General features: G+C 45.4%; 1 protein-coding gene across 1 annotated transcript; it reads left to right on the top strand.

Moving 5' to 3' along the window:
- The first annotated feature begins 12,198 nt into the window (after window positions 1–12,198).
- Window positions 12,199–68,067, top strand: LOC144119855 (sodium-coupled monocarboxylate transporter 1-like). Its single transcript, XM_077652378.1, has 14 exons — window positions 12,199–12,309; window positions 23,993–24,253; window positions 25,744–25,809; window positions 32,238–32,289; window positions 36,520–36,587; window positions 38,395–38,552; window positions 43,183–43,323; window positions 43,391–43,520; window positions 57,679–57,767; window positions 58,104–58,213; window positions 59,323–59,390; window positions 59,482–59,568; window positions 66,429–66,595; window positions 67,926–68,067. Exons 1-14 carry the CDS (start codon window positions 12,199–12,201, stop codon window positions 68,065–68,067), a joined length of 1,650 nt encoding a protein of 549 aa, XP_077508504.1.
- The last annotated feature ends 4,022 nt before the right edge of the window (window positions 68,068–72,089 follow it).

Genomic DNA, 72,089 nt, shown 5'->3' with positions numbered 1-72,089 from the left:
GAGAGTGGAAGCCAGTAGTGCCGGCTTCTGAAAGCTACTAACGCGACGACCAGGTTCTGGCGGCAGTACCTTAACATTCTATGTGCCAGAGCTATTGCATGTCTTCATCGAGGCTTTACTCATCCCTCGGAAGACTTAGGACGCGAAGCATTCGTCACAAAAAGAGTCAGTGAGGTGGCAAGGTTTTCATTGCAATAAAACATTTTTGCTCTTTCCTACGGGCCTGCACCATGTACGTGTGAACATGTGTGTCTCTGGCTAATTCAAAGCTTCAGTAAAGTTGACTGCCGACGTGCTCTATAGTGTAGTGTAGAGTGTGACCAATCGAGGAGTCTCTTTTGAAGAATACGACTAGAATCATCCATGATCGATTGCAGTCCGTGCTACACGGGTTCTGCAAAGTATCTCATGCTTACATCTGCTTTCGACAACTAGAGAAGAGAAATTTGCTTAGTTAATTGCGCCAAGAAATTTTCATTATTACGGCGGTATGACCGGCAAAGAATTATGACAATAGGTGAATTGCAAGTAAAGCAACCGCAATCACATAAAAAAATCACACCCGTTTGAAGGGTGTTTCAACTATTTGCCCTTGGAATGTTACCGGCGTAGAAGTGTATTCATCTATATTGGGATCACGCATGATGCTTTAGGATGCGCTCTATTTTTAGGATGACTTTCTTGTAGCAGCTTTTCTTTGCTTTCGTTTGTTTTATTAGGGTGAGACAGTGTCACACAAAGCAGAGACATTTGACGCGTTGTGGCAGTGGATGCGTTATACATATACATTTGGTTTCTAATTTTGTTACTCAAACTTTGCGTATGTTATGAACTGTAAACGCCCTGATATTACTGTAAACTGTAAACGTCCTGATGAGGGACGTGAGCAGGCATATACTGAAGACAGTATTACATGTTTTTTTTTTGCCGAAAAATGTATGCCTGCTCAAATGCTCGAAACTTTAAAGCGCGCTTACATCGCCTCAACCTCTGGTAAAATGAGTGGGTTAGATTTATGCTTTAACTCCCCATTTGATTTTACCGGTTTTAAACGAGGTTTTTGGATAACCAACGTTGAAGCGATCATTTGCGAGTCATTATTAGCCCGTCGTCCTCAGAGCCAAACATCCCGAGCAAACCTCGCCGTTGGAAATTACACTTGTCTCTCCGGCCACTGTTCTGTCAAGAATTCAGCCCGATGAAGATATTTATTTATTTACAGATACCTTAGAGGCCTCCGGAGAGGAGTAAGGGGGGTCAAATACAGAAGTTCGTGCAAAATAAGTTAGAAATAAAAAAAACATAGTAAAGTACAGCAAAGCACAAAGAACAGGTGAGTTCAGATACGATATCGCAATTCACAAAAAGAGATAAAAGTAAAAACCAACTATGCGTCATGGAACAAAAATAGGGGAAGTGCACAAAAAGTAATACAAAAGCAAAAGAGTATATAAGGCGTACATGAGCAAAGCTGCGCACCAACAGAACCAAAGAGGCAATAGTCTAAAGCAGCTGAAAACGAAGTTATATGCGTCGTGAGTACATAAATGACCTGCTAAGCGTTATCAATGAAGTACTTGAGTAGATATTTGTGAAAGGTATCATGATTACCCTGCAGGGCGTTGCAGTCCGGAAGATCGTTCCAGAGACAGATGGCACGCGGGAGTGATGAGAAGTTAAAAGCATGTGTGTTGCCATAAATGCGGGCTTAGCTGTCGTTATGTAATCTATGTGATAAGGAGGAGGGACGTTGTAGATGTGCTGGCGATGAATCAATGGCATGGACGTATTTGCGAAAGATAGAAGGGCAATGTCACTACGAATTTGCAACGGATGGAGCGAAATTTCGTTCTTGAGTTCGAATACACTGGAACGATAATTGTAATTTTGCGAAATGAAACGACAAGCCCCATTCTGAACAGCTTCCGACTTCTCTAGTAGATATTTCTGATGAGGTGACCAAATGGATGAAGCGTACTCTAGCTGCGGTCTGACAAAAAGTAATGTAGGCTTGTTTGCGCACGTGAGGGGTAGTGCATATCAGGTTATGATGAAGGAAACCTAGTGACTGGGAAGCATTAGCGAAAATCGTGTTTATGTATTCAGCCCAAGAAAGGTTTCGTGAAAGATGCACGCCTAGATACTTATACTGCGTGGTCCGAGCCAATGTATTGTTAATAATGTGGTATGTAAAATGCGAATTGACTGATTTTCGGCTAAAAGAAATGATCTTACACTTAAAATTGTTTATGGTCATTAGCCACGTTTTACACCAGTCGTTAATGTGACCGAGGTCAGTTTGAAAAGCACGGTGGTCGTTAGTACTTTGTATTGGTTGATAAATAATGCAGTAGTCAGCACATATGCCTATCCAAAATGAGATGCTTACTGGCAGGTTGTTAATGTAAAGTAAAGAGAGCAATGGAAAAAGGACGCTTCCTTGCGGCACGCCCGATGTACCGTTGTAGAGAGGAGAGGAAAAACTATTAACAACGGTGAACTGCTGGTGATTAGAAATAAAATTACGGACACAAGACAGAGTTAAAGAATCTAATTTGAGCGCAGAAAGTTTAGATATTAGTCAACAATGTGCTACCCGATCAAATGCTTTGGCAAAGTCCAAAAAGATGCGATCAATTTGTAAGTTACTGTTCATTTTGATGTGTATGTCGGTTGTAAACTAAGATAAGTGCGCCTCACATGAAAAGTCTTTTCTGAAACCATGCTGCTTAGCGAAAAAAAGTGATTAGATTCCAGGTAATTGCAGATGTGTGATGTGAAAATGTGTTCAAGCATCTTGCAACAGATGCAGGTAAGTTAGATGGACCGGTAGTTTTCGTGCGAGTGTTTGTTGCCACTTTTGAAAACCGGTACAACCTTTCCTATTTTCCAATCGGAGGGGAGCTCACTTGTAGATATTGACTGCTTAAAGATATGAGGTAAGACGATGCTGGAGACAGAAATGGTATTTATTAGTATTTTTCAGTTAATTTCATCAACACCAGAGGAAGAGGATACTTTAAGGTTATTTATCGTGTGTACTATGCCATCGAGTGTAATGTCAACTGGTGCTGTGTAGGGGTAACCAACATCTGGTATATGGGATCTTAGAATTATCTTCTTCGGTGAAAACAGATGCGAAAAACGAGTTTAATGCTTTAGGACAGTCAGCATCGGAGTAGGGGGTGTTGCTAACGTCATGTATTGAGATATCATTAATTACGCTCTTCTGACGTATTGTTTTCTAGAACTTGCTTGGATTATTCTTAAGTAGCGCAGGAAGGTCTTGTGAAAAATATTTTTTTTTCATCACAAAGGGCGGAACAATATAGGTTTAGGTAGGTTTTATATTTAACCCACGCGCATGGCCTACATTCCTGCTTTGCATTTTTGTACAATCGTTTTTCCTTATTGCTCATGCGTTGATGCTTTCTTGTAAACCAGGGATTAGATTTGTCATTTGATAGCGTGATAAGTGAAACATGTTTGCCTACAAGTTCTGCGAGCTTGTCTCTAAAAAAAATTTACAGTAATCTCCTACTGACCTGTCTTGAAAAGAGAGCATCAGGATATTATCACAAAACACTTTAAGTTCATCATTTAGTCGATTGTAATCTCCTCTGTTATAGTCGCGAATCTTTTTCCTCGTGATGCCAGTGAACGGAAGTGGAATGTTAATTGTCAGTTGAAGTAAATTGTGGTCGCTCAAACCGTCTAAGTAATTTATGTCACACACTGTGTCAAGGGCTGATGTAAAGATGAGGTCTAATGTATATTGACCACGGGTGGGTTGGGTAACTAGTTGAAATAGGTTGAAATCAAAAGTCAGATTTATGAAGCTTTCTGAAGCAGTACAAGGGGATTAGAGCTTTGCCCAGTCGATCTGTGGAAAATTAAAGTCTCCGAGTAGATAAGTTACATCCGCCTGGAAATGCTCAAATGCCCACGTAAGGCTTACACGTAGTTTTTCTGAGAATGAGTCATCGGAGTTCGGTGCGCGGTAACAGTTGCCTATCAAAAGTTTGATGGAGGAAATAGTGCAAGCTGTCCAAATAATCTCAAGATCGGAATCGGTATAGCGAGCGATTTTTTTATGCCTACGAGTACACCCCCGCCTCGCATATGAATGCGATCACGCCTGTATATATTATACGGGTTGGAGCTAGGAAGAACTTCGCTGTCTTTTATATCGGGATGTAGCCATGTTTCGGTGAAAGCTATAATATCGGAGCCACTGTCTTCGAGAAAAGATGAGGCATGAGTGCTCTTGGATAAGGTACTTCGGATATTAGTAAATGATACTGATAAAGGGGCCGATATGCAGGTTAAGTTTTTTTTGTGGATATGCGTACTATTTCCTCGTATGAGCTACTGATCTAACTGCACGACAGTATCAGTAGCGATATTGTAGATGTACGTTTTCGAGCCCATGCGCAGCTTATCAACCGATAACTTCAACTTATGCTGCTTTGCGAACTCGGTAAGCTTTGCCCTTGCCTTGCGCGTTGTAAGCGAAAAATCCTCACGGACTGCAAAATCTGTTCCCTTAAGTTTTGGCCCTGATGACAGGATCAGTGCTTTGTCGTTGAAAAAGGCCAACTTTGCAATTATTGGCCTCTGCTTCTTAGCGTAATATTTCCCCAGTCGGTGAACCCGCTCGTACTGATGGCTGGTAGCGGTAATTTCTAACTTTTCCGCGCAGAATTTTATTGTTTTCTCCTCGGACATTGCCCAGTCTTCATCTGATTGATCTATTCCGAAGAATAGAAGGTTTGAACGCCGCATCCTATTTTCCGCATCGTCACACCTTGACGGAATGGCTGTCAACTGTTGTTCTACATGATGCGATGGCTGCTGCTAACGTCGCTACCTTAGCACAAAGAACCCGAATTTCTTTTTCAATTTTTGCCTGTTTTTCTTTAGCAGTTTTTACTTCCTCCAGTAGGAAAGCACAACCGTCTCCAAGTTTACGGTTCGTTTCAAGGACCTCGGCAAATGTGTCAGCTTCGCCTTAAGACATGGGACCGGGTTTGGATTCAACATCACCAGAGGTTATTAGCAAGGTGTTTCACAAGCCGAAAAAAAGCCACTAAAAACGCGAACATTCGCTTAAACGTGTCTTAAAGAGCAGGTGGGCACGACAACGCCAAAAGACAGCAATTGTTACTCTTAACACAAGTCGCGTTGTTCAACTAACCTGCAACATCAAGCAGCGTGAGTGCATCATCCCAGGGGCGATGTCGAGCCCGAAGTGTGCGCTTGCTGGGTGGTTCTTACACTGCCCACCGACCGCCTTGAACGCCGGTGTTGTAGATCCGGGTTTCCAGACGAAAGGGTAGGATTCTTCCAGAAGTGGCGTGTTTCGACTGGAATTTGGCGAAGTCAGTAGCAGGTACGGTGGCAGGAGGTGGCCTGGGTGAAAGAGTCATGAACAGACCGCCCAGGTGAGAGTGGCCTGCAAAATCAAGGAGCGTGAGTGCATCATCCCAGGGACGATTTCGTGCCCGAAGTGTGCGCTTGCTGGGTGGTTCTTATACTGCGCGCCAACTTTTATACGGCGCGCCAACTTTCGGACGATGTCGGTGCATCCTATCTATGTCGCAGTTACGAGGAGTAGTAAGTCAGAACAACAACGTCTGGTACATAGTTATGAAGCAAAAGTTAAACAGTTACAGAATACAGTTATGGACAGAAGAAGTTGTTGTGGAGAGAAGCAAAAATAAGCAAAACCAAGCCTGGCCAGTTATTTGAAGCTACCCAACGTGCGAAAACTTCGAAACAGCAAAAGAACGGCACATCCGCTGCAGTGCTGAAACACACTTTATGAAAAACCTATGTATCATCTGTAAACAGTTCAATTACATCCAGCCAAACATGGGAACAACTTCGTAAATTTAATGGCAGCTTGTTCCATTTCACAATTTCATTTCAACAGCTGCTGGTATAGAAACATTTAGCAAATAGCCATATATAGTAGGCAAAACATCTCTCCTCAGTTTCTAGTTCCTCACAATACACACGATCATTTTAATGTACAAAAAACGCAACTGAAAAGCAACGACATTGGACTAGCGGCAGTAAAAGCGAAAGTAATATTGGTTTAATTACATTGCTAGAAATCCGGAGTGCTGCCGGTTGGAAATTGGCAGCACCTGGTCTTGCAGCAGGTCTGTATTTTCTGATGTCTTCTACTACTCAGTGTTTGTAATTAATGTTAGCGTACTCTGCCACCAATGTCGGCTGCCGCTTTGTAAACGGCTCCAGGGCCCCAGTCAAATTGTAGGCAGCAACTTTTAGCCCTAGAGACCGTCAAGTTTTCTGGTGAATAAAGAATTGAATTGAATTGATGCAGTAAATTATGTAATGCTTTCCCAACTTCACGGCATCAAAACCACTCATGCTGACGCCCTTTATTCCACCGTGCTCCTTCCTCTCTCTCCCCTCTCGATTCCTTTATTTGTCCCCCTTCACACGTGTAGGTTAGCATTCTAGGCACAGCCTAGTTTACTTCCCTCCCTCACCGTTCATCATTGTCTCTCTCTCTCTCAGCACATTCTAAATGCTCTTATAGCTGCGTTCTGTCCCATTTCTCTTTATTACTACATTTTTTTCCGCTAATGTTTACTGTAGCCTATTTTGCATGCATGAGTGCATTAGCTTTTGACCGAATATCCCACATGGATTGTCATACATCGGTGTGTGTTTAAGATTGTTCCAACTTCCTCTTCTAGGTATGAGCGCTTTACAACTTACCTTGCCCCCTCTTACGAAATATTGCCACTGACACAATTAACGGAACAATAAATGATAATGATAGTGATGATGATGACAGTGATTTTGTTTTAGCTTCGAATGCCATTGGTCTCTACGGTGCAAGCGGTAAATGGGAGCCGCTCAAATCGGTTTCGGGCCGGTATACACCTGTTTTCATCGCATACAGTTTTTTCAGTGGAAGGATGAACCACATTTTGCTGTTTTGCCTTTCTTCCGCTAGCGGTTCAATCTCTGTAGCTTGTGCTACTGGTGGGTGTGTATGGGTACAGAGTATTTGTCGGCTAGGCGTCTGTAATGCATACATTAGGGCCGACTGGGTTCCAATGATTTATGTTAGAGAAAACAAAACCGTAATATATTTGGAGCTTGACTTTTACAATTAGTAGCATTCGACATAGATATACACCGCTAACAACGACAGAAATTTTTTTTTTAATTTGCATAACATGAGTGTTTTAGCCCAAATCTCTCCAAAGTTGCACAGCTAGAATTTTGTGTTATTCCACCAGTCTAAAGTTTGGATCCAGCATTGGATGGTATGGTAAATTTTCATTGATTTATTCCGTGTCCTAAATATTACCGCTTTGACTCCATTTGTTTTGACGTTAAGGAGATTAGACTGCGATGAAGCGGAGAGTTCAGCAAGTATTTCGTTACGTTTACAATGCGAAAGTTTGACGTCACTGTCGGCAACAAGAACGATGCTGTCGTCAGCTAAAGAAAAAATTTAAATGTATGGTAAAATTCTGCTTGAATTTTATATGTATCTTCATATGTATGTGCCGGGCCCAATATACTTCCTTGTGGCATACCGCAAACCACAGGCAGGAATTAGCTTGGTCGCTATGCACTTATACGCGCTGTCATCTCCTTGTTAGGTGTGATTCAGAGTGCGTCAAGGGTTCCGCACGTATGCCATAGGAGCATAACTTGTCCAAAAATTTCATGGTTCTGTGCAATCTAAAGTCTTACTAACTCAATGAAAACGCTGATTCTAAAAATGTTGCTGCCATTTTTTTTCTACTATTCCTCATTTAGCGTCAATTATGCTGATTTCATTTTCATAAAATGTGCGTTGCTAAAAATGTGGTTCGTATTCAAGAAATTCGTTTGGCGGAAAAGAATGAGATTTTCAAGTTCTTCCAAAATACGGGTAGTAGTGAAATTGGCGGACAAGTAGTCATCACTGTGTTGTCAACGCTTTTCTAAATAACTAAATTCCTGGCTCTCTTCATATCATACATAAATGTTATGGTGAAATAGCCAAGTTGATTATTTTTGTCCTTAGTTATTCCGAACATTCATTTAAACACAATTAGGTCTAGGATAACTGGGTGAAAGCAGATGCTCTCTGCCTGGCCCGGGCCCTGTCACCCATACATTGGTCGGCAAGTAGAAGTGAGGCAGTACGTTATTATACAAGAGCTAATGAAAATAAACAATGATAAAAACACCAACAACACTATTTCGCAATTTTCGAACATGTGTATATTTGTGGTTTAAGGAAAACAAGGAAAATGCTGACGCCATTAGATAGCAGCTTGTAAGTTTTGAAGACCTATTTAAGCTGCCCGGAGATTTACGCTGCTTTAAGGTAACAAGGAAAGAAGGGTGGGTGTTCAGAAAGTCACCGAACAAATGCATCAATGTTAGGGCACCATAACAAGTTCTTACGGCGAGCCGTTTGCAGAAGATATGTCTCATGTTATGCAGTGTAATACTGGGCAAGCGCAAGTTGTAAAGTCTAGATAAATCTGGTATAATTTCATTTCTAATTTGCGTGGCAATTTTTAGCTCGTATAACTGGTTAACTTTCAGCACGTCATGTCATACAAACACCGGGACCCTGTGTTTCAGCCGCTGCCATGAACGAGCTACATCTGCATGCCACAATCCTATTTTTTTACGTACTTCTTTAGTAACCACGTGAATCAGTATTGTGGAAAGAATTTTTGTGAATTTTTTTCCGGTGTCCTATTGCCAAAAAATCACCCGAATGCATCTGTCTCAAATAACCAGCACCCAGGTGTGACTGATTTTGTTGCTGCTGTTGCTTGGCGCACTGGCATCTGTTGCCTCAATCAAAAATACCTTTTGCACTTGCACGTGAGAGAAGAAGAGCCCTGATCCATTTAGGCACACTTACTTTGAACACCGCTGTGGAAAGCAGGGCAAGGCGACGGTGAGCCATTTACGTTGAGAAACCTCTCACATTGAGAACCGGAACTGAAAAACACATTTCAATTAGCTACTCTTAATTGGACAGCACTCAGTCCTATGTGCAAGGTACGACAAGCAATTGTTTTCAAAAATATGCCAGTGACAGCGCAACTTTTCCTTTTACCTTCAAGAACAGTGAACCGTTCGAGCATGACCCAACCTCAGAGGTGGTGTTAGAACCTTACCTCTTAAAGCGGAATTTCTCAATAAAAGCTTGTTTTTCGTCCTCGCCCAAATATAGTGTAGTCAAAAAACATCCGTGCAGCCAACCATAACCGCAAGGCTCACCTTCACGGCACTCCTCCCCCAGTTTTCTCCGGATCAGCTGCTGTCACGTGAGATGTCGCTGCGCCTTGACGTCGATGGGTGCTCTGGCTGATCCGGAGTTCCCGGGTTCGAACCCGACCGCGGCGGCTGCGTTTTTATGGAGGAAAAACGCTAACGCGCCCGTGTGCTGTGCGATTTCAGTGCACGTTAAAGATCCCCAGGTGGTCGAAATTATTCCGGAGCCCTCCACTACGGCACCTATTCTTCCTTTCTTCTTTCACTCCCTCCTTTACCCTTCCCTTACGGCGCGGTTCAGGTGTCCAAAGATATATGAGACAGATACTGCGCCATTTCCTTTCCCCAAAAAACCAATTATTATTATTATTATTATTCACCGCCTGGCGTTTGCCCTTCTAATGCGGTTTACTCGCGCTCTTATGGTTAAATCCTACTGGTCTACTCAAGCAAGGAACAGGTGCTCAACAGCTCCTCCCAACAAAGACCCTTTAGTCTAAAAGAAGCTGTTAGGTCCATCAACGACGCACGCGCTACAAAAACGAGACGTCATCGCGCTGAAATATTTCCTCGCTCACAGTGTCATCCTAAGTATTTACTAGATGGTAGCGGAATTACTGAGTGTAAGATTCTCTCTTTGACTGATCGACTGCTCTCGTTATGTACAGTGTTTCGCTCGCGATGCTAACGCCACTAGTTCATGGAAACATTGGTTCTCTCACAATCAGTTTTTCGCATCACCTTGATGTGCCGTATTTGACTCCATTAACTTATCTTAATCAATCTCTGTTTATGACCTTATTTTTATGTCCTTAAGTCCTCTATTATTTATCTTTTGTAGTATACAGTGGCTAATGTATATTTTCTAGTAACTGTAATTATGACTATTCGTTACTTACAATTTATTTCGTATTTTCTGTTCTTCTATCTTTGGCGTGCGCATTCTCTTATCTATGTTTTATACTGCGTAATTAGGTGTGTACTGTTGTGCTTTAGTACGTGTTTTTTATGGTTATTTATTCTTTTCTGCGTGAAGGTTGCGATCGTGTCGCTGTTGGACAATAACGTCTCCATACATGCGCACGCGAAAAAAAGGCTGTCAGAGCTGTGGGCTTTCGAGGTGCAGTGCTGTGCGAAGTTGTACAATGTGATGATGCTGAAGCTTCCCGATTTCGCAAAATATGCAAATTAAAATGTTGCAAGGTCGCTACACACTCAAAATATCCCAAAGCTCCAAACGCTTCAGTTACACCAGATGGATGAAGTTTCAGCATGTAAGTTTGCAGGAGATTATTGTATGCCGCAGACATCTCGACAAGAAATACGTCTTTTGCAGTTCACAAAAAAAACTATTGGCAGGCTTTCTAGATATATAACGTCACCGCGCGCTTTTCGCCAGAGATAACGAGTTTGTGTGACGGTACGCTCCTTACCCCATTTGACAAGAAGTAGCAGCTCGAAGACGCACTTCATTGCATGCGTAAAAACAGTGGTCCAAAATAATGGTTTTAAAGACGCTCAAATCGCACTACGAGATGCAAGGTCCGGTCGGGCGCACGTAAGATACAATTAAAAGGTGTTATAATAAATTCTGACACATCACCTATCTAAAACACAACGTTTCGGAGCTGGCTCGGCTCCTTCTTCAGGGGTGACTGGGGGCAGCAGCTAGCGTCTTTAAGTATGCATGCAGGAGAGCAGGAACTCGAAGGTAATACGGAAGGCGTGGGAGAGGGGAGTAGCGGTGGGGTGTTAAAGATGTGGGTCATGTCGGCGGACTGTGGGGAGGCGGTCCATGCTTACTATTCGTCTTTGAACTGCAGAGCGAAGTCCGTGTGCATATACTGCTCTCAGGTTTCCTTTTGTGCGGTTGATGTTAAATGTTTATTTTTCAACTCAAAGTGCTGAGATACAAAGGAATGAAGTGTCGCTAGCGTTTAACAAGAGGAAATTCATAAGAAAAGCATACTCAAATGACAATTTAGCGTGTTCTGTTACACAGCTTCGTGTAGCTACTGGCAAGAAAGAGGTTGATTTCTCTATAACCTGGAAACGTGGGGACGATAATATGGCGATGGGGAAATCTAGAGCTCGGGGAAACGGAGTGATATGGAGGCTTAGGTATTGCTCATGGAGTGAACACGTGTCGCTGAATCGTGTTGGCGTGGAACGCTGTAATGCGGCCACAGTTGCTCTCACACGTTTAGCCACCATAAAATTATATTCAATGTATTCTGGAACACTTCATTAAGAAGCCAGGCGTCGCATATGCAGAGTCGGAGGGAGGAGAAAAACTGCAGCTTAGGTACCTCTCACTCGGTCTTTCTCCTCATCTGATGGAAAGCTTCAGACAAGTGGAAGCAGCTGTGCGGCGCAAAAAAAAAAAACGTTCTGTTTTCGCCGTGACCAGTGCAGAGACTACGTGTATTTACTGCCACACAAGGGTGGATTTGCGCAGGAGCGTTTCGCACCGGACGACGTGTTTTGCTCTGCACCAGCTGCATACCCACAATAAAAGGCGACGCGCGCACCAATGAGTGGTTTCCGAAACCGTCACATCCGGCTAAACAATTTTTTCGTTCCAACTTCTACGGAATGAAAGAGCGAATTGATTGCCGTACTGTTCTGTTAGCAATTGAGAGTTGCACGATGTCGAGCTCATCTGACTTTCTGGAGTGAAGTGCACTTCAGAGGCGTGCACGTAGGGCTGATTTTGAAACAAGGCCGAGGTGTTGGACACTGGAGAAGCAAAAGAAAAAATTCAAAAAAGAAGGCATACACAGGCGAAAAAAACTATAGGCTTAAACAGAACCAAAACAAAGAACCCATCATCGCGACTTGGCTTTTTTGAACCCCTGTATATTCAGCTCCGTCTTATAACCGGCATCAGACATCTGCACTGCTGAGTGTTGTGCGGACCCGATGTCACCGTCGAAGAGTCTGGACGCTGCCGACTGCGCTGTTTTTGGTGTTCTCACAGCACTGGGATACCTTGTTGGATTGTACTTCTCCTTTTCTCTCCGACGCAAGAATGTAAGCTTATGAAGCAGTTCTCAGCACCATTATTTTATTGCTGCGTGATTGCTTGCTTTGTGAAGGTAGTTATCGAGACATTGAATTTTTTAGAGACCTTATGTACAGCAGCGAAGAATGCTACTCAAAGCTTAGGGTGTAAATAACAGCACACAGCGGGGTAAGAAATATATAATGTGCGGAAATAGCAGTTCACGTAAGTGTGCATCTAAAAAAATTTAATGACTGCAATGTCCTATTCAAGTCTGGCATTCATGTTACGTGACCCATAATGAGACAAGTAAAAGCATAGATTTCTTAGTTACTGGCCCCAAAACCACTTTTCGGGTTCACCGTTTGTAATCAGTGGCCGCTGGTCTAGGAAAGTTATAACAGTAGGTGGAATCCTTCGCTTGCACACCACTTATATTGCACCACTATTATTGGCACTCGGGCAACTAGGACATTTTTAACAAAATACAGTATGGAAGAATCTTGCCTGCCTTCTAAACAGTTATTAGCCGCTACCCTAGATATAGTCTTAATGACAGAGATATTTGCGTATGCTTCTACCATAATTCGTCATAACCAATTGAAGCGCGGGCATTCACAGTGTTCTTACCGTTGTTGCAGGTAAGTTTCATGCCTGGAATGAGTCACGCAGAGGGCACAAATGAATTCAGCTACCACACCTTCGCCTCTGGGTGCCCACATGTTTTCTCCTTCTGTCGGCCTTTCTTCATCACTACAATCGTCAGAAAATATAAAACGTACTAAAATTATTGAATCTATGCGAGATGTAAACAAATTCTCGTTTCGGCGCAACCGATGGTGTTCTTTTCCTGACATCTTAAAAACTTCCCTATCTCCCGCAACACAGATGTAGATGTGCGTGGGAGGTATTTAATTAAAATATTCATTTGCCAAGCTCTGTGTAAGCGATGGATAAGTGGCAGTTGTAAAGGCTGCCTCGAGGACAGCTGACTTTGAAATGGAAACGCGAGCGCTAACAATGGTTGCAATATAGTGTGCACATGCTCTTGATAGCCGTTTCATGTAAGAAAAATACACAGTGTCAGGTACGTCCATGAAGTAAACAATAAATAGAGCAATTTTTTTTATCCAAACGTTGATGTTCAGCCAATAAGAAATATTCAGTTTCGTTTATGTTATAGCATTTACGACACTCCCATTTGAATGAAGAGGATTTAGCAGACGTGGGCACTAGATGTTGCAGTACTTGCCAGCCGTATGTGTATTAATATGTCCTAATTTACCAGTCATCGATGGATCCTGCGCGTCAGCTCTTGAAGTTCTCATTTTTTGCCACTTCGTTAACAAAAGACGTACAAAAGACCTGCACGGTTTACACCATGACAGAAGCGAGAATTGCGCGTTTCAGTGATTGAAAGTTTTATAAAGTATGTAAAAACTAGTATAGTATGGTCGTAGGAGAATTTCAGTTATTATTAAACAGTTTTTCGTGCACATGTGCAACTTTTTACGTGTTGTTTTGATGTTGGCTCCTAAACTCAATTCTAGTCTATGAGGCGAAAACGTAGCATCGAGTGATGAACTTTCAGCATTACTCTGCGCGGCAACAAATGACGATATCGGCAAATTTAAACTAAGTTTCTAGAATAGTTTGCTGCCAAGGAAGAGACAAGACGTACCAGCACGGTCTTTAAGTAAATAGGACGTCCAGCGTCCTGCATGTGAGGGTTATATCTACACAAACTCATGCGGCAAATGTCTTGTGTATGTTTTCATTGATTGTTTTTTCGCTGAAAAAATAAACATCAATCTCTAAAACTGTTTATTCATTTGCATAGATTCCGGAGCGCAAAATACATTGAATGTGCTAATTGATTTAGGTCAGTTCCTGAAAAAATACTGGTATTGTTTGCATACATCATAAAGTATATTGGCGTAAACATGCCCCATATATTGCAGAAAAATGCAATAAAAATCACTCTGCACCTACTCTGAGCAGCACTATAGTAAGCTGGTTCGACGCACTATGTGCACCTTATTAAACTTACTGCATCTCGCTAATTATTAAATATTATAACACGACCACCCTTCCGTGGCACCGAAAACAGTAGCAATTAAGATTTCCGATTAGTTATTAAAGATCCGCAAATTTTGTCATGAATTTTATGAAAAGGCTGGTTGTTTTTATTTTCGTTAAGGTGTTCTATTACAAACCTTTTTTGGTATTTGCGACTCCTCTGTAGTCGTCGTTCAGGATGGCAAATGCTGCAGTGTTTATTATTGGATTACCTTAACCTAGACAATGCTCGTCCGATATTGAAGTTCGGTGAAAGAGATTACCCTAACGAACTTAGTGACGCAAATGAATTCTCCATATCGAAAACATACGCTGAATATCAGAATATAAAAAGGCCGAGCAGTAGTGTTTGCTTCGCTCATAATAACTTCTTTTCGTTTCGCGACTTGTAGCGTTGCTGACAGATTTTTTTTATAATGCCTTGGGTCTGGATTACTTCCCCAAAATGCTTAAAACTCAAGTGAAGAATTTTCTTTTGTTGTTGGTTGATGTTGTAACTGAATTTTCGTTTTAAAATTAATTTGTTCACCCTTCTGCCATGGGTGCGTTACCCGTCGTGAAGCCTTGTGAGAAAGTATGCTATTAGTTTCTTCCTTTTGCCTCACTCCGTGGGCATGGTCTCTGCAGGCATGTTCATGTCCGAATAAACTGATTTTATTTGAGTATGATATGGCGCTTAAGAATGTTAACAAGCTGGAACATACACACAATTATGTAGCACGTTTCGTTTTATATTCATATGAACGTTACTTGAATGTTAGCGCGTTAAAAAGCAGCTAGGGTTCGCTATAATTCTGCAGTACTTTCATGAGTATAGAAGTTTTAAACCACATTTTCATCTAAAAGAAAAGAAGTTAACTGCGACGAAAAGGGCAAAAGTGCAAAATCTAAGAAATTTTTGATCGAGCGTGTGTATCTGTGTTGGCTTTTCCCATGCAAGATAAGTGAATGCAACAGACTCCAAAACGCAGCTTTAGCATTAAAAGAGACCAAACTCCCGGGAGCTGTTCAAATTAACCTTGGAGCATCAAATGAATTAGAAAACTGTTCCATCAACTTCGACAGTTTTTTCCTGTTTCTCTTAATACATATTACAAATTGTTTTTCTTCTCAACAGTCTACACAGTTAATCTTAAAATTTACGTGCCTTCTGCACATTTTCCACAGCGTTTATAGCTCTATTGAGGCATGGGTCAGTTTTACTGTTCTTTGCATGTGTTCGCACAAATAAACAACAAAATATCACTCCTTACAATACCGAAACTTTGGCTAAATAAATAAATGCTCTTTCTTCTACAGCTCTTTAAAACACTGGTTTATCGATAGTTCATTTGGTTCAGAAAACACGGGATGCGCATAAGTGGATGTGCATAATCCTTTGTCATGTTCTCACAGTTTTTCATTATTAGACAGATACCTACGATCATCAGTTAAAAACAAAACCTGGCATCAGCAGTACGTCGGAGTAGAATAACAGTCTGAATAAGAATAGAAGGCGGATATCAAGGATAAGCTTAATATGTTTTAATTGCAATCCGACGAAGTCTATTCATCTGTCATTATTTGGTCGTTAGAGTTTGGACGCTCTGTACTTCATTTTTTCCAATGGTGTCGATCACTGTAATTTGAGTGGACAAAATTATATGTATAAGGTTGTTGTGGACGCAAATCTGGATTTAAAGGTGAATAAAATGACCCTTCAATGTGTATTCACTCAGTGCCTCAATATTTTAAACCCACACTGTCTTACAGCTTCAATTTTAATATGACTGTTGTGCAGGGATAAATGACGATTAATTCCACTTGCTAAATTACTCTGTTGCATTGAGCGTTTAAAAGCAAAGGTTTCATGATAGAAGAGCAGCGCTAAGATGCAAGAAAGGGACACAAGAAACATGTATTTCAAGCAGGCGCGCTTAACGGACACTACGTGTGCTATATATAAACCACTAGCGGTCCAGCACCAAACCATTTGCGGGACCGGAAATCGCCAGGAATGAGGTATTAGCATTGTTAACCAGCCGCCCTTACCTAGTAAAATGTGCCCAAACATAAAAAATATAACACACCTTTGGAAAAAAAGTAACGCCAAAATTAATGCGATTGTGGGGAGCTTTTGTAGGGACGAGACAAAAGCTCTCCGGCTGCATCGGGACAACTTCCGGCGGCTGCGAAATGTGCAGGCGAATAAAGCGACGGTGCAGATCAGACCAATGTGTACAGGCTTATTGCTGAGAAGATTACTTTATCAAACCTTTGAGGACATAAATTTACATTTAAAATTTTGGTTTCCCTTTAGGCCGGCTAGCATCTTCATTCACAATGCTACGCGTGAATGTGCGCGTCCCGCTTCATTTCGTTTTGTTTTGTCTATGGGGTTAAAAATTCAAGAGAATAAGTAGCACCAAGTGTGCAATGTGAAAGAATGTACCCGCTTCCCCCAGGCGGCGCAACCCGCAGTTCGTGCGCCCTCACTTAGCGTTCGTGGTTCTGGTGGCCGCCGCATGTCGGCATCACTACGCCTCGTCAAACGGCGTTCTGTTGCTCGTACGCATCGGCTATATCAATAGGCGACATTAATTGGCGACGCTAATTGGTCGTCATAATTCACGCGATGTTATTGCTTGCTCTCGGAGTAATAATTGGGAACGTATTGTTCACCGGATTAACACGGAGACGGTCTGTCTTCAATTCCTCCACGTCCTTCCCACCGCTTCAAGAAGGAAGAGGGGGACAGGGAGGACAAGCTGCCGGCAGGTCAAGAGACAAGAAGGTGAGCTGAGTACACGTGGCCTCCCAATCTAAATAAAGTATATCTGGATTCGGAGTTGCAGGTTTTAAGAGATGAGAACAGGCAGCTTAAGGCTAGCTTAGACGCAGTATACGCCGAGCTCCGCATGATTACGAGGAACTCCTCGAGTTCTCCACCGAATTCGGGGTGCTCCAGTGCATTTCCGATATCAACAGAAGCACACTCTTCAGCCTCGGAAGTGTCGTCTTCCCTCATCATCTCCCCAACGCAGCCCTCCTGCGAGAAAGAGGGCACTCTCAGCAGTTAAGGAAACGGAAACCGACTCCCTTGAGGAGAGACTAGCTCCCCTCTTCCAAGCGTTCGCTAACAAGATAGAGGAACGCCTCACTGTGTTCATGGATCAAGTCAATTCTCGCATGGTCAAGCATTTTAACGCTTTCTCAACCCAGATTAATGGCCGCATGCGTTCTACAAAAACGTGTATCAGTAATATTGAGGCCACACAATCCACCGCTATTAACGAGGCAAAAACCCTGAAGCAAACAGTGGATGCCCTCTCTGCTTTTGGACCATCCACTCCCTTGCCGAATGGCAGCTCCCAGCCCCAGAGATCCGACCTCATTAAACCAAGCCAGACTCCACCATGGCGGTCAACCGTAAAGTAATAAGAGTATGGCACTGGGATTGCAGGGGCTTTCGCGCTAAGCAGGACAATCTGCAATTTTGTATCAAGAACGTAGGACCAGAAGCTCCGGATGTGATGGCTCTGCAGGAGGCCCATTTCGAAGTCAAACTGCCGGCCTATAAGTCATTTTCCCCTCCAGATATAGTTAAACCACACACAACTGTCCTCATTCAGAGGAATCTGACCGCAATAACACACCCGCTCGACGGCATCGACTTGGACTGCCTCTTGATTGAGCTCCTTCCGCAAAACAGAGGCCTCTGCTCCTTATACATCATTAACATGTACAATAATCCAAAAGCTGACCACCCTTCAGTCACGGCTGCCCTAAGTAAGGCGGTCATGCAGGCTGAATCCTCTCCAGCCCTGGTGGTGGGGGATCTAAACGCAGATAACAGAGCTTGGGGATACAAAAAGAATAATAAGAAGGGCGCGCATTTATGGAACCACATACAGGACACGTCCTTCACCCTGCACACAGACCCCGCGACGCCTACAAGGATAGGAAACAGTGTAGGAGCGAAAACTTACCAGGATCTCACTCTAGGCAAGAATATCTCGAACGTAGAGCGGATCAACACTGCCGAATTTCGGGAGTGATCACTACATCGTCATGTCCATCGTTACGCAGGATTCTCTGAAGGGAAAGAACAAGAGACCGTCCCGCATCGCGGACTGGATTAGGTTCAGAACCTTAAGGGAGCAAACTGCTTCTGACACTATCGACAACCTGGATGATTGGGCCTCGAGTGTAAAACAGGATGTGGAGGTTTCCACCGATGAGATTCTCTCTCTGGAAGAAATCTCGTCGGTGGATAGTTGTCTCCTTCATATGTGGCAAGCGTACCAAAGCCTTGAGAGGAGATGGCTCACTCTAAAAGACAATCGTAAGCTACGCCTAGGAATAGGTCGACTAGCTAAAGACATCGAGAGCCATGCACAGAACTTGGCCAAGCACCAATGGGGCCAGGTTTGCGATTAAATGAGTGATAAGCTGGGACTAAAGGACACGTGGAATTTTATGCACTATATTTTAGACCCCGAGAACTGCAAGTCCGCCCACAGGAAGGACATAATACATATCCTTCACGAGAACCCCCTTCCTGATGACGATCTTCTGGAGGAGCTGAGAAGCAAGATATTTAGACATGTCACCTCAGGAACTCCTACCGGGCTCTGAGGGTATCGTCCATCTTGGACTGGACGATGGAATTGCGGAGTCGCAAGTACAAGCAGCCCTTCGCAGATTCCGTAATTCTACCGCTCCTGGCAAGGATGGAGTTACAAATCGCACCCTGCGCAACCTCCACGGGAAGTCAATGAGGGCGCTCAGCGACTACATGAACAAGTGTTTGCGGGAAGGGGAACTCCCTCAATCTTGGAAGCACGTGAAGGTTGTCTTCATTCCGAAACCAGACAAGAAGCTACCATTACAGAATCTCAGACCCATCTCGCTTACATCTTGTATGGGTAAGCTGATGAAGCAAGTGGTCCTCAACCACCTCCAGAGCCACATGGACGCGAACAGTCTCTTCTAGACACCATGCTAGGCTTTAGACCTCATCTCTCAACCCAGTACACTACGCTTCGTATTTCGGAATAAGTGCTTAGCCCAATCCATAAGAAGAGAACTAGGGCCATCCTGGCTCTTGTTCTCACCGAGGCATTCGACAATGTCGACCACAAGGCAATACTAACCTCTCTCTCCAGACTCAATGTAGGTGAACGAGTCCATAGCTATATCAAAGCCTTCCTGTCTGACATTACGGTAGAGATACAGATAGGGTCTCTGCAATCTGAGACCTTCCCCCTAGGTAGTAGAGGAACCCCACAAGGGTCGGAACTCTCGCCTTTCTTCTTTAACATCACCCTAATCTTGATGGCCATCCCCAACTTCTCGCACTCTATTTATGCCGACGATGTCACTCTATGGGTCACGACGGGTAGAGATGGAGAAATAGAGGAGACTTTGCAGGTGGCAGCTGACACCATTGTCCGCTATGCCGGCAGCATTGGTCTTTCATGTTCCCCTCAGAAATCGGAGCTCTTGATGATCAGGGTGTGCCCTTTGCCCAAAAGCACTCCCCACCCTTTTTAGTGCATGTAGACAGGGTCCCGGTTCCCGAGGTAGCTACCCTCCGTGTTCTAGGCATGCACATTCAAAACAACGGTAGGAATAACGTCATTCTAAACAAACTCATTGGCTGCGTCAGCCAAACAGATTAATCAGGCGTATTGTGAAGAAGCACAAGGGTATGAAGGAGGCGGACCTCAGGAGGTTGGTTCAAGCCTTCGTCCTGAGTCGTATCGTCTACTCTATACCTTACTTACATCTCCATCAATCAGAAAAGGGCAAAGCAGTGTTCCTCATCAGGCAAACCTACAAATCCGCCCTTCATCTCCCCAAGTGTACACCCACTGAGAGAGTTCTACACCTAGGGATACATTATACGACGACGAAACTGGCGGAAGCCCATCGTGTGGCTCAGTACGACCGTCTATCGAGAACCCCAGCGGGAAGAAGTATACTGCAAGAATTGCAGATTGGTTACGAATCCACACACAGTCCGTAGGCCAGCTCCCCACCAATATACACGAACACCTCTAACTAATCCCGTCCCCAAAAACATGCACCCTGAACGCCACGCCGCACGGCGGAAAGCGCGGGCAAAAACACTACGCAAGAACTATTCTCAGCTCCAGGAGACAGTATATATCTATGTCGCGGAGTATTCTGACCAGGAAGCGGCTTTCTCGATAGGGAAAGTCGGCAACTCGGGCAACCCCCTTGCAGCAGCCACTGTTAAGGTGAAGCACGCGGAGGAGGCCGAGGAGCCGGCTATCGCCCTGGCCATTGCCTCAACGGAAGCTGAATATATTCTCAGCGATTCCAAGACAGCCATGCCAAATTTTGCGAAAGGCAGAGTCCACGCTGCTACCATGTCCATTATTGATAGACAGTCTAATCTAGCACCTAGCCACTAGATTCAAATTATCTGGGTGCCTGCGCACTCGTCCCGCCCGGGAACGAAGCAGCGCACGATTTTGTCCGAGGATTCGTAAACCGGGCTGTGGCCTGCCCAAACCTGTCGTCGGCCAGGGAGCGCATGGTCACATATCATGACATAACTATACACAATCGTAATAAAAGACCTAAATACCCAACCCAAGATAAGTCTTTGACCAAACCTCAGCAGGTAGCCTGGAGTCAACTCCAGATAAACTTTCCCCAATAATTAGAAAAACTCCATTATGTATCCGGGAGTATTCTCGCCTCAGTGTAAGCTATGTGGTCAAGATAGGGCCGACTTAGCTCATATACTGCATGAAAGTCCACAGGACAGACCGCCGATAGACCTGCAGCTTTCAAACCGCGAAGAGTGGGAGGTTGAAGTGCTCAGCTCCAATCCCAAGACCCAATTCCGGTCTTGAGCCGAGCTTTGCAAGTCACCGATCACCAAGGGCTCCTGGCCACATCACGCGACCAGCAGTGAAGCAGGGAAAGAAGAAAAGCGCAATGGAGACCCCACTCGATCTACGAAAGAGATCCATTGAAATAATTTTGACAAAAATAAAGTTTTTACCACCCCGACCTGCCTGCTCTGAAGCCTGCGCTAGGGTGCGAGGCAATCACACTGAGCCTCCTTTTATTGCACTCAACGCGAGCTCCTCCGTGGTCGAAGGTAGCCGCCCGACTCACGACCCGAGGAGCAGCGGTTGAGTCCTAGTTCGAACATTTTTCTTTTCAGCGCAATCGCTTTTCTTGTGAGGTAGTGTGGTTCTGACGTCATGACCGTCTCAACCAACGAACTATAGTCACCCGCCGGACCCCAGGTTTTCGCCTCAAAAGGACTCTAAAGCTATCGCGTTAAAAGTCTACACCCCTTAATTCCTGAAATCAACCACCAGTTTCAAGCTACATCGTGCGTCTGTCTTTCCTTGTGCCGCACTGTGTGCTTTTCAAAATGTAATTCGAGTACAATGTTATTGGTCCTGAGGGCTTCAACCCGGTTCTATTCACATACGCGGCCGACGCTGCAGCTGCCTCTTAAGCCTGGGAAGCATTGAAGCACGACATTTCTGCTCTTTTATGAACACACATGCGTAGGCCGCGTGCGGAAACGAACGACAGGAAAGCAAATGGCTCGCTGCTAATACTGCTCAAGTTTCCACTGCAGACAAAAAAGCTGGCGCACCTGGTGGTATGTGCAACACTGACGTCACTTGGCAGGTTGATGCCCTTTGCTAGTGTTCTCAATTGCGGTACAACTGGGTGATTACATCGCTTCGCATACGAATAAAAACGGTTTAAATGTGTGGATTCTGACGCACTACTTTGGAAGAGAGCCCTTTTGAATTCAATAAAGCAAGCAGCTTTTCCTTATTCCTTAAGATACTTTTATTTTGCATTCAGCCACACTGCTGTCAGTATGCTATTCCTGTGTCACGTCCTAGTGGCGGACGGAGATGGCCTGGCAAGATTTAGGGGGAGCCAGAGCTGCCGGAACACCGAATGAAGTTCATTTTTGGCCAGTGCACAAGAATGCAGAGAGTATAGAAAACTCCGTATACAAGGCATAACACGTCGGGATACGATTCCAGCCCACGGGTACTTCGCGTTTGTATCCGTGCCAGAACGGGATCCTTAGCATAAACACGTCACGCGTTCACATGCTGTATTAGTGCGCAGAACACACGTAGTCTTAAAGCGTCATAGCCACTGTGGCTGGATTGCGCACCGGTATTCTTATTTCCTTAGTGTAGATAACGCTGCAGCAGTTTCATGACTCTGGTCGACCATTGAAGTTCATGACCGCTGTTAGCACCCTAACAGGCCGCATTCTTGTATGCTACAGTCGCAGTAAAGAAAGATCAGCACACTGACGTCACCGGAGTGGTGAAAATCGCATCGTGCGGCTGGCTATGCGCCGTGCTTTAAGAACACACCTGGCACATTTGTTATCGGCGAGTTCTTAACCGCAGCGCCCAACGCGGCTATCTGCTGGTCCCATGGCACGTCACTAGCGCTAATAATTTTTACTCACTTTTTCACACACCAGGATTTCATAAATACTGTATTGAGCAGAAACGACGACATACAAAAAGGCACAAAATCTTAGTGGCACTTGGTGTTCAGAAAGAAGTCAGCCAAGCTGACAAAAAAAATTTAGTAGGGTGTGGCGCACCATGAAAACTGTCACAAAACATCTGCTTTCTACTAATTTGTGTATTCTATAACCAGAAGCAGATACAGATTTCAAAAGCGATGGTAGGCTTCGAAAGAACTAATTGCATGATTACTACAATTTTGATAATAACAGAAACTAATTCGAGAATTGGTCGCATCTCCACTCAACACATCTACAAAATGTGAGCAAAAAATCTGGAAGCCTTGAGAAAACAAGCTTAGCGTTCCTTCTGCAGCACAGCTGCTCATCTCGAGGTCGTCATAGCCTTCTGCAAATCCAGGAGTGTTTTGGCTACTTTACAGTGCAGGTACTTAGTTACTTAGGTGCATAGGGCAGGTAGCGACGGCTGATCCGGATCATGAGAGGGAAATAACTAGAACAATCAGAATGGAATGGAGAGCATATGGCAGATTCTCTCAGATCATGAATGGCAAGTTCACCAATATCCCTCAAGAGAGAAGTGTACAACAGCTGTATCTTGCCAGTACTCACCTACGGGGGAGAAACGTGGAGACTAATGCAAAGGGTTAAGTTTAAGTTAAGAAGAACGCAGGGAGCCATGGAAAGCAAAAGGATGTATGTAACGTTAAGAGATCGGAAGCGGGCAGTGTGGGTGAGGAAACAACGCGGATTAATTACATCCTAGTCAAAATCAAGAGGTATAAATGGGCTTGGGCAGGACATTTGATGCGACGGCAAGATAAGCTCTGGTCTTTAAGAGTAACGAAGCGGATTCGAAGAGAAGGCATGCGTAGCACGTGGCTTCAGAACGTTAGGTGGGCGGATGAGGTTAAGAAGTTCGGAGGCATAGGGTGGGCAAAGCTGACAAACGACCGGGTTAATTGGAGAGATGTGGGAGAGGCATTTGCCCTGCAGTGGGTGTAGTCAGGCTCATGATGATGATTATGAAGATGATGACGAGAGTGCATTATATATAAGTGTATGTTTTGAAATTATGTGCTTTTATGCATGAATACAGGAAAGAAAAAACACTGCTTGTTGCGCAGGTGGCCCCTGGCTCAAGTGCTAAAGAAACCGCTGAGTTGGATGCGTTCCTGGGCAGCCGCAGCCTTCCTCCCATGGCCCTGGCTGTCTCCGTAGTAGCGTCCGCAGTCAATGGGATGCACATAGTGCCTACAGTGGGATACTTCTACGCCTACGGGTTTCCCATCTTGTTTATGAATGCATGGAATGTAGCGGCGGCAATATTTTCTACATTCACGTTGGTGCCTCTTTTCTACCGCCTGCGCATTTCGACTGTCTTCCAGGTAAAAAATAGTAGCGAAGGTACGAGGAGATATTGATGCTGATCTCTGAGACATGTGTCTAGAGTACTTATTCGTGATGATGTGGGAGTAAATATTTTATGCATACAAAAAAATCGCTTTCCAACTTTCGCATACCAGAGCTAAAGACTTCATAAATAAATGTGCACGGTGACCCACAGGTTGCCTCTTTAGAGATTGTTCTTCGTGCGTAGAGCGTAGAGAATATCTGTTTAGATAAGGAAGACTACTGCATATTGCTTGAATAAAAGAAAAAAGTAGAATAACGGCTTATGCAATCGTGATAGCAAAAAAAAAGTTGCCTTGCAGTCACCGTCTTTCCCTAATAAATATGAATGCTTAGTAATAATAATAATAATAATAATTGGTTTTTGGGGAAAGGAAATGGCGCAGTATCTGTCTCAAATATCTTTGGACACCTGAACCATGCTTAGTAACTGGAGGAATAGATTTAAATTTTCATCACGGACAGTATAAACATATCTGATGCATAGACAGGTGGCACACAATTGAAACGGCTTTTTCGGGACCAGATCTATGTCATGTGTGGAAGGAGCTAACGTATCCCACTGAAGCACGTATCTAGAGTGTGAACAAAAATTATCTTTGGCTGAAATAAGGACTTGCGCAAAAAATTGCCCTCTGTGGAAACCGTAATGTAGAGAACGTGCATATACCACTGTGTATATGCGAGGGCCGATCTAAATGTCTTAATCATCTCGTACTCATAAGTCCTAAATCTTAATCTTAAATCTCTAAATGAAAAATTAATCTTCAGAATAGAGCACGCAACTGATATTCTTCTGAACCGGTTTTCCATCACCATGAACCTTCTTAGTAGGATTTATACATACTGAAGCGGAACGAATTCTATGATGCCGTAACAAAGAGGTCATCCGGAAGCAGGGACTACGGAATAATAATTTGTGCCGTTTAAATAAAAAGGCGATATCCCACGAAATTGTCGCAAGAAAATTCACATTTGTCACTTTCCCCATTGCGGAATCGTCGATGTACTATTCATGGCTGTGTTCTATGGCCGTGTTCCATAGCCAGTTTTTTTTTTTTTACATGTAACAAAATATCAGTAGCTCTGCACAGCTCTCACATGCGCTGTGGACAACCACATTTCTGACCAATGTTCTTTCCCGCGGTAGAATAGCAAGCCGTTCGAAAACCTTTTTAGCATTAGTGCAATGCACCAACGAAAACTAGAATTTCCGGCTCTTAAATCCGGCCAACTCTGTTGTACTCTGTAACAGCGGGCAGGTATATTCACCAAGTTTTACATAGCGCAGCTTATATTCCTGCCGCTCCTGCTGCGTTCCTGGGCGCGGAATGTTTTCTTCCGTGCGTCCTGTAGTGTGATTTTGTTGTCAATGCGAGAAACGGGCCGTACTCACTAATGCAGCGCAGCAATCAAAGCAGCTTTTGACTCGCATTTCGTGCATGTGTCTTCCGGTTAATTTCAGTACCTCCGCCTCCGCTTTGACAACAAGGTCGGCATTACAGCTTGCGTCATCTACTTTATCCTCACGGTAAGTTTTCAAAATCTTTGGGGACTGGCGTCATTTAATGATAACCGCCACAACCTTCTGTTGAGCTGTGATTGCTTGGAACTTACTTTAATGCAAGCACAATTATTTCGTCGTTTAGGTGTACACTCAAGATGATCCCCAGCTCGATAACTCTTGTTCATTATCAAAGGGCGTTCAAAAGGTTAACGACAGTAAGCTGCTTCGTTGGTTGAGTGACGAACTCTTCTCTGCTGCGCTGACGCGGGCAGTGGCAGTTGATTTTTATTGATATAAAAGCATTACAAGCAAAATTAGTGGAAATTCCATCGGTGACCGGCGTTTTTTTTTTGTTGAGGCTGAGATGGTTTCAAAAATATTTCGTCATCATGCCGTCTCAGAGCGCGGCGCGTGCGTTTATATTGACGTCACGGCACCGAATCGGCGCGAAGGCGATCCCACTCCGCCTCAGGATCGTGGGAGGGGCCAACAGGTTATGAGGAGAAACAGCGCACGCGTAGTGACGTCGTTTGACGGATCCCCCGAGTCGGAGCCAAGATGGAATCGACCGCGTGCAATGCACTTTCTCGCCGCAGCCTGTCATCTATGCAGCACGCTTGGTCCAGGAGGACCGTTGCTGTGGCTCGCCCCAGAGGCGACGCTATGTCATCCTGCAGCACGCTTGGCCTTTCCTAGAGACACTGCACGCAACTCGAGCTTCCGAACTTGTGCAGGTCTAAGTGGACAACAGTCCACGCAGACGTATTAACTTGCAGAAAAAGCTTTATCGAAAAATAAAACTTGGCCGCACAGGAATTTACAGGACGCTTGCGACTATGTAACGCGAGATTCAGTGATAGCAGTGTAGGCACTTACTTTTGGCAGGCGGCTGTTTCAAACAGAGCCACCCATAGGCTTATGCAACCCAGGCTGACCGTGACATAACGTGATATAAGACGACGAGACACAAACAGACGCACACCGTTAATAAAGACCTTGACACATCCTACGTGGTGTCATGGGGATGATAACCACACCCGGGTTACCATGGTAACCATGGATGGTAACCATGGTAGCGCACCCACCGGTTACGCTGAGGCGGCTGCGACGCGCAAGCCAGGGACGGGCGCCTAACAGCTATCGCTGTAAAACCAACGCTTTCGCATTCCCTTCACATAAACGCTCTGAAGTGTCTGCCGAATCTTTCAACCCTCAACATACTTCCCTTTCCATGTCAGCTACGAAGGACGGCGGTTTCAATTGGCACCTACTCGATCCCCCCTCCCCCGTGAAGGCGTTGAGGCGGTTTCGGATGCCGTTCTGCATCCAGCAACAACATCAGCGCTTCGGATTTGTTCAGCCGAGACCTATCCAGTTGGCTTGCGAAGCCCTATAGCCAGGAACAACTCAAGAACGAAGCCAAAGGCGCCCCTCAAAGGAACCCCTCCAGCCAAAGGTACAGACAGATTTTCATGAGGTCGCCGTTAATCCGTCTAAGCCATAGTTTTTTCACATTCTTCTGCCGCCTCCTACGATTTCACGCTAGCAGGTAAGAGGGGATCGGACGACACCACTCGCTGGAGGGCGCCTTTGAAGGGCAGCTGCCGTTTCGTTGTTCAGTTGTATCACACAATAGAAGAACTGACGGCATACTCTCCGCAACCTTGTGAGTGGGCTGCAGCCCACAATGCCCGATACAACGGTGTTTGGATATCTAGACGGGCTGCTACTGTGCGCATGCGAACCTGACATTGAAAAGGCTGGTGAAAATTTAAAAAAAATGAACATTTTCTCATGACGCAGCATCTCCCTATCAGTACGAGTACGAACCGAACAGCCGAGGTGCGTTGGTTTCCGATTCCGCAGAGCTCGGCTCCTCGCGAGAACACTGGGGCTAGGTGAATCCAGCCTGTGTTCTGCGGAACCTGTCTCTAGTCAGAACGAAGGGCCAGCTAGCCCTGAAAGTATGGAAAATGAAAAGAAATGAATACTGAGTTACGGCTGGTAAGCCCGCCGAAAATATCACGTGCATCCTGCTGTATGAAGCAAAAGATACCCTTATCACCCTAGTCACGCAACACTCTAGAAAACAAGTCTTTCGCCATTGTTTTAGTGCTCCCCCTTCCCACGGAGGAGCAGCAAGTTCTATCTGGGTCCTCTCTCCTGGCTGCGGGTTGTTAGAGTAGCACTTTCGGTGTTTTTTTTATCTGCACCTTCCTCTGTAGAAAATGCCAATCGCGACCTCTCGGACCACAATTTTTGCATAAAATTAGGATTCAACCGGCGGTAAAGCAGAGGTATGAACAGGCTATTTATCTTGTTCATTTATCACAACTCGACTTACAATCTGGACTTTACATCTGAACTGAGGGGGTGCGTCGGTGTATTGAATCCTTCCACGATGTGGCCATGGTCTCTCTCCCTCGCCATGCAGAAGCGAACTGTCAGATATGGCTACCCTCAAAAGAAAATATTTGACAGAAGTCTGTCTGGTTGAGAAAATTAATTTAGTAGAAAGATGACTGACTCCAACCAGGTTAATTTTTTGAAAAATACGACGTTTCGGGACCGGCTCGATCCCTTCTACACGGTGTGACTAGCCAAGCTGCGCCTCGCCCGTAGTCACACCGTGAAGAAGGGGCCGAGCCGGTCGCGAAACGTCGTGTTCTTCAAAAAAATTAACCTGGTTGGCGTCAGTCATCTTTCTACTAAATATGGCTATTCTGTTTTGTTCGTTTGAAAGATCGAATTTATGGATGTGTTTGACAATGACCCAAAGTCATGTTTCAGTCATTTAGGAGGTAGCAGCGACCTCCTGTGCACATCTACGGTGCAGTTGCGCCATTAAGTCCGGTGTCTCGGAGGAGATGTACTTGGGCCCATAGCCAGTTTGGGTGCATGGAATCCGGCCAGGGCGAAAATTTCGAAAGTATTTTAAAAACAGCCCACGCAGTCTCCCTCCTGCACGCACTAGCCAGTGCCTCCTAGCTACCGACTACGTGGTTCCGGCAATTAGAAATTCGGTTCCTCGCGGAGGTCCTTTCAGCTGGGCTATAAATGATTACCTCGGGCAAGTAGCTCACCTCGAGGAATTCTCGTTCTCGAGTCACTCCACTTAATTTATAATTGTGAATAAATCGCGATACTTTAGTGGCACGGGAGAGGCCACGCTGGATAATGAGTGCTCGGCTTATAAGCCATGGGATAATAAACCAGTTTTCTCCTTCGATTCGGCCCACTCCAAGTTGGTTAAAAGAAACGTAGTTGAATCCATTTTCAGAAGCGCGCTCACAAAGTATTGTGTTCACAAAGCAGAAGCCAGTATTGCAGTCCAAACGAGAAGATTACAAAAAGCAAGCTACCTTCCTCAGTTTTTAGCTTCAGTCGCAGAAGCTGTGCTCAAAAAATCGAAAGAACAACACAGTTCTGCCTCTTCGGCTGATAAGTCCAGAAAAGAGAAATTAGCAGTTATGCCCTGCTTGCATCACATTAGCCATGATATGAAGAAAAAAGATTGGAGACCGAAAGCGGGCAGAGCGGATGAGGGAAAAGCGCGGTTTAATGATATCCAAGTAATGAAGAGGAAGAAATGGCCTTGGGCACGGCATGTATTGTAAAGGAAAGATAACCGCTGGTCTGAAGGGTAGCGGAGTGGATTACAAGAGGAGGCAAGAGTACGAGAGGGCTGCAGAAAGTTAGGTGGGCGGATTAGATTAAACAATATGCGAGGGTACGGTAGCTGCTGTTGGCACAGAAGAGGGTTAATTAGAGAGATATGGGAGATGCCTTTGCGCTACAGTAGGCGTATTGAGGCGAATGATGATGATGTTTACCGGCTCAAAGCGATTCAGACTATGACAGACGCCGTAGTAAAAAGCGTCGGAAATTTAGACCACTTGTGGTTCTTTAACGTGCACTGGCATCGCACAGCACACAGGCATCTCGAATTTCGCCACCTTAGAAATGCGACTGTCTAGGCCGCAGATGAACCCGCGTATCTCAGGTCAGCAGCCCAGCGCCGTAAGCACTGAACCACCACAGAGGCCTCTTCATCTGTCTGCCATTTGCTTTGTTCTGTTCTGTGTTTGCAGCCCTTCATTTCCAAGAATACTGGTCAAGGTTTTGCTGACGCCTTCTACATATGGAATGTAAAAGGCGCCAGAAAAACCTTGGCCCGCATTCTCCGCAATGGGTGCAAACAAACGCCTCCTCCCCTGCTCTGCCCTGCTTCTCTTTATTTTTTGATAGCGTTATTTATTGCCTCCAGGCATAAGAGGAGTTTGGAAGAAAAGGGAACGAAAAGAAAAAAAGTGGGTAGGTGTTAAATGAAGAAAAGGTGGGACGATCTAATGAAGGCGAGGAGGGAGTGATGATGCGGCCCCTACGTCCAAGCAATATGTGAGGATGGGTTGTCCGGCTAGAGACCCGCTGCTGCCAGATGGCGAATTCTGGTTGGCTTCAGCGCCGGGCAAACCCGCAACAAGTGGTGAATGTCAGTCTCAGTGTCTTGCGAGTATCAGACTGGACACCCTAGGCGGGGATATAAGTGGCGAAATTGAGGACACGTCGGAGTAACGGCAGGAATGAGGGCAACCCCGACCCGGATCCTTCGGAGCACAACCTCCTCTGCACGGGTAAGAACGCGGGGGAGGGCTATCGCACATGGAGGGACGAGAGCACCTGTGTGGCGCCGGAGGTGTTCCTTTCTTGTGAGAAGGAGGGTTGCATCACCCATGCTGAGGAATTGATGCATTGATGTAGGCAGGGTCGCCAAGCGGGTTCCAGAATCTGCAGAACTTTGTGAACTCAGCAGGCCAAGTGGGACCCACTCAATTCGATTGGCTTGCGGGATGCCAACCGCCAGGCGATGCATATTCTGGCAGATTTTTGGGCTGCGGCTGACGCGTCGGAGTAGACGAGTTGCTTGAAGGACGTCAGTGGGGATGATAATGTTGGCTGTAGGGAGCAAGGTAACTGCAACTACAGAGCGAAGCGCTTCTTGAACAGCAACCAGTTCAGCACAGAAGGAAGAAGTGGAAAAGAAGCAACGCGTTCGCTCGTACTTGAACATTTGGAAACATTGTGCCCGCCATCTTCAAATTTTCATGGATGGTTCTGTGGACAAGGCCAAACAAGCTAGCGCAGCGGCTTTCTACATTCTTTGTTTGGACTGTAAGTGGTCTGCACGCTTTACTGCTGTCGTATCCTCCACAACGGCTGCAAGTGTTGCTATTGAGGCGGCTTTAAGGAAGTTAGGGTCTTGTTCGGCTCAACATGTTGTCATCCTAAATGATCCAAACCTGCCCTTCAGAGGTTAGAGTGCGGATTCCCTACTGACGCCTTGTCTATAAGCTCTCTGCGTTTGGTGCAGAATCTGCACAGCAAAGGCTTTACTCTATATTTTTAATGGATGCCCTCTCACATAGGAGTCAACGGTAATGAGGTGGCAGACAATATCGCCCGTAAAGCTCTTTCAAGGATTTCATCAAAAAAAGTATCTCAAGATGAAAAAATTCTCTACAGGAAAACGGTGCTTGATCATTTCAGTACCCTGTGGAATGCGCCCCACAAACCATGCGTGACCAAGGGACTGAGAAGATTCCAGGCGACCCTACTACACCGAATTCGCACGGCCTCTGCTCGCACTCCTGCATGGATACATAAGACGGGCGTAGCATCGTCTCCACTCTGTTTTTATGTGGTGTGCGCGGGGATATCGAACATTATATTATGTACTTCCCGGAGTATAACGCGAAAAGGTATGTGATGTACGCTTCCTTCAAGAAGACAGGAACCCGTTACAGTACAGTTCAGGACATTGTCTACCCGAGTGGAAACCAGACATGCAGAATGGAGGCTGCACGACTTCTATTAACATTTCTGCAGGACACGGATCTTGTTTCTAAATGGTGACAGCAGGAACGTTCTATGGCCTACTTTTATTGAATGTGTGCGTAGATGGTGTCATGCGGAGTGGACTACGTTATACTGTGAGTGAATGTGTGTATGGATTGTGGCACTACATAGGCCTATGTTCGACTTTGACTGAATATGTGCATAGATGATGACTTCTGGAGTGGACTGTGATGTGAACTGTGTGGATTGATTGTGTGCATAGATGGTGACTGCGTTAGAGATTGTGTGCTATTATAAGTGACTGTGCGCATAACGGGGTAGATGCGACAGGCTTTAGGACATTGTTAATATAAAAGGGACGCTACGGTGGAGCAATTGCCGGTAGATAAAGCAAGGCTAACCCCACCTGTAGCATTCAACACCTCAACTCAACTCAACAACGTAGGTGGGGAAGCATTATTCCGCTTGATTTTCAAAGTTTCCTGTTGAGAGCATATGTTTTTTGTATTTCTTGGTATTTATTTGATTTTGTGTAATAACGATGTTACCTTGAGGTCTCTTTCTGCTTGTTCGACATTTTAAAGTTTTTTTTTCAGCAAACTCTTGGGGCGGTTGGAATCTTCAGCGCTGCTGTTGCAGTTTCAACAAGTATGTGTCTCTGATATTCTGCTGAAATGGTATTTCAGGCGTACATTCCGAAGCGCAATCCTTGTTGTATGATCAATACGAAAGACTCAGTGCAATTACTTTGTTGTGGTTTTGTGCATTTAATGGCGCTAAATGCATCCAAAAGATTATCTTGAATGTGTGGTGCAGATAACTGCCCCTAACAAGCAACAGCCGCTAACCACACATATTTCTGAATTAGCACATTTCCTCAACTCGGTCCAAAAAATTGGCAGTGGCTTAGCTCGGCTATGACAGGATATACGTAGCGAAAGCTAACGTTATTCTTGATTGCAAGTCCAGGTTAGTCTGGTTGTGTGGCTAGTTGTTGTCGCGTGGTTCGTCACGCGGTTGGTCACGTGCACAGTCACGTGGTTGGTCACGTGGTGCGGTGCGAGCAGGCGAAACTGCGAGTTTGTGCCCATTGTAGCTTTCGCTACAAAACAGCGCAGTGACAGAGGATAAGGAAAAAAAAACAGTACCGCCACTGTGTTCATTATCCCCTGCCACTGCGGTGTTTTTTACATCAAAATGTTGCAACTGGATAAACTTTTCGTTTCACTGCGTTTATATCGCTAACTGGCAGCAAAGCCACTCACCTGTTTAATCGGTTTGGCCCGCTCAAAGATTCAAAGACCTGATGCAACAGCACACAAGCACAGGGCTTCACGAGCCGCAGTTCTGCTTTTGGGGTCTCGCCCTAATGACGGCGCAATTTGGCATATATGCATATTACAGCTCTGAGAATAATTTATCGCACCATACCTTCTGTAAACAATTTCTTACCCGTTACTCCACGAACCCTCTTTGTAGTCAGCATACTTATTTTTCTCTATATTGGCGTTACATCCAAAATATCCGCAAAAATTAACGTTTCTCGTCATTCCCACCGCTATATCCCTTTTATTATTGGCATGTAATCAAACGTGGTGAAACCTTTTACTTCACTCCAGCACTTAGAATCGCAGCAGCAGGACTTCTCGCAGCGTATGCCGACGCTGCTTCTAATACCCGTAGACCACAGGCTATGATCATGGTGACCAAAGATTGTCTTCTATTATGTACAGAAAACTTTCTGGAGGTCTTTGAGCAGGTGACAATCACGAAATGTCACGAGGTTGGCAGAAACTGTACCTCGGTGACCCCGCATGTTTTTTTACGGAGCCGACTTGTGCACATTTTTCCATCGGCCAAAAATAGCGAAAATCTCAAGCGTTCCATAAGTAAGCGGTCACAGCTGGCCCTCGAAAGCTGTAATGAAGATAGGATTTGCAAACCACCTTGGAGTGTATTAAATAAATACTCTTAGATATTTCAAACACTTTATTCTTATAATGTTTTTGTTTTAGTATTGAAATCAAATCTAAACTTATTGGGGTATTTATGAAATATTCGAAAAGCGGGCTTTAGGGTATCTTCCGAGTAAGAACATTCGAACAGTAGGAGGATATGTCAGTTGTCAAAGCTAAAGGTATCCAAGCTTCTAAAAAAGACGGATTGGCTGAGCCCAGTTCAGTCAACTGAGTGTTATTGAGAGTCGTGGGGCCGGTATGCAGCCTTTTTGTTCTCCAAAGTTATATAAGTTATAGAGACTACTTTCCAAGCATTTCTTAATGTCGACTTTAGGACTAGCGTTCTGCGCCAAGGTACCATGTGGTTAAGTCACAGCGACCTGGATAGATTCCTGCAACAAATGGCCATAAATTAATGGTTTCGGTATAATTGTACGTGACTCAATCGCTCTTAAGCCAGCGTCCCTCGCTAAAAATTGTAGTCAACGATGTACGCCAACCCGCTCTTCAGTAATTTGAACTTCGACTCAGATTATAACGAATTACAAAGGGATTTTCGTGAGAAGACAGCTATATTACAGACTCACAGAAAAAAAATAATTGCAAGCGCAGTAAATATATTTGTGAGATACTAATTTACTGAGACAGGTATTTACTGCATTTAACGAACCCTATTTTCGCTTATGTTGTATTTTTTTTTCGCTTCTCATTGCGCGTATTCATTTTCGTTTTGAAAAGATTGCTAGAATAATAAAGAGTAATCATTGCTTATGTCACGTCGCTTTGCATAAAAGTTCAAAGCGTGCCATACAATGAAGAGGCAAATGTTGTTTCATGCGGAGACAGGAATTATAATCTCTAAACTGGTGGTACATTTCCAACGTTACGAGAAATTCGAGACAAGACTACAGCTGGTTGTTTCATTTTGCCACCACATGTCGCATGGCAATAATCTAATGACTACATTTTTTTCTGTAAAAAAACTATAGTGTGGTAGCTATATGGTTCAATGAGGGAACCTCTTTAAGTGTGCGGTATAGGGTCAATTCACTTGGCTACAGTGTGATGTATACTTGCCTGTCGACGCATTACTGTAAAGGGAAGGCGAAATGGTTTTTTGAGAATTTGAGGTTTTTAAGAAGTGGAATCCATGAAGCGTCTAGATAAATCTCGCCAAGTAGTTTTGCGCGAGCATTTAAAATTGTGACGTAATCGCCGATTAAATCTGCAGTGATAGGCTTCTCACTGCGTAGGATAACCTCTTGATGACGTCATTGTTGCCGAAACTTTAGATTTCTGCTGCCATCGCCCCCGAGCTGGCGTACGTTTTCCAACACCACCAAGCAATGCTTCGTGGGCTTCAACTTGGGTGGCGTCGGTTTACTTCCTTGAAACATGTTTTTAGCTTCAAATGCAGCGCTGCCTTACATGACGTCATCGTGGCGTCCTCTGCCCGTCGCTGCTCACTGCAGTGAGGCCTGAACGCTGATGTAGCTTTATTCTGCGATTATATCACCATTTGAAATCCCAGCACAAAAATACTTCGCATGCTTTACCTCCAAGGTTCACACATTCTACCCTTTTAATCTAGTTAAATTCTAAAACATCTTCACCTGCCCTTTAAAACAGTGGAGCGTTACATGGCATAACCATGTAGTTGAAGTTTTAGTTGTCGGCAGTTTTCTAATCTCTTTCGACAAACGTCGCATTCAACATTAAATTTCACAGTCTGTGCTCAATTTAAGACTGGAAAAAAGTTTTTGTGCTGTTGTTTCTTCGAAACACATGTTCTTATCATACCAAAAGCCCGAAATTTTGGTCGTTTATTTCGAAGTTTTTTTTTATAAAATTTTGAATTGCTTCGGAACAAACTTTAGGCAAGGGATCGAGACGCCGCTGCTTTTGAAGTGTGCGGGGGATCTCCTTGATCCTAATTGCAATAAGAAAATATAGTTCCTTATTGGCGCAATTAGTTATGTAAAAAAGCGCGACTTCTACCATTGAATCTGCATAGAGCGCAACGCTTAGCGGTACTAACTACCAGCTGTCCCTATGTCCTCATAATGACCGTTCGGTCAAAAGTTTATTTGCACTTCGACTCAGATTAGAACAGATTGTAAGGGATTTTCGTGACAAGTTAGATTACAGACTGAACAATAAAACAGTAAATATACTTGCGGAATACTAATTTGCAGAAACACGTATTTACTGCATTTATCGACACCTACTTTCGTTTCGTTTTTTTTTTGTCGCTTCTAATTGAGCATATCTATAAGAGCAATAAAGAATGTTAGGGCTTTAAAATAGCTAAACCGAGTAGTCATGCGAAAACATGTGTTTAGCCTGGCTGGCTAATGATTTTGCTTTTATAGGTCGTCAGCATGTTTACCGACGATATCGTACTCAGGTAACGCTTTGATCGAGGTTAATCTGATCTGTTCTGTACGCGCAGCAGATGGAAGTGATGAAGACACCGACGTTTGCAAAGCGCAGCGTGAGTGTGGTTGCAGTTTAACACGAGGGGTGATTGGCTGCGGCGCTGTAATAAATACCATGTTGGAAAAAAAAGCGGCGATATAACAGTTCTCTTGCGCAGTGGCCACAGAAGCTGATACGTTTGCACTTAGTCGAAGCCCAGTTGCCGCAATACTGATTCATTTCTGCATGAGCTGTTGCTATGGCAGGTTTTGCCAAGGTCGCCTTCAAGGTCAATCTTCACGCAAACTCGTGAAGTATTGCTTTAACACTAAAATATCCAAATCTACGCACACTTGTCCATAAGCGTGTAGACGTTTCCGTTACAGAAGAGCGGCTTGTCCCTGCAGTTTCGCTCATTGTGTCCGCCAGATTTTGAATTTCTTATCTAACAAATATTCAAATTTCAGACACGTATAAATAAAAACATCAAAAATACTTTCAGTGCTTTCTCTGCCCCTGGTGTACACAAACATTGTTATTGGCCTTGCTGGGACGACGTACACCGCCATGGTGAGTATTTTATCTCACGCTAAACATTTTCGTGCGATACAAGCGTTGACAAGAAACAGAAAAGAAATGTGTTACGACTTCATGCGAAGTGACCTGCACTCACTGTCGCCAAACGTTCTGCTGGAAATCTCACTGCGAATACATTTCCTCCGCACAATCTTGCAAACAACCTTTTCTCACGAACACTCTAAAGCCCCTCGAGCAACTCACGTATTACGCCATGTAACAAAAATATTTTGTAGCACTGCACCCTCATTTTCTTTCCTTCGCATAGTGTTTCATGCAAGTTTCTTCTAAACATATGTAGCTTTTTAAGACTGAAACTCATAGTTAAGTGTGTCTGCTTGTATCCCAAAGGCATTACACCTTATGCATGGTGCATTTGGTGGTGTGAGCATCATATATGCAGGAACAGTAGCGGGACAGTTTTGCCGTTACCGTCGATAGCACTGAGCGTTCTTCCTCCATTAAAATAAAATTGGCATGAGGGAACAGTGTAGACTTGCTCCCAACGAAATAGACTTGACAAAGCTCTATTGGATTTCGAATTCGACGCGTAGCATTAATTCAAATTGTCCTCCCTTTCACTCCTACCAACAATTTATTTGTAGATTTTTATGGTGTGACGTAATGCGCTAGGCCTTTAGACGGTTCTTGATAGTTCAATTACTGCATTACGGCAAGAAAACAGTACACAATGCATATGTACAAGGAAACTTGCGCAAAAGTTCAAGTAGGTTTGACGGCTAAGGTGAATGTATGACAACATAAATGTTTTTTACTTGATAGATTATTCAATATCAACAATTTTATTGAGCCATTACTTCCCGTCGATGGACAAAAAGAATTACAGTATTTTCGACCAAATGTCTAGCTGAGTAAGCCGCTTTGCACTTGGTATGAAAGCTGAAAAAGTAACATGACCTGAAAAGCCCTTCAACATTTGAATTTTCGTTTCACACTTGTGAATTAGTGGTTTCGCTCATCATCACTTTGTTTACTTTCACTGCTCTTTACTACTGCATTTAAACTACTTGTAAACAATTTAAAGTGTGCATACGTGAAACCAAGAGCAAACGTCTACGCTTTCGAACTGAGGTAAAAGGCAAAGTCGCATTAAATAAGCACTCGTATTTTTATTGCACACGCTGCTAGCTTTTCTAGAAAACATTCATCTCCTTGTGCGCAATTGACAGTTTCCTGCTCCATCAAGTTTCCCAGAACGCCCACAAAAGAATATAAAGCAGCCTAGTGGCCAGTATGGTTCGACATCTTAGGAGAACTGATTTGCAAGACTGGGTTTTCAATATTTCTTGAGACTCTTCGCATTTCTATGGGTTAAGGTAGGAGCGCATCGTTTATATATTTTTAAATTATTTATTACTTCATACGCATGCGTGGGACACTGTGGTTTCTAGATTGGGGAAGCAAGTGCTTTCTTTTTTAATTGCTTGCATGCGGACTCAGCTCAGGAAGTGTCTTGTATTGTGTTGGGTTTAATGGCGAATAAGCAATACGACTATCATGTGCCAAGCTCAAGGTATTGCTCTGCAAGCCTGGGGGAAGCTGTGTAAATGGCAGATTTAAAACAAATTAATTATTAAACCGAAGACAGCACGGTATTCTGCTTACCTCTAAAGTAGCTGAGACACGAAGATTGAAGTGTCCTTTACATTTCTGATATTGAAACGTTTCAATTTGAGGTCTCCCTACTTCAGTGCAGCGATCTTAGCTTTCTAAACTTTTATCCTTTCTTATTGAGCCTATTGATCATAGCATTTTCTACTATTTTTTTTTTCTTTTTAAGGGAGGACTCCGCAGCGTGGTGTGGGCGGACTGTATTCAAGCAGCCGTGATGCTTGCGTCGCCCATCACTATCATAGCGAAAGTTCTCTACGACTCGAGTCGGGTGACGCCGCCTCTTCGGCCAATGAGTGACTTTAATGCCACGCAGTATTTTCTCAGGTAAGCACCGGTAACGAACCGGGTTTTCTCAAGAGCGTTATCAACGTAAAACAGTTTGAATGTCAGAAAGTGCCGATATAACACCTTTTGCGATCTCCGTTTTTTGCATTATTTTATTTTCACACTGCAGAAAACTCCGTTCTTGGTAACGCCGAAATTTTTCTCAATGCTTACAAAATAACTCTATGATACTATGACGAAGAAGGCGAAGCTGGCAACGGCATGGGACGGGGCTAGCACTCGCGCTAGGCCAGCCGCCATTAAATCATCTCTTGTCCATCGTTCATCGCGCTTCATTCTTAAGCTGGCCGCCACGTAACATTTGGAGGATGTGACGGGCATTTCCGAACCGTCATTTCCCTGGTCATCGTGTTTCGAAGCACTGTGTCTGCCTCCTTCTGACGGCTGCGGGTTCCTGGTCCGTGTCGCCCAGCGGTGCCCCAGCCATCCAGATCCGAACCGATCTCGCCGTCGCTTCCCCTCCCCGCCTCTTTCCCCCCCCCCCCCCCCGCCCTACTACCTGACACAACGAGCTGCACTCGACGCAAGGCTCCGACTAGAGTCACTAAATAAAGACTTAGAGTACCGGCACTCTTTTCTCCTATTGTTCTGTGTCGCCGCCACGATCATTGGTCAGTTTGCATCACGTGATATTTGTTTACACTGCGACGGTTCATGGCGGCTGCCATTTTGTGGCTTATGCGTTTTCAGTCGGGCAACTGTGGTAGTCCTAGTGATGCGACGCTGCGAGTGCTGCCGGTGACCGACTCAGTGACCAGGGATACCGTGCCTCGCAGCATTTCAGCTGCACAAGAGCATACGAAAATGCCGTTTTGCTGCGTTGTTGGCTGTTTAAACTGGCAGAATGATGGAAAACGCTTCATGCGATTTCCGCTTTCCATGCCGTACGGCTACGCTCCCCGCCGCAGCGCAGTGTGGCTAACAGCGTTGTTTACAAAATTGCCGGGCCAAAGTTAGCGGCGAGGTCGCCGAAGCGGCAATGTGGCAGCAATGATAAACAACAAAATGGTCGCCCCTGCTTACCGCCGTGCTGCAGTGACGGTACTCTAACTCTTTATTTAGTGACTCTAGCTCCGACCTACCGACCCCAGTGACACTAGACGCTGATCACATCTGAAGACACCGTTCCCTTGCCCATGCCGCTCGGCGTGCCCAGGGGCCTCGGACGTCGGCTCCTGGCGACCTGCGACTGAAACGCTACGTGGACCGGGACTCATTCGCTCATCCTTTACATCGTGGTGGCCAGCAGTACACCACCTCGCCATCTCTTTTGTACCGTCATATCAAGCCCATTGCCATTTCGCGTGCATTTTTCTCAGTGTGCCATTCACGATTGGGATGATCGCTCGGTGGCCTCGGCTAACGTGATGAAGACCAAGAAGACGAAGAAGGCAATCGCGCTGAAAGGAGCGCTCGCGCCAGGCCAGCGGCCATTAAATCGTCTCTTGTCCATCGTTCATCGCGCCCCATTCTTCAGCTGACATCCAGATAACAATATCACACCTAATGGAGACGGCCCAAATAGTAGTTGTAATTAATCAGGCAAGCCCGGACAATCTTCGCCATTTTGCTTTTGCTATATCTTCCTTTATATTTTATTCCATCTTGCAGCCTTAAGGTTAAGCTCGGGGACATTACGTAAGATGGAGACAAGAACAGTGGGTAACAACTTATCGATACCAGTTCAACAATAACAAAGACAAAAAACAAGGGAACGACAGAAAAAAAAAATATGTCACAAGAGGAAAGACCGTATCACAGGATAAGATTAATTTGTAAGGCGAAAAACTTCATGTAAAACTCAAGTGACTTGCTGCTCTAGTGCGAAAAATTTCTCGATCTGCGCACGAAGCAATAATGTCAGGCATGGCATTCCATCGGGCTATTGCACCTTAAAACAATCAATAATTCATCACTGATATGCGGCCTTTCTTGGGAGCTAGCGGATGACTGTGGCTTAGGTGAGGGGATTTTCTTGAAGGAAGCTGTAGCAGAGGGTGCCTGGTCATAGGGTGGTAGAAAAAGAAAGTACGGAGGCAGAGGCGTCATACTATGCGACGTGGTTGAAGACTTTGGAGGGAAAGGGCTTGTTTTAGTGCAGTGACGCTAGTATCACGCGAGTACTTTGACATAATAAACCGCGCAGCTCGGTTCTGAACGGCTTATAATTCACTGGTAAAGTATGCGTGTGAAGAGTGTCAGATGAATGAAGAGTTTTCGAGCCTAGGGCGTGCATATGTCTGATAAGCCACTTTGATTTCAGATGGTGTAGTGTTGATTTTAGGCTTGGATTGGTTTATAGGGTTTAACATTCCAAAGGGACTCAGCCTATGAGGGACGCCGTGGTGAATTGCTCCGGAAATTTCGACCACCTGGGGTTCTTTAACGTGACTGACATTGAACAGTACACGGGCCTCTAGAATTTCGCCTCCATCGAAATTCGACCGCCGCGGCCGGAATCGAATCGGTGTTGTATTAAATAATCAATTGTGCGCGAGACACGGGTGCATACTGACTTAATATAAGAAAACTATTACAAGAATGATGTCAGGTGAACACCAGGTATTCTTAAGAGGAAATTCAACTCATGGGAGTTGAATTAATATGGCATGTGCTGTTTATATAGGTTTGTTGACGAAAAAAACGACATGAGTTTTCATTTAGGTTATGCGCATGTTCCATTTTCACACCATGAAGCAATAAGGTCTATATAATTTTTATCGAAATGATGTCTTCAAGGACATAGATAATGTTATAAACGACTCAGTCATCCGCGAAAATTATAAGTTTGGCTAAGTTTGGTTCTTGCAATGGTTGGGAGATCATTTTTGTATCCTAAGAATTCCAGCAATGATATAATTGCGCCCTAAGGGACACATGATGTGACGACTGTGCTTATCCTTCATGTCCACTGCTTACTGAAATTAACATTTTCTTTCTCTTAAGTCAAAACCGAATATTATTTCACTCAGTGTGCCCTAAAGTATGGCGTGAGTTGAATTTTTTGGCAGCCGTATTCATACTCGCATGCCACCAAGTACATTTCACTGTCTTGTGGACGATCTTTTCTTGAGCTCATTATTCTATTATAACACAATATATATGAAATCTGAATAAAATCAACGCATATAATAATGAAAATTGATCTTAATTAAACGTCTTATTGGCGCCTTGACGCGAGATATTTAAACTCTCCAATCTCTCACTTCTTGATTGTGGGCATATGAGCCCTAAAGACGGTACTTCCGGTAAGTTTCTTTTCCTAGCAGCTATTGTCATAATACAGTTGTTGGCTGCATTGAAGCAATTAGCAGTGGTTCTCTAGCAATGGTTCTGTAGTAACAACCGAAGTGAGTATTTAACTATACGAGTAGAAGGTTAACTGCCACATACTTTACTTAGCACCCAATCATATCGGCTCTGAATGATAAAAAAGGTAAATTTGCACGGCGACAAATGCATGAATATTTTTTTATGGGGTGCCTATTACCTCACACTAAGCTGGGGCAAAGCTATCAGCACTGAAGGTGCCAGAGAACAGCGGATTTGTCGAAGTTCGACAACGAATGTATTTTAGCAGCCCGCAAAATGTTTTCGCCTTTCAGCAGCTCTGAGTCAGAATTGTTTCAGCGAAATCTAGCGCTGCGGAAGACAGCAAACACTTAGCGCTAAACTTCAACTTCAGTTAAAAAACGCTATTTAAAGACCGCTACCAATCACAACCACAGACATTAAAAAAAACTGATGCATTGCGCTCGTGTCGCCTTGAGGTCCGTTTGGTTTTTAACTGCTGCGGTTTTCACAGAATTCGGTCTGAGCAATTACCTGTACGGTTCTGTGATATCGTAAATTAAAGTAAACACGAAATCGTTTTGCAATTATGTGAGTAAAATGTTTTACGTCACAGTGTGCTGGACAGAAGACCATGCTGGAGGACGGTGTTTAAAAAAATTATGACTGAGCCCCAATTTTGACCAGGCTAACACCAAAGAAAGCTGAATAATTATTTGGCGCCTCTTCTTAAAATGAAGACGACGGCACGAACCTTTCGCGTACCCTAATCTGTTCTGATCAATGTAATGGTGTAGTCGGAGCCCTATACTCCTCAGGGTTTAGTCATGCAGTGACGAAGAGTCGAGGTCTTGAAAGAGAGTTGTAAACAATCTTGCCACATGACAGGCGCAACATTCCCAGGGCTTGAGGATGTAAAAAGTCACAGAATACATAACCTTACTCACCATTCACAACAGCGCAGCAAACATAGACAACAGAAAAACTAGGCAAGGTAAGTTCTGAAACAAGCGCCTGTTTTGTCTAGTATTCAGTTTGCCCGCGTTTGCTGCACTGTGGTGAATCATAAAAATATACCACTCATCCAACTTTCTTCGCTCATCAATGTATAACCTTAGAGTTTAGTACATGTGGAGTCAGTGCAGCTCGTTATACTCCATAAGAATAAAATATCTAGATACTGCTGCCGCCGTGCCATTTTTATAGCCAGGGCCTAAAGACGATGTGGGGAGAAAGAACGCGCTCTCATGTATGATATTTCAGAGGACATAGGAATAAATGCTTCTGGCCGCCAACCTTCTCTTACTGGGTTTTACAGGGGCGGCTTCGATGTGACCAATGACGATAACACTTGGACAGTCTTGGCAACCTGCGCTCCGTACGCCCTTGTACGTATGGCCTTTGACCAGATGGCAGTGCAAAGGTTCATGGCTGCAAGAACACTAAAGGAAGCAAAATGGTTAGTCGAAGTTGCATTCACTTTCATTGTCAACAACTTTTGGTGAGAACCATTCTGTCCGATTCAGGATTCCGATCGCTGGCTCAGTCTTTCTTTTGTTCTTCTTCGCGGTGGTTGCCGCCGCCGCCCTTGCAATCATCTACTGGTACAGAGACTGTGACCCACTCCTCTACGGTGCCATCACGAGCTACGACCAGGTAAATGGTTTTTTGTCATTATGACCAAAGCTTGGCTCCCAGAAAGATGCGTGGAAAGCAAGAGTGCATAGAACAACAAAGAAATATTTTCGGAAAACAAATGAAGTGTAAATTCAATAGGAAGCTTGATTTGTCAACATCGTTTTCACCACAGGAGAGTTAATGATACTTTAAAAAGAAAAAGATAATCTCTTTGGAAGGTGGCATAAATCTGTGGTGGCGCTTCATCGCCGCGCAGGATGATTTGATCTTATTTTATTCGGTCAATGTTCACTGAAATCATTTTATGAAAAAAGCTGTTGCCCACCTGCCAGTTGCCGCATGTGCCTTAGCCATTTGCCTGCAGCGGGCATCTGTCATTTATTCCACGCGGATAACGACAAACAAATCTCGCGTGCAGTCCTTGTGGAAAGCACATCTTACACATTGCTGACCTGTAACGTAGAAGGAAATGCTTTTCCCTAAGACGTTTTCCCGGCTCTATCATCTCACACCCCCACTGATGGCACCTACGCCATGTCGGCCACCTTTGTGAGTGCAACATTGCGACGTATCGTTTTCAGAAACCCAAGGCCGCTACCGGGTGGCCAACATTAGCTCCCAGGCAGCCAGGTTCGGCAACCTTCACGCCTCGCTACTTGCCGAGGCCGCGGTGGAAAGCCGAAAAATCCTGGAAAATACATCGGCGGTCGATTCGTACGACAAGCTGAAAGCTTAGAAAAGCGAGTTGGCGGGCTAGGTGGTTTTTTCATGGTGAGGGCTTGGTTTAGTTTAACGTCCAAAAGCGACTCAGGCAATGAGGGACACTATAGTGAAGGGCTCCGGAAATTTAGACCACTTGGGGTTCTTTAACATGCGCTGACATGGCACAGTACACGGGCCTCTAGAATTTTGCGTCTATCGAAATTCGACTACCGCGGCCGGGATCAAGCCCGCGCCTTTCGGGTCAGCAGCCGAGCGCTATAACCACTGAGCCACCGCGGAGGCCCCGGGGCAACAGCGTGGTGAGAGAACAGCGCATGGAAGAGACACAAGGAACATTGAAAGACACACATGGACGCTTTGAAAAATACACAGCGCGCCCGTGTGTGTCGGAAAACCCATCGGCAGTGGATTCGTATGACAAGCTGGAAGCAGCCATTCTCGAGCGCACCTTCTCATCCGAAGCCAGCAGCTCTTAACCGCAGAAGAGTTCGGCCACTGGCGTTCATCGCGAACTCTTCGACACATGCCGGCCCTGCTCGGCGACCGGTCAGCCATCTTACACACCAAGGTCCTAAGGCAGCACTACCAGCAGAGACTTCCGCTTACTCAACACATTCTTCTAGCGAAAGCCTCCGAGATGCCTCTTGCGACCTTCGCTGAGCACACGTAACAAATAATGGCTATTGCCGTGCAACACCAGACTACACCAACTGTATAAACTGCTGGCTGCTCAACCCGGCCATACTGTCGGCGCTTATCTTAACGTCATCCGCGACATTTCCTCAAGGACTTGCAGAACTGCGCCAAGACGTGTGCCATCTCCAGGAACTAGTCGCTATCGTCCGGATGGTCTTTTACTCAGCGCGAATCTTGTATCCCGCACTTAGGTGAGCGGCCCTCCACGTCCCGCCCTCGTTAGCGCTGCTCCAATTCACAACCGCTGCCCTGTACTCGTCGCCGCTGCAGGCCTTAAAAACGACCCTGTGGTTAGCAAGAAAATTCAACGCGGGATCCCTCATGAAGACGAGCGGTTCGCTGGACGGTGAAGGCAGCCTTTTCGGCGTCTTCGATTCTGCAAGCGCCCTCCTCTTTTCGGTCACAAAGGTACCGGGGTCAGTGTACTATGCCTCGGCGCCGTCGCTCGTACTCTTCAGCCGCTGTGCCATCTGCAAAATGTGAAGCGTTGACTGAACCCTGTCTACCGAAAAAATATCGCTCACCGTGAATCTCGGTTCGCGCTTGTCATTTCCTGAGGTTTTCTTCAGCCCGAGGTCAGGCATGCCAACTTAGGGGCGGGCCTTCCCTGTCATTTTCACTTCAAAAAGCCGAAAGTCACCGACCATGTCAAGATTACATTTCGACGTTTCGAAACCTGTACTAGTCCCTTGTTCACTGAGCTGGTCGTGATGTGCAGACGCAATCGTCGGGGGATTTTCGAACGCGGTGCATCCACAGTGGTGCGTCGAATAGCGGAGCGCTGCGCGTGCTTGGCCAGTTTTGCGCGTGTGCGCGTGCGAAGGGTGGCGACGGCGACGAAGAGCCCGGCGAGCACGAGGAGCGGAGAGCTGATGTGTCAGAAAACCTTGGTGTAAAGGGACACAGCGCAGCGGAGATCGTGTATTTCAAGCGTGGAGGTGGCAGCCGTCGGATATTGTGTCCGTGCTGCAGTTACCTCCTTTGGATCACTGACGCAATCCTCCTGCGTTTCTTTCAAGCGTTGAGGTGGCAGCCGATGGACTGAGGGTCCGTGCTGCCGAAAGACGCTCTTGGATAGACTGCTTTAAGCCTCCGGCGTTTCGTGACGCCGTCGACGAGACCTGGCTACGTTTTTCCCGTTGCCAAGTTTTTGGGGCTGTTGAAGGGAATTCACCGGCGTCTTCCTGTGTTTCTCTCCGCTCTTACTACCGCCTGGCTCCCTTCCGCCACTTCCGTCGACGCAGCGTCAGCCACGCGTCGCACTACAACCACCTGCGTCCGCCCTGTATGCAAGGCATCCCCGCTTCACCTGGGACACTCAGTAACTGGATAACTCTTCCATTTATTTTGTATTGTTGTACGCGTGTTGACTGCATTTTTCTTGTTTTCGTTTCGTAACGGCTCCTTTCCTTTAATTTATAAATACGGCTTCGTTTTGTTTTGTCTGATCTTCTTGTTGTTTCGTTCGAACCTGGACTCCGTTTACCTTCGGCAGTCGGGTAAAGGCGGAACCGCATGGCGCGATTTCAGGCGCGATTGACGCGCGGATGGTGGGACGCGCGCGTCATTTTGACGCGTGCCCAGTATGATCCGTCACGAAATCGCGCCGCCGCGTGCTCCTACTCGGAGGAGAAAAAAACGCCTCGCGCGGCGCGTCCGGGGCGCGTCCGCCAATCAGATTTCAAGTAAGTCACGTGGTATTTGGTCACGTGGCATTTTTGGTTTTTGGTTTTGCCACTAGATGGCCCTACTCTCTGCGCATCTCGACGGAACCTCTTCGGCGCATTTTTTTTTTCGCTCTGCAGAACCGGCGCGCACGTGAAAAACACGTGCTACTGTTTCGTGCACGCATCGTGTTCATCGAAAATGGAGAAAGCAGTCTTCAACGAGGCCCTTATCACGGAAGTGGAGAGGCGTCGCGTCCTGTGGGATATACGCGACCGCCTCTTCTGCTCTGTAGTAAGCGCCCGACACTCCATTTTCTATGTCGAGTTGTAAACAAGCAGCGGCCTCTTGGCATGCAGAAAGTACATAGTCGCAGTTTCGCACACACTCTTCCTGCTTGAAATTAAGCTTGATAAATATACTTCGGGAAAAAAATGTCTTGTGTAATTACACTTAGATTATTTCTATTGCAGTGTTGTGTAAGTTTAAGGGCATATTACATATGCGGCAGCAGGGACAATTCATGTCGTTGGAGTTACGTTGTCTGGCAACCCGGAAAACGCGCCGCGAAGGCGCCGCTCCCCTTTTTACGTGCGGGTGCTCGCGCGTTGACGGCAACGCGGGCGTCCACCGCGCGTCGCGTTTTTCGCTCGCGGAAAACGCGCCATGCGGTTCCGCCTTTACGCGTTCCCAATTCGCGACAATTGTCGTCCGCGCGACAGGACAAAGCCGTGTTTGTTTTCTCTTTCCTTTCATGGGTCCATAAAAAGAAACGGTGACAACACTAAAGAATTTGGTAGAGTTGGGCGAATGCATCAGGTTGAAAGACGCCGAGCTCCGTTCGTGGGTCGCCGATGAGCAGACGGAACGCTTCGCACGTGCATCCAAGCGCGAGCACGCCAAGACCCAACGCGAGCATGAAAATGCTCAAGCATAGGCTGAGGAGCGCAACTAATAATAATAATAATAATAATAATAATAATAATAATAATGATAATAATAATAATTGGTTTTGGGGGAAAGGAAATGGCGCAGTATCTGTCTCATATATCGTTGGACACCTGAACCGTGCCGTAAGGGAAGGGATAAAGGAGGAAGTGAAAGAAGAAAGGAAGAAGAAATGCCGTAGTGGAGGGCTCCGGAATAATTTCGACCACCTGGGGATCTTTAACGTGCACTGACATCGCACAGCACACGGGCGCCTTAGCGTTTTTCCTCCATAAAAACGCAGCCGCCGCGGTCGGGTTCAAACCCGGGAACTCCGGATCAGTAGTCGAGCGCCCAGCAGAAGCCGAATGTGAGCATGTAAAAACGCTAGCAGAGGCTGAAGAGCGTAGATCGCAGCTCCCATTAAAACTCACAGAAGCAGGTGGGGACAATCGAAAACCCGCACCAGGGCCCTCAGTAACGGTTAGCCCACACAAGTTGATCCAGCCTTTCGACGATCGCAGGGATAACGTAGATGCACACCTCAAATGTTTTGCGCGTATCGCAGAAGGGCACAGCTGGCCCAAGGAAAAATGGGCTGCAGCATTCAGTATGTCTTAGCCTGGGGAAGCTTTCCGTGTTTTCGGTCGACTGTCCCCAGCAGATTAAATGGATTATGATAAGGCAAAACTAGCCCTGCTCCAACATTTTCGATTTACAGCAGAAGGTTATCGCGAAAGGTTTCGTGAAAGTAAGCCGCATGATAAAGAAACAAGCAAGCAATACGCAGCACGTTTGCTCGGTCTTTTCGATCGATGGGTTGAGGTGTCGGGAACGGCCACAACGTACAATGATCTACGTGACTTGTTGGTGGTCGAACAGTTCATAAGGAACTGTCATAGCCGTCTGTCGATTTTCCTTCGAGAAAGAGCGTGCAAGACGCTGCACAAAACGGCTGAGGCGGCAGACAACTTTCTATAAACCTAGCGGCAAAGAAACTTGTCTTCGTTCAAAAAATCGTTCGAGGCGGGCATTCCGAGAGATAAGGATGTACCATCAGTAAACCCCTTCGCGGTTGCTCAGTGGTTAGGGCGCTCGGCTACTGATCCGGATTTCCCAGGTTCAAACCCGACCGCGGCTGCTGCATTTCGATGGAGGGGAAACGCAAAGGCGCCAGGCCTTGTACTGTGCGATGTCAGTGCACGTTAAAGAAGCCCAGGTGGTCGAAATTATTCCGGAGCCCTCCACTACGGCACCTCGTTCTTCTTTTCTTCTTTCACTCCCTCCTTTATCGCTTCCCCTATGGCGCGGTTCAAGTGTCCTCCGATATGAGAGACAGCCACCGCGCCATTTCCTTTCCCTAAAAATCAATTTACCATCAAGAAGACAGTCAGGAAGGTGTCTCATTTGTAACCGACCTGGACATAAGGCTGCCGACTGTCGGTCTAAGCCAAAACAGCTATATTGCGTTTTTTGTCGAAAAACAGGGCATGATGTAAGTTCCTGCTCAAGAAAGCATGGAAACCGAAAGAAATCGTCCTGTTGTGTTCAGCGAGAGTGTGTTGCGCCTGAAACAGTGTCCACAACAGCAGATAGGCTTGAACCAGCTGAGGATAAGGTGGTGGTTGGACTTGTCTGGAAAAAGCCTGTAGGCGCCCAACACATGCCTGTATTGGAAGGAGAGCTGCGAGGCCTACCCGTATATGTTTTAGGGGACACGGGGAGCAATACAGTGGTGGTGCGGAGAGCCCTAGTTCCTGACTCCGTTCTCACCAGCTCGAGATTTAAGGTGTTCCTTGTTGATGGCAGTAGTCTGGAAGTTACCGAGTAAGAGCTTTATATCGCTTCCCAATATTTCACTGGCACGGCGCTGGTAAAGTGCATAGAGACACCATTGTACGATGACATAATTGGAAATATACCAGATGCACGTGAGCCATCGAATCCAGGTATTAATCCGAAAAAAATAGGAGGCCGTTGCTTAATTATGTCCTGGCTTAGTCAAAGACAAGGTTGCTAGTGAAAATGGTGAGGGCGAGGGCCCAAAAGTGGTGTTGGCTGGAAAGGAAGTTTCCGGACGAGGGAGAGAAAATACTTCTTTAAGCGTTGGTCCCATGAGGTTCACCAAGGAAACGCTGGAAACAGAGCGAAGAGACGATGAGTCATTGAACGCCTGTTGGGTGAATGTAGATATGGTGTTCCATGGCAAGCACGGAACTTCGCACTCATATTCGGTCAAAAAAGGGTTGCTGTATCGCATCTATCATCTCGCCTCGGGCAGAGAGGTTCGACAGGTAGTATTTATGAAGTCTTGTCGATCACAGGTGTTAAGCTTTGTCCACGATAGCTCGTTGGAGGGGCATCAGCGCATTAAGAAGGCTGCAGACATAGTTCTGGAAGTGTTCTACTGGCAGGGAGTGCACGAGGAGATTAAGAGGTATGTCAGGTCGTGTGACTCGTGCCAAAGTACGTGCCCGAAAGGCAAAGTAGGGAAAGCTCCGTTGGGGCGCATGCCTCTTATCGACACTAGTTTTGATCGGGTCGCTGTCGATATTATCGTTCCGCCGTCACCCACATCGGTGAAAGGGAATAGATATATTCTCTCTCTCGTCGATTTTGCCACGCGGTATCCCGACGCCGTTGCTCTGCCAAAGATAGATTCAGCGACCGGGGCAGAAGGTTTGGTGGAGATGTTTTCGCGAATAGGTTTTCCGAGAGAGATCCTCTGTGACTAGGGCTGCTGTTTCTCTTCCGAAATGATGAAAGAGCTCAATGATTTCTTGGCGGTGAAACATCTCAGCACGACCCCTTACCATCCATTGTGCAAAGGGATGGCGAAGAATTTTAATGGCACGTTCAAGCAGATGCTGCGGAAGTTCAGTCAGGAGCAGCTCAAAACATGGGATCGTTATATCGCTGCGCTTCTGTTCGCATACAGCGAGGTGCCGCAGGCGAGTCTGGGGTTTTCTCCGTTCGAGTTGATATTTGGACATGTGCGAGGACCTCTCGCAGTCCTTAGAGAACTCTGGAGAAGGGAAGGGCTGGGAGAAAACACGAAGTCGACCTATGATTATGTCCTCGATCTAAGAGCAGGTCTCGTGCAAACTGTGAGAGCCGCACACCAAAATTTCGTGCGTGCCCAACAGTCTCAGAAGAGATACTATGACAGGAACAGCAAAAAGAGGCATTTAAGGGTAGGAGATCTTGCCTTCATTCTTTTGCTGAGTAGCCACAATAAACTCCTGATGCAGTGGAAAGGTACATTCGTGGTTTCTGGCAAAAAAGAACGACGTGGATTATTGGATTCATTTGGGACGCACTAAGTAGCTATTCCACATCAATACGCAGAAAAGATACGAAGAGCGTGCGTTCCAAGAGACTGTGCAGGCGTCTTCTTTTGGCGTACTCGAAGAAGGTTACAGGCTTGGAAAACGTTGGCGTTTATTTCACGAGTCGTTTGCAAATTGCTGGAGGGTGGTGCGCAATGTACAGTCTACAATCCGGCGTTTGCAGTGGTTACCTGTGCAAATGCAGCGTGGTAGTGTTTGTGGGTTATTTTTTTGTCTTCTTCCTTCGTTCTCCGGTTATGGGTTGTTCAGTGTTTACATAATCACCTACATGGTACATACATGTTTAATGTTTATTTCTGACATTTTGTACTCTTTTTATTTCCTCTTTGCCACATGTATAAGGCTTGGCCCTCTGTGTATAAGGTTTGTCATGTTCCCTCTGTGCACGTTTCCATATGCCTCCATATGTAACTGTGTAAAGTGCCTTCGGTGACTTCGGCGGCGTCTAACTTGTCCATTTACCACATGAACATAAGTGTTGCGTGCACCAACGGCAGTATTTTCTATATGAAAAAACTTTTTCTGAAGAGAGAAGGGGCCATATATGATGTGCACACGCTATCATCGGGGAAGGAGGAGGAGGAAGAACATTTATTTCAACCGGATTTGGCGCGCAAGCCACGTCCGGGCCCGCACGCAGGCGTCCGGTGAGGCTGTCTGTCGCACCGCGGCAGGAGGACATCCGACCTTGTCTAGGAGATGAGGTCTTCAGCGTCGGCCGCTAGGCGGAAGGCGAGGCGCTGAGTTTTTTCGTCAGGGCTTCTTAGCGTGGTCTCCCACTCATCGCTAGTTTTAATCGCGTTGGACCTGGCGCACGAACGCATCTCCATAATATGTGATCTAATGTTGCCACGTGACCGCAAAGCTTACAAATTTCGGTTTCTGCACCGTCCTTCTTCCGCCCTCTGGCGCACGTCCAACTACTCCACAGGGGCGAGAAGAAATTTCGAGCTTGGACTCTTCTCCAGTCGTAGGATTCCTTTTACTCAGGGATCTATCCGGTGGCGGATATATCCTCCTGTTTTTCTTCAGATTGTCGGTTAGATCCCAGAACGTGCCAATACTTTCTTTGCTTTTAGATGTTGTGGTGGAGGCGTCCGCAGCACCCCGAGGTAGCGAGGAGCGGGCGAGCATGTGGCCAGCCTCGTTGCTGGCGAAAGCGGCGTGTGCTGGTGTCACCGCTTCGCGCACTTTTTCGTGCGCTCCCAGACACCCTTAGAGCGTGTGGGGGTAGCGGTCTCGGGCTCAAAGAAGACGCCCTCGACTCAGCGTGGCAAGCTCAGCCGGAGAGCAGCTACCAAGTGACAATGGGGTTGGTCGTTTGGTGCCCAGCTTTCGCCGGTCGCAAGCCAGAGAATCGGTCGGAGCCAAAGGTTCACAAACAAAACAACGTTTATACAGCAAAGAGACGATACAGAGGATTTCAAAATCACTCGTACGAGCACATAAAAAATTATTCACAAATACAATGCAACTCGATCGTGCAAAGTAACAATCGAAAGAGATTACAATTCAACAAAATCTTTGCACCTAAAGTGCACTAACACAGAGAGAGACAAGCAAAAACACAGTTTGTTCACCGGGCACTGCGACAGTCCGACGACCTGAGCAGCACGACGGGGCCGATCCACAGGCTGGCGCACGTTGCCTCGCTGGTCCTTGGCTCGTCGAGTGGTGTTCTCCCGGGATTCGAGCGGGCGCGCTTCTCGAAAGCGTAAACGGCGGCTCGGGCTAACCGACAGCGGCTAACCGACCTCATTTATAGGCGCAGCCCGCGTCTGTTTGTTCTTCGCGCCAAGGCAGGCGCGCACATACACGCAGTATCAACTGCGCAAGCTCCTTCTTCTCGCGCCGGGCGCGCGACCCTATTGGTCGAGCCCTGAAATCACCTTCGAGAAAAATCTTGGTCATTCTCGCCACGCGGAGTCTTCAGTGCAGGAGCGAAGGGGAGAGGGTATCTCTTTAGCTCGGACAAGGGTACCCCGTTTCCGACGACATCAAGCAGAAACTTCTCCGACGTTCTAGAAATCGACGCCGCGCGCGGCCATGCCTCCCTCGGCGCCGCGCCAGCGATCTGAGTGGCAGCGGTACGCACAAAGCTACGCATTCTCAAAGGGGTGTGTCTCCGCTTTATTTTTTTTTTTACAGCGCGCGGGCGCGATTGCTTACGCGCTGCGCCCTTTCTTTCTAATATGCGCCGAATTTTTTGACAGCTGGGGTCCAGATTCTCGAACGCGGGGCATCCACAGTGGTGCGTCGTACAGCGAAGCGCTGCGCGTGCCAGCCCCGCATGCGCGCGTGCGAAGGGTGTGTGCGAGGCGACGGCGACGAAGAGCGCGGCGAGCACGAGGAGCGGAGAGCTGACGTGTCAGAAAACCGAGTTGTGCAGGGAGACAGTGCAACGGAGGTCGTGTCTTCCAAGCGTGGAGGTGGCAGCCGTCGGACGTTTGGTCCGTGCTTCCGTCACTTCCCTTGGATCACCGACGCAAGCCTCCTGCTTTCCTTGCAAGCGTGGAGGTGGCATCCGAAGTACTGAGGGTCCGTGCTGCCGAAAGGTGCTCTTGGATAGCGTGCTTTAAGCTTCCGGCGTTTCGTGACGCCGTCGACGGGGCCTGGCTACGTTTTTCATGCTGCCAAGTTTTTGGGGCTGCTGACGGGAATCCACTGGCGTCTTCCTGTGTTCCTCTCCGCTCCTACTACCACCTGGCACCCTTCCGCCGCTTCCTTCGATGCAGCGCCAGCGTCGCGTCGCAGTACAACCACCCACGTCCGCCCTGTCTGTGAGGCATCCCCGCTTCACCTTGGACGCTCAGTACCTGGCGAACTCTTTCCTTTATTGTGTACTGTTGTACGCGTGTTGAATGTGTGTTTTTCTTGCTTTCGTTTCGTATCAGCTCTTTCCCTTTAAATTATAAATACGGCTTAGTTTTGTTCTGTCTGTTCTTTTTGTTGTTTCGTTCTAACCTGCACGCGATAGCGTTCCCCTTAGGCAGTCGGGGACGCGTTACTAATTCGCGACACTGGTCAAGGTTCGGTTGTTCTTCAGAGACACACGTTTTCAGTATGGCGCCTGGCGAGACGAACTTTCGTCGAGCGAAAGATTATCGATTTTTCCATCCGGGATGACATAGCGCACCAGATATTCTTGGACATGACCGCCGGCCCCAATGTGTTTATTAAACCATGTCGCCGGGCTAGTTTCTTTCCCTCTTGAAACTTGGAAAATCTCCTTGGCGCAAAAAAAAAACACATACACTACAAAGACGAGTAGACTAGGGACAGACACGAACTTCCAACTGTTTGGAAATTCCACAAATCAGGGGTATCTCTTACACCACTCCTTCCTTACAGCGGATGAAGGTACGCTGAAATTTTATCCTGCACCCAGGGCACTCAGTGCCACAAATCCGTGGTATACGTTTGGTCAACTTATTTGGGGCTGAAAAAACTAGCGGTACCCTTTGTTTGTTAGCCACCTTCTTCAGGTTATGTGACACACTGTGCTCATAAGGCAAGATCAAGCAGGCGAGGCTATTATTGGAAGCTTTTCACACACAAAAAGGAAGGCTTGTGTGTGAATGATACTTCGGTTAATTTGCATGCGGCATAGTACAATTTTTTGTGCAAAGATGATAGTGCGAGGCGATAAGTCACAGCTTTGGCAATGCACGTAGAGTGAAAATGTGGGCATAGCCTGTGGCTATTGATGTATGTGCTTTTCTCGTGCAATAAACATTTGGAAGATGGCGCCTTTCTTTCGTTTCCTCGTCTCGTTTGTGTACGTAAATTTCTTTTTGCGCCCATTTATTTCCGCTTATCGCCTTCACAATCTGAAATTCTGGTACATCGCCATACGGGGACCTGTTCCGTTTGTTTGTCCTTGAACGCAGTCCCTAACTGTGCAAAACTTTAAGGAACGCTACCGTGCGTCGCATTATTACGAGTGACCAGTCAACGTACACCACAGCGCTCCTGCTAGCTTCCCACGTCATCCGCCAGGAGGTCGTGCCGATGATTGAAAGCTGCATCGCCCACCTATCATCCAGCTCTTGGTCGGCAGCTAGACCCGTGATCACTAGGAGTCAGCACTCATCACCAGTTTAACTCGTCTTCTAGGCCTGACCCACTTCAAGACTGCTGGTTTTCATCCGCGTACAAACGGTTTTTTGAAAAGGTTGCTCCTTCAGTTGGAGGCGTCTCTGCTGTCATGCGATTTACATGAGCTATGGGTCTCTTCCCTGCCAGTAGTCCTTCTACTAACTCCTAATGCGAAAAGGACATTTAATGCGCCTACCGTAGAATAGTCTACGGCACACCGAGTACCTTAATGCCCTAAAAACGGGCCTTTATTAATCACAAAAATACCCGAAAAGAGAAATAAAGTTCAGTCCATCACCGACCAATTTGGAAAGTATAATCATCATCATAATCATCAGCCTTACTACACACACTGCAGGCCAAAGGCCTCTCCCATGTCTCTCCAATTAACCCTGTCCTTTGCCAGCTGCATCCAGCTTTTGCCTGCAAACTTCTTAATCTGATCCGCCCACTTAACCTTCTGCCTTTTTCGAAAACGACGCCCCCAGTTTCATTCCAACGGCTTGAAGATTTTGAAGTCATATTATCTCGCCGATGTCTGAATCTTTTTCTGATGACAAACGTCAACATAGCAAGAAGAAATCAGAGATTGAATTTTCACTGACTAAAATGATGCAATGAAGTTGTCCTAAGCGTCCTTTTAAGGGAGCTGTACGTCATTCACAAGTACGTGCCCCCATATAGAAAAAAAAGCTTGTGGCAGAGAGGCGGCGAGGCAGCAGCCATAAGCGTGGCTGAAATGCATATCAGCACGATTGAAATCATGGGATTGCCTGCAACATCCACTTGTGACAAGCAGTTTTGTGTCAGCCTTGTCCTTCATTCCTCCATATTTTCTCATGTGTTCAACTTTACTTCTCCGTCCGTAGTGATCAGCCAACTGGCGCACCTGCTTTTTTTGTTGACCATGAAGAAATAAGTAAGTGAATAATATCACTTCTCAATAACGCTTCTCACATAGCACGATTGCTCCTCCAAATGAAATATCCTTTTCTGAATTGACTAAAAAAATTGTAGCACTCACGCAACGAACCGTATCCGCAGCCTTATCATTCCTTGCAGCCACAGAAGGTGAACCAGCTAATACAAATTTCAAACTTCTGCAGAAAAACTCTGAGCATAAATGATAATATCGCGATAATCGAATTAGCCCCGAGTGTAAAGTGGATTGTTTGTCTATTTTATGCTTTGTTAAATTACAGATTAAACGGTGTTCTAGGTAAATTTTTGAAGAGGCTCTTCTGCGTACGGTCGGTCTTGCATACTTTTTTAATGCTCATTCTTTTTTCGACAACAACAAGTACACTTGGTGCGCCACCACAAGTATGCACCGTTAAAGTGATTTTATCAGTACATTCGCATGAATTTCAAGATTTTCTTTCCTTCTGCCAACTTTGACTAAAATTTATATTTCGGTGTCTCTGCTTGCAGTAGTTTTCAGCGGGGAAAGACACTTGCCCTAGTGGGGATGAGAGGTTTCTATAAGCCCACTAATATGAGGTAAATGCACAGTTATAAAATAATAGTCAGTGAGGACAGGAAACCGTTGCAACTATAATAGTAAATTCAAAATCAGCGCAAGAAAAAAATTGGACCAGACACTTAACATAAGCCATGTTTTAATGTGAAAATGTTTTCTCCTCAGCTTTAACTTGAAATAGGCGTCAACCTATTATCTTGGACCTTTCGTTTCAAAGTTTTACTCTATTTAAAATTGGGTGTAAAATATAGGGCCCCATCCTTTGAGCTCGAACTCCAGCACAAAACGATATTGCGAGAGACAATACCAGTCAGGAATAACATTTTGGCGGAAAGTACTTGTATTATCAATCAATCAATGTATTTTTCGCATAAGAAAGAAAATAGAGTGAAAAAAGGTGACTGAAGAAAAAGCCGCTTTGTTGCGGCTTGATTAAGCTCCAGTCACCCATTACCCATCAGCAGTGACGAGCGAAGCTCTTATATGAAAAATACACAGCGAAAAAAGAAATAAAAAAGAAACATACATAAGAAAATATTAGAACTAAAACAAAAAACAAACGTGCCATATTATATCAGTGCAGTGTGTAGTGGTAGGAGTATACATAATCTGTGTGAACAGGGTAATGAATTATAAGGATCGACTCGCATGATAAGCGGGGGAGTTAATACAAAAGACTTTTGTAAACATTTCCTTAAGTTAACAATAACGTCATTTATCATTGCTGCAGTTACTATATTTCGCCGAGTGCGCAACGCCACTTATGTCATTTATTTCCGCGCCGCCGGTTGGCCTACCTACGTTATCATGGACGGTTCAAAAACACAAAAATTTCCGCGCTCTTTAGAGTAGCGGAAACATTGTTGCGGCAAACCACTGTTATCTTGCACATTGCTTGATATAAAGAATAAGGAGCGGAACCGAGTTCTCACTGTTTATAGCTGCTTCTTTTTGAAACTATTCTGCAGTAATCGAGAACAAAAAGTTGAGTTACTGAAAGATCTTTACCTTCAGCAAATATCTCAAACTATTGATCTGTAATCGACTCACGGTAAGCACTTATTTCATTCGGGTGCCTTGAACTTTTTTGCCTGGGAAATTTTTCATTGAACGGCGATTTTGCAACGCTGTGTTTGCCCATGTTTGCGCAAAACCTTATGGCATAAAAAACATAATATAATTCTCTTTTCATATTTTGCGAACGGATACAAAATGAGTTTTGCGTTAACTCTTCTAGATCCTTCCTTATTATCTGAAGGAGAGCCTTTCTGACGTCATCATGCTGAGGGGTCTCTTCTTAGCTGGACTTGTCGGTGCTTCCACAAGGTACGGTGCTACCAACTACCCCTATGGAGTGCATCTCAGAACCCTGTCTGTGAGCGATGGCTTGCTTTTGCGCTCCTGTGATAAGGAGATGGATCTCGAACAGTTGCTCAGAATTTGAGTGACTCATCATTGTGCGCTTTAAAAGAACGAAATTGGTTTTGTACAGGTACTAGCGTCTAACAAATATATTGATAATAAAATGTTGCTGATGTGTGCCTTGGACGACACATTTATTTACGGATCTTCGTAAAGTGTTATACCTATATACTTTGGGAAAGTTGAGATAACCTGTAACAGAATGTTAATTAAGGTCATTTATTTTTCATATTCATGCAGCACGGTTTCTTCCGTCGTCAACTCTCAAGCAGCGACAATTTACATGGATATGGTCTCACCTTTCGTCAAGATCAGCGAGCGCAAAGCCGCTTTTCTTATCCGTCTTCTAGGTAAGCAGTACGTCCAGTCCCGCATGATCATCTTGTTTTTGTGCAATGAAGGGGGTTTCTAGCGCAAGGAGAACGAAACTGCTGGTTCTTGTCAGCAGTAAAGACATTCCGAAGCGCCTTCTTTCTCGGAGCCATTATTTCTGGTGTCAGTTGGTGAGATGCATATTTTTAGTCAACTTACATTTTCCAGACCATACACATGCCTCAAAGACGGCACATTACACGTACTCGAAAAATTACTGCACACGTGAGGTCAGCATGATGGTCGTGGAGGGGGCAAAGAATCAGAGAGACATGCAGGAATTATTTGAAAATGCCTGTGACTAATCTTTTACTCAAGAGGCTGCTCGGCTGCGACCATTATAACCATAAAACCTATGCGAAAAATCTGAAAAAGAGAAAAAGTGTCAGCAAAAGATGCCATGTCATTCCAATGGTCGTGCTTAATTTTTTTAATACGCAAAAAAGAATAAAGAAACACTATATACATCAGTGGATAAAAGAGCGTTGCAGACGAGATATATAAAACGTGCTTTCTAGAACTCGGTTCATGACGTCCAAATATGACTGGATGGACCAGTGTCAAGTGCTTTTTATCTTGTTTTTCTTGATTGACGAGGACTGTCCTGATAATAATAATAATTGGTTTTTGGAGGAAAGGAAATGGCGCAGTATCTGTCTCATATATCGTAAGACACCTGAACCGCGCCATAAGGGAAGGGATAAGGGAAGGAGTGAAAGAGGAAAGGAAGAAGGAGGTGCCGTAGTGGAGGGCTCCGGAATAATTTCGACCACCTGGGGATCTTTAACGTGCACTGACATCACACAGCACACGGGCGCCTTAGCGTTTTTCCTCCATAAAAACGCAGCCGCCGCGGTCGGGTTCCAACCCGGGAACTCCGGATCAGTAGTCGAGCGCCCTAACCACTGAGCCAACGCGGCGGGTCTGTCCTGATGCAACTCACATTTTTTACTCACTACTGCAGCTTATCTGAAGTTAGAGCACTTGCAGACAGCTCAAAACTGAGGTCATTACGTCTAGTTCTGAGAGATGTGTCTAGATTGGGACAGGCTATTTAAACATCGCACTACTTCACTTCTCGTTCCAGCTTTTGCGAGCGGCACCCTAATGACGATATTTGCAATATTTGTTCCATTACTAGGCAGCGCCACACGGGTATGTACGCACTGCTTTGCACTCTTCTCTTCTCCCTTACATTGCACCAGTGTCCCCTATCTGTGTCGTAATCAGTTTTTATGTGGCGCAGCTGTTTGTGTCCCTGTACTCCTCGGGTTCCGGTCCATTTGCGGGCCTTGTCCTGCTCGCTATGTCGTCGCCATGGGTGAATGCAAAGGTTTGTCTTTCAGTTATTAAATACCTGACTACGCGAGTGTTGACTTGTCTCACCTTAATCAGTTGTCAAAAAGCTCATGCAGAGTTTTCGTGCTGCGTGTATTGCGTTAGTCTGCGACTGCATTAAAGTCGCTTAGCGCCAGCTCGGTCAATCTTACGACCTGAGCGGTTTAATCTAGTGACCGTGCTCAGGTTCAGTGGCAAACTAGATTGAGGTGACGGCCGTGCTTACTGTTTTCAGAGAGAGAAAGAGCGCATCGCACGGCTTTCAGGGTACGGCCGCTGGACGTACGCGCTAAATTTTACAACAGCATTAACGCTCTGCTGTTTCAGCAACTTTGTAGCATTGCGCTGCATGTTGCACTTCCCCTCGCATCGACTGCTAGTCTTTTATTCTATCGTGTGCTTTCAAGGTGATTCTCCCAAGAGGCGTTTAGCAATTGTCCATTGTTATAGTACGTTCGCATGTTGTAATAAGTATCCATGCTATATATTTCTTCAATTTCATAACAATTAGACTAGGCGAGGTCAAATTATCGTGCATACCCGGCACCATCTGACGGTGCATGAAACAAGCAGAAAACGTCCCCCCCCCCCTCCCCCCCCCCCAATGAGGCAGTCTAGCTTGAAGTGCTTCGCGAGGCGATTCTTCGGTGCTGGCGTTGCGAAATTTTGGTCGTGCGGCGCTGGTGTTCTAAGAAACCCTGACATCTCAGGTCCGCGGCGCACTAAACGATGTTACGCAGAGTAGAGCGTACGATTCGCTGCGCCTGTATAGACATGTAAGAGTACTTAGAGTTTCGCCATTTTCCAACGTTCCCGTTTCAAATGGCAGTTTTATGAGCACTCTGCTTCTCAGGTGTCGAGTGCAGTTTCGTTTTATTTCTCGACGTGGCCGCAAGTAGACTTCGGTGGGTAGTACTTCTCTGCCTCGTGAGACGATAACGTCATGCTGTTAAGATATGTAGAGGCTCTGTTTGCGATCAGCGTGCTTCGTGCGTAGTGCGGCAAAACCATCCAAAACAAGTAGTTAGGACGGAATTGCTGCCGCAGGTCGCATTTACCGTGTCCCGCGAAGGCTTCAACCCGAAGGAAACAGTTCTTGAATGAATAATGCCTTAAATGACCACGAAAAAACTACTCCGAGTACTCAGCCTCTGTTCTAGGTGCTCAAGCAGACACAAAGGGCGCTAGGAGTCAGAGCGCAGCGGCGATTTTATCGCTAGTGCCGGGTTTTGATGACATCTGCGCCTAACGCACGAACACGCCAGCCGCAACGACACTAGCACACATTTGCCCAGACTGTGCTATCCTCTGCCTGCATGGTGGCACGTGAGCCTGTTGGCATGCGACATTTTCGGCCAATGACACCAGCCGCTAAAAGAAAGCAACGACTATAATGAATGAATATCGCTGCCACTTCGAATTCGTTATAAAAGGTTCGACTGCATAACCTTGTGCGTAGCACAGCTAAACAGATGAAATTCAGGTTTGCTACTCTGCGTTGTGTGAAAGGGAGCTTGGAAGACGTGGCAATTAAGGAGGACATATGACCGCATATAGACATTTTTGCTGCATAGTATACAATTTTCCATGAAGTTACTCGCATCTGGAGAAAGCGCGCACTCTGAAATTAAAGTAAAGGCCAGGCGGCTTGTTCTCAGCTCTTAGTGCTAGCCTCGCGGTCGTTGCGCGGCCGTCTAGGCAGCAGAATACTTGAAAGGCTGTCGGCACAATGTCAGGAATACTGGCGAGCAGCGTCGTTGTTAGTTATGTCCTAGCCCAATAGAGATAGGGCTGGACAATAACCGCCGAAAATGAGAAAACATGTTTGCTGTAGTATGAAGTGAGAAAGTGATGGGTACGCAACGAACTCTTCTATAAGAAGATATCAGTATTGTCGTGAAGCTAAAGCAAGGTGACTGAAGCCCGCACTGCACTTCGCCGAAAATATTCCATGATCTACAGTGACTATGAAAAATTGTGTGAGTTAAAGGCGCGATTTCTAGCGACGTAATAAATATATACCAGTAATACAAAGCTACTTTGAAGAGAATTGAAAGGTGTAACAAAAACTAAAAAAAAATGTGATGCTATATACGTGCTCGACAAAAAATTGGCTATCCTTCCAAGTGATACGTAGGATGCCGTATAGGAATGTCTGTGGAAATTCCTATGGCGACCCTTCTTTCCTGAGTATCCTTCGTCCAACATATTTGGGCGGGTTATAGCGCTGTCTAAAACCTTTTTTGAAATAGCCTCAGCCGTGTATTGTTAATGGCGTTAACAAGCTTCATCGATATCCAGGACTTGCTTTACTTTGTTCGTGCGAACGCATGATACTCCATAATGCTGCTGCTGGTAAGTCCAGTGCGAAAACCATGTCAGATATCTGAATCTGACAGTTCTTTTTTTCAGTATATCTTGATGAAATATTCTTTCCTACTAAGGCATCATACAAAAGCCAAAGGGGTTGCTGCACTCCTGCTGTGGAGAACATAAACGCTTTTCCGCTATAAAAATTCAATATGATAACATTATTGCTTATGGTAGCGTGATTTCAGGGATTTCACGGGATGTGAGTGTGCGTGCTAAAGCGCGTGAAACGTGTGCAATTAAATGTGGATATGCATGCTCGTAATAATACCTTGCTAATGTGTCATATGGCCCGATGCCATAATTTATTCCGTAAGCACTCATGCAGTGGAGTTTCGATGCCGTATATCTGTTACAATTTTGACGTCGGCGTTAAGGCATTCCAAATTTTCCGCCGAAGAAATGCACATCAGTCACGCTTGAAGTGCCATTGAAGTGGCCGTGTCTTGCACGTTCCATGTCGTGAAGCGGCTGCAACATTTGTTTCAGCAAAAAGGGTGGCCCGTCCAAAAATGACTGCCCAATCTATGTACGACTTAGTTCCGACTATCAGCGAAAGCTGTGAAGTACTGTTGGGGACAAAGCTTTCCAGGACGCATACACGGGGACAAAAGATGAAAGCTCCATTATTAGGTAGTAAATTAAAGGCAAACCTGGGAAAGTGATAGTCGTACTCACGTGCTCCAATGTGGTGAAATGGTATGCAAAACAGCACTGACGGACGGGACGGAAGAAGGCGAGACAGACACATGCGCTGACTAACAACCATATGGTTTGGTTTATTGCGAAAGAGGGGGCAATATAAAGCATAGAAGGGAAGAAGAAATGCTGTGCAAAACATGATATGGCATACATTCGGGATATCATCACTGATTAAGAAAAGCGATCTCCTGTGGGAATAGAGCCACCGATGGTTGGCTTACACATGAGTTGCCTAATGCATGAATGTGAGAGGCCTCAGATATCAGGCGCGAGGTATGATCGTTATATTTGGCGATGATAGTTGTTTGGTTCAAAAACGACTCACATTCTTCGCAATCTGCGAAATGAATGACCATATTATTTCGGCGTGACTTGTTTTCAATGTCTTTCGCGTGCTCGCGTAGCCGATCGTTGACGCACCGTCCGGTCTCTCCGATGTAGAAACGGCCGCATGACAGTGGGACCTTGTACACTACACGACAGCAACAGTTGACAAATTTGTTTCTGTGTTTCTTCTGACAAGAGTTCTTTCCACTCTCCTGATTCACTCTCCTGCACAGGCCTCCCAATTTGTTCCTGGCAGAAAAAAGGAGCTTTACGCCGGCTTTGTTCACAATATTTTTCACGTTATGCAAAACTTGGTGAACATACGGAATACATGTAATGTGCTTAGTGTCCAGTTTGCGCGTCTCCTTCTGAATTCTGCATTCTTTTAATATCGACTCTGCTATGCTAGATAAGATCTTCGTTGGGTATCCCGCAGCGGTAAGCCTAGTAACCTGCGCGTCAAAGCTGGCTTGGGTCTTATGTGCACATGACCTAAACAGAGCGGCTTTCATGCATGTTTTCGCTATCCCGCGCTTGACTATCTTAGAGTGGGCCGACCGGAAGGGGAGCAGGCTTTTCTGGAGCGCGGGGAGTATATCCAGCACACATGGTCACACGATAGCACAAGTTCCAGATCCAGAAACCTTAGTTTGTTGTTAGTAGGTACCTCTGTGGTCAATTGTAGGTTGTTAAGTTCAGTACTGAACACTTCAAAAATCTGAGCAACAGTTTGTTGGGCGTTACCTTTGCGATAAAATACTAAAACGTCATCTACATAACGCATAACCTTAACAACGGTGCCGTCCAGCTTGGCTTGAAGTTGTCTATCGCATGAAGCTAACAACAGATCGCTGAGAACGGGAGCGAGGCTGGATCCAATACAAACACCTTGTTTTTGGATGAAAAAACTATCATCAACTCTAGCAAACCCCGCGCTCCCAGAAAAGCCTGCTCCCCTTCCGGTCGGCCCACTCTAAGATAGTCAAGCGCGGGATAGCGAAAACATGCATGAAAGCCGCTCTGTTTAGATCATGTGCACATAAGACCCAAGCCAGCTTTGACGCGCAGGTTACTAGGCTTACCGCTGCGGGATACCCGACGAAGATCTTATCTAGCATAGCAGAGTCGATATTAAAAGAATGCAGAATTCAGAAGGAGACGCGCAAACTGGACACTAAGCACATAACATGTATTCCGTATGTTCACCAAGTTTCGCATAACCTGAAAAAGATTGTGAACAAAGCCGGCGTAAAGCTCCTTTTCTCTGCCAGGAAGAAATTGGGAGGCCTGTGCAAGAGAGTGAATCAGGAGAGTGGAAAGAAGTCTTGTCAGAAGAAACACAGAAACAAATTTGTAAACTGTTGCTGTGGTGTAGTGTACAAGGTCCCACTGTCATGCGGCCGTTTCTACATAGGAGAGACCGGACGGTGCGTCAAAGATCGGCTACGCGAACACGCGAAAGACATTGAAAACAAGTCACACCGAAATAATATGGTGACTCATTTCGCAGATTGCGAAGAATGTGAGGCGTTTTTGAACCAAACAACTATCATCGCCAAATATAACGATCATAGCTCGCGCCTGATATCGGAGGCCTTTCACATTCATGCATTAGGCAACTCATGTGTAAGCCAACCATCGGTGGCTCTATTCCCACAGGAGATCGCTTTTCTTAATCAGTGATGATATCCCGAATGTATGCCATATCATGTTTTGCACAGCATTTCTTCTTCCCTTCTATGCTTTATATTGCCCCCTCTTTCGCAATAAACCAAACCATTTGGTTGTTAGTTCAGCGCATGTGTCTGTCTCGCCTTCTTCCGTTTCGTCCGTCAGCGCTGTTCTGCCTACCATTTCAACATGAACCAACCAGCCCGACTCAGCCCTCTCCAATGTGGTGCAGTGAAAGCAGATGTTCGTTGGCAGGCATGACACCTATGGAACTAAGTCACTTTTTCTGCATCCTGGAGAGTTTTTGTCCCCGACAGTGCATTTCTTCGTACATGCGTTCATGCATTTACTTTCCATCATCTTTTTAGAGCGCTGCTCCTATGTAACCGTTCTTGGCTTTCTCATTGTGGTGTTCGGTGCAACCGGTTGTCCCAGTAGCAGAGTGAAACAGCTCCTAGAAGGTGGATACCGCGCAAAGATCCCATAGGGTGGCTAGCAGCCTAACACGTCTCCTGCCAGCCGCGAAGAGCTGAGCTCAAATTTCTCATTGCCGTATAACGCAATTGTCTGTCAGTTTTTCTCCCCTTTTCTTTCTCCTTTTAACTGTTGCCTTTCTTCGTTTTTGTCTTCTCTTGCTCTTTGCTCGTGTTGCCTGTCGAATCGGCGTCCCATGTATTGGAGCTGATCTGGTTGGGTCAGTAGAGGCAGCCTAAAACGGCAGTTACAACAGGCCTCAGTTACACTAGGACTGAAGTTGGGCATTAGCGGTGGTCGCCGTAGAACGGCATCGAAGTTAAATGAGAAGTTGGCGCCGTTTTTTTTAACTTTATGAAAGCACTCTAGTGTGCCTTGAATAATTTTCGCCAACGGCCAAACACTAGTCCTCATGCCATTCTTTACCTGTGTGACCGTCGCAGAGCCCATGGTGCACAAAGCGTTCATACCACGGACTGCATCAGATAAAAGTTAGCGCCCACGGTTTAAGAAATATTTCTTTTCTTTCAAGCTTGAAACACAGCCGAGGCTCCTGTCCCAGCTGTTTGCAAGCTCCTTGTTTGTGCGTACAACACTTCCTGTCGCAAGGACTTGCGTGCCCAGAGTGCAAGAGTTGGCAGCAAACAGACTGAGTTTGGAAAAAGGGACGGAATGTGTGCGCCACAGATGACGCTTCACATACATTGCAGCGCCACAGGAGCACCATAAATTTAGCTGGAAAAAGGGCGGCAGTATTTTGTCCCCACAGAACCTTTTTTTCTGCGCATTGCACTCACCTAAATCGCGTAAAAGTTTCAGACACACGGCCAGTGGCACACAAGTTAATTATTAATGCTTTTTTATAGAAATGCAAGCTGCAATAAGTCCTGCCAGCGCATCTATTTTTATAAATCCAAAATGTATTCGGCGCTTCGCTCTTTGATTAGCCAAATGAGGCTAGATAGCATAATTGTAGTTTGTTTTCAGCTTCTCTTTATCCTGCTGCTTTGTATATCTCCTATGACGCCTAATATCACTTCTCACATTTCACCCGCGTTGTTCTCTTTTGTTTACCTCGAATACAGTATTCATTGATCTCTGATGATTATTGATTATTTCATTGATCTCTGATGATTATTGATTATTTCATTGATCTCTGATGATTATTGGTACAAATTTCACTGCAAGGAGCTGTGAGCCCTCGGTTATTCCCGCGGTTATTGGAGAATTGGTGGAAAGAGTGTTAAACTGAAGTTCTCACAGACTGCAACTTCGATGGGCCCTTTCCGTATACAGCTGTTTATACCGCAGGGTGCGGCCTGGGCTGGCTTGCTGGTGTGTGGGCTCCAAATGTGGCACGCGCTTGGCAGGAGCCTCTCGGGCTTTGCGCCGTCGCCAGTACTTTATGGAACCCTGGACCGCTGTCCACATAATAGCACCAACACTTCTGCTTTTACCCTCTCACCACCGTCCCAAAGGTTTGCGCCCTGTTTGAGCAAGAAAATCTAGAAAATAGTAATCGTTAAAACCAACATTTCCGAAAATTATATCTGGCGCAGTTACAAAGCGATTTGTGTCCAGCTTTTGCTGCACTAAAGAGATTGTATTGGGGACACTGCACTGCGGTGTTATTTTCTGCCCAAGCATGCGGGACATGCGCCCCCTGCACTTCTCTAATCGTCTGTCAGCCCATTTGTAGCACTTCGAGCGGTCTATCAACTGCTACCTACACTCTAAACACTAATACGCCGGTATGGGAATAGAAAGGGTGTAAACTGTCCCCTAGCGCACACCTTTGATGAACGGCAGTGAGCTAGAGGACAGCTTACTCCCATTTTACTCCTTCATGTTTAGAGTGTAAAATGATTCACCTTTCCTTGCCCGTGTCAGGATAAACCGTCGTTAGGCAGCGTTAACCACTGTAGATCATAGCACGGGAAAAATTTTGAATCTGTAATTCTTTTTACAAAAAAAAATATCAGAGCATTTTCTTCACTTTTGAGATTTGTGAAGAAATTGTGAAAAGCTACTCTGGTAGAAAAAAATGCTTCCCGCAAGCTCGCTTCCAACGCGTAACTGGTAGAGAGAGAGAGAAAACTTTTATTTCTTTCCAAGAGGTTCGCGGGGATGAAGACTTCCTGGTCGTCTTGCTTGGGTGCTGGCGACTTGAGTCTTCAAGCAAGAGTGGGCGCTCAGTCCAGGGCTCCACTGAGTTGTGCCGCTTCAGTTGCGTGCTTTACCAAGGCCCTCTGGACCTCAAGCTCGCTGCTGAAGAGACAGCTCTCCCATTGCTCCACACTCGGTGTTTGTTGATTGTGGAATGCTATGTTTCTCTTGCATTCCCAGGTGATGTGATAGAGTGTGGGCGTACTGCCGCACCAGGGGCAGTCTGGTCTGAATTGCGTTGGTGATATCTTGTTGTATGTGTGTAGGTTAGGGAAGGTGTTCGTCTGTAGCCTACGCCATCCTACAGCCTCTTCCCTATTTAGTGCTTTGTGTGGTGATGGATATCTCTTTCTGATTCCCCTATATAGTTGTAGGGTCTCTGTGTAGCCCCCCTCGAGTAATATTTCCCGCCACCTGTTAAAGAGCGTGGGACAAAAACTGTATCTCTATATCGTCTTTTCGGACATGTCACAACAACATTTTTCTTTTCAAGTCTCACAGAAAAAATGGTATGGCTAATTTCAGAGGTTTAAACAGTGCTTGCCGATGTACCGATGGAATGAGTGGGAATTATATAAATCCGCGCCCGTGAATACGTTAGGTGAATATGCTCTAACTTTTGTCTTGCTCTACTTTGCGCAGATCAAACATGTTCCCGCTCTACAAGCTGTCTTTCTTTTGGATCTGCTTTCTTGGTGCTGTGCTCACTATCTTGCTGAGCAATCTGTTGAGTTTTATAACCGGCAAGTGCCTTACAGTTCTCCTTTTTTTTGCCTTACTGTGAATCAAAAGAGCCCACCAATGCTTGCAATCAAGGAGCAGGAAGCAAGTCACAATTAAGCATCATTCTGCGTACCCAAGATGTAATACGTAAAAATGCACAGAACCTCAAAAGATTAGTGGAAAATGTGTTGCCAGCTAGATTAACTTTTTGAGACAGCAAAGAATCCTTTCACTGCGAAAATGTTTCTTATAAAATGAGTAGTGGAAAAAAAGATACGAAAAACCGCTCTCTGAAGAGAAAAGCAAAGCCCCATGAGATAACACATTGCTGACTGAAGTTGCTGCTGTAATGAAAAAGTCTTCATCTTTGAAATTTTTTTAAAGAGGTCGGCATTGTTACTGAGCGTTCTGACGATAATTTCACCTTTCAGAACCTGGTGTGTTTTATTCATGGTGATCACCTATCACATGCACTATTCTGGCACCCAATGTTTAAGCAGAAAATTGTTTTTTTTAATTAAAAGATTGGGCATCAGTTTTCACCTCAAACAGGATGCCGAAATGTTCGGTTCCATTTCCTGTTACCATTGGAAAAATCCAGTTTTCGTTCGTTTTACAGAGTGCAACGCTCAAATCTTGAACGATGGAAGGCATTTTAAAGTGCGGATTTTTGCTTTTGGTAGGCTTTTTGACATGTACATTTTTAGTGATCATTCTAGCCTTGCTATTGAGCCTTGGGAAGCAAATTTCTGCAACTGACTAGGTGCCGTCGGAAACGTCTGGCATGTAATACTTGATCGCGCGATGCATGCTAACCATGCTCACACTGTCATGCCGCGTCCCGAAGGAAAAATAATCATTCAAAGGCGACTACCTGGCTGTTCACTGTGAGGAAATACACGCTTACAAAATTCTCCCGTTTAGTTATGCAGGGAAGTGGCAGATTTTGAGCCCAAGTTGCATCAGGACATTTGTCAGCTCCTGTAGAGACTACCTTTAGTGCAGCTAATGTAGTTTGTTACTGAGTTTCAAACCTCTGTTGAGATCACGCAGTTATCCCGAAGCCGAATACTTAATATGTCGGTGTCTAGGAAACATCTCTACGGTACACTGCACATTTTGTTCAACTTTGACGGCCCGCACTTCTGAAGCTTACATTTACATTCATCACTTCATAACGCACAAAATTTTTGAAGAAGAGGCTCGTGTTTCGCCTATCTTACACAGGAGGCGCCAAGACATCAAGAAAAAATTTGTATCTCAGCAGTACCCCATTTCTAAACGTTTGGAAGAGAAATGAATTTCTCCGTCACAAACGTCAGGTAAGTTTTTAACTCTTTCTCACCGCGCAATTATGAAACCCGACTTCTGAAACAGAAAGCACACACATGAGAGGTTGCGGGTGCCCTTTCTGTATAAAGTGTCTTATCATTAGTGCACGGTAAGAATTATGGACAACTAACCAGCACCAATCGCAGCCTGGTAAAGTTTCAATGACCAAAATTTCCTTCAGAATGTCAAGACTTGAACTGTGTGGCGAATTCGTGAATCCATAATAGCGCAGATTGTGTCGCTTTGTGACACTAGCGGTGTGTATACGGCGCCGGTACTGAGGATCGTTTCTCTCTTGATAGAAAAAAATTCTTTCTTCTAGTAGCGCAGAATATATGATTCCCATTTTAGAAGCCTGCCAGTAGCAACAGCCTTCCAGTATTCACTGAATAGAGGGCGGGGGACGATATAAGATAACAGAAGACGGGCAGAGCACTCCTCGTTGGGAGTAGTTATCTTATTTCGTACCTCACTAAATCTATCAAGCGATGTGAATTGTCAGACTGCACATATTTTGCCAGTGAGTGTTTTTGAGGCATGATTAGCAACCACTTGTTATAACTGCTTTACTCGTTAGCAAATAGCGACTCTCTGCATCTCCGAAAAAGAATGAGTTTCACTCCTGGTTTTTCGTCAAACATAATTTATCCCGCCATATTATAGAGAAATAAAATAGGAACGAGTCTCATGCAAGTGGACTAAACACACATTGCTCCTAACTCTGCACAAAATGCGTGGAAATGCACGTGATCGCAAGCATACTCGTATGGCTTCCGTCCTTATGAGCGGCCTCTCTAAATAATAGCACTACATTTTTGCTGACGAGGCCAAAAAATGATGAAGATACAAATGTTCCGTATTTCACCTATTCGGTATCTTACATACCTTATATAAGTGTGTTAAATAACTTTTGTCGCGAGAAATATCTTTAAGTGTTGAATCTGAAAGCCGTACATGCAAGCCAAACTTCAGAGTCAACAACGCATCACATTTCGGAAGAATCTTCACCAGCAGGGTTGTACTTCCACAAGGCATAGAGAAAGGCTGGGGTAAAGGGGAGGGGAAGATCTAAAGGCACTAAGCGGGCGTAGCTTTTGCTACTTGATGGTCCTAATGATCAAACAATGTTCAAGTGTTCAAGGTTTCAAATGAAACATGGTTGGTTGACGCGAAACAGTAATCTCCGTTGCTCAACAATGGTATACGGATATTAGTGCGGCATTGGCCGGGGTGTTCGATCGCTCAATATCCTTGTGCGAAAAGTAGCCATCTATACCTTTATTTCATGCTGCGCCCTTAGATCATTTCACAGGACGCAGAAATTACACAGCAGAGAGCAAAACATAGGGCATATCTTCCATAAGTAGAAAAAAGGAGGTTAATGCACTCGGCAGCCATGTTGTGTTTTCTAGTCGGACACCCTGTTTCAAATGCTCAACTGATGTATTTTGTTGTTCTACTTCAACAGCTTGAAGAAACAACTTGCAAAACCTTCACCATCAGTACTCCGGAAGAGGATGATGAAGAACATACTTTCTTTGGCAGCGACGTCAGCGTAAACCAGAGAGCGAAAGGCAAAGTACCTTGCGAGTAATGTCAACGCATTTGATATTAAGCAGCCCGGTCTTTTCAAAAAAATAAAATATTTATACATTCACCTTTATATCTCCAACTGTGCACGAAAATGAAAGACAACTTATAGTTTGCACTGAGGGCCACATTTTGGAATTCGGTTAAAATATCTAGACAATCGCTTAAAAGGACAATTCAGGAAATACTTATGATAGGTTCCAAGTTTTAGGAGAATCCCCCATGGTGGAGTGGATATGTAATAGAGGAATAATTACTCAGTAGCATTCACCCACTGCGCAGCTTTCACAGGATCTTCGTACTTAAGAAAATTAATTCTAATCCGGGCTTTGAATTCGACACAACTGACTCACTGGGGCAACTCGGGACCACTCGCGTATGGTACTTTTAGAGCGAACTGATCAATAACTCGAAATGCGAACAGTGTTGGTCCCCCAAGGAGGAGTAGATTTGCAATAAAGAATTATTCTTACGATTCACCCACGGACATGGTTATTTTTTAAGCTTTTGTGCAAATAAGTCAGATTTTGAGATAGCATTGAATGCGAGAAAACAAAAGTTCCTTTCAGGTTGTTTGATTATTAGAAAAAGCGGCCAAAAAGAAACAATCCCTTCCCATTATATTGTACAACGGGCTTTTATCCAATGATCTATGCAGAAAAGGTAACCAAATTACAAGCGTTTTAAAGTTACACTTCTTCTTAACTGGCACGCTTACTATAGTCGGATACAACTATAGTCGGGACTTTTCCGTGCCAAAGGACCCCCTTCCAGCTAATGGTGTCTGGCGATTCTCGTGATTAGTACAGTGTGACAATGCCGAGAGCGGCACGACAATGCAGAGACGGGAATATCCCCTATTATGAAGGGAAGGGACTATACTATTCCATGGGCCACTGTAACGTGTTATTTACCTCCATCAGTGAATCGCAAGTAACTACCGATGCCCTTCCTTTTCTGTTCAATGAACCCCTACTGCTCGCCTTAGCAAATGCGCCCGAGCGCTTCATTTTAGAACCTTAGCTACATCGAAACCGAGAGGGCTCCGTTCACAACTGAAAAAAATTACAATGTGACGAATGTTTTTATAGTTTTTTATTGCAGCACTCCTTATCGAGCGGCAACATTCGTCATCACACTGCATCTCGCTTCGAAGTTAAA

The sequence above is a fragment of the Amblyomma americanum genome, chromosome 2 (assembly GCF_052857255.1).
Source record: "Amblyomma americanum isolate KBUSLIRL-KWMA chromosome 2, ASM5285725v1, whole genome shotgun sequence".
NCBI lineage: Eukaryota > Metazoa > Arthropoda > Arachnida > Ixodida > Ixodidae > Amblyomma > Amblyomma americanum.
This window is presented reverse-complemented; position numbering and strand designations above follow the sequence as displayed.

Bases quoted from the DNA above. Each gene is read 5' to 3' on its own strand.
- LOC144119855 (XM_077652378.1), top strand. From the start codon at position 12,199: ATGTCACCGTCGAAGAGTCTGGACGCTGCCGACTGCGCTGTTTTTGGT. The intron at 32,290-36,519 runs GTATGTGTCTCT...AAATACTTTCAG, and splicing joins TGCTGTTGCAGTTTCAACAA to TGCTTTCTCTGCCCCTGGTG. The intron at 38,553-43,182 runs GTAAGCACCGGT...TGGGTTTTACAG, and splicing joins GCCACGCAGTATTTTCTCAG to GGGCGGCTTCGATGTGACCA.